Here is a 72089-nt window from a genome sequence, read left to right as displayed (position 1 = left end):
TGTAACTCTCTCAGAACTTTACTTCTATTATTAATAAAGCTTTGAGGTTCTTCTATATGCATGTATCTTGATTATGAATTGATGCTTGTATATTTGGTTTATGCTAATCCTTAAATCGATTATGGATGCATGCTTCTTGTAGTTTCCTTTTCTTGTGCTTTTACAGGATCTGTGCGTAGCTGGGCCGGTGAAAGAGCAGGGAGCTAGGAGCAAGCGGCAAGGAGTGAAGACTGGATCGACTATTAGCGCAAGATAACGGTTAGTAGATCATCCTTTTCTTCCCTCTCTCATCTCATAAAGAAGAATTCTTGAATAGCTTTGCATTCAGTTGTTGCTGAGGTACTATCACCCTTAGAGTGGGATAGAGGCATTCTGCATTAGATACTTTTCCCCCCAACAGTAGGGTCTCCATTTCTTAAGTGCATAGAGTATTTCCAACATTTCCTTCTCATAAATAGCTTTGTGTAAAAACTTTCCCTTGATTGGATGACTTTCAAAAGCAATGGGTCTTTCATCTTGCATTAAAACAACCCCAATTCCATTTCCCGAAGCATCACATTCCACAATAAAGGTTTTTGTGAAGTCCTGTGTAGCTAAGACCAGTGCTTGGCACATTGCCTCTTTAAGATGTTCGAAGGCCTTTGTTGCTTCTGGAGTCCATGAAAATGAATCTTTCTTCAATAATGTTGTTAAAGGTGCTGCTATTCTCCCATAATTCTTAACAAACTTGTGATAATACCCTGTCAACTCGAGAAATCCTCGCAGATGCTTTATGGATGTGGGGATTTTCCATTCCTTAATGGCTTTAATTTTGCTTTGGTCTACCTTAACTCCTTCATGAGATACAATATGACCCAGATATTCCACCTCTTGTACTCCAAAGAAAAATTTGGATCTTTTTGCATATAATTGTTTCTCCTCCAATAGTTGTAGCACCCTGTCAACATGTTCAACATGATCCTTCCAAGACTTGCTATAGATTAGTATATCATCAAAAAATACTAACACAAATTTTCTAAGGAATGGTTTGAAAATGGAATTCATCAAACCTTGAAATTTTGAAGGTGCAATGGTAAGGCCAAAAGGCATGACCAAAATTCATAATGACCCTCATGAGTTCTAATTGATGTTTTTGGAATGTCTTCAGTCTTCATTCTGATTTGATGATATCTTGAACGAAGATCCAACTTGGTGAAGTAAATTGATCCATGTAATTCATCCAGTAATTCATTAGTGAAAGGAATGTGAAACTTATCTTTAACAGTGAGCTTGTTGAGCTCCCCATAATCCGGACACATGTGCCATGATCCATCCTTCTTGTGCACTAATACTACTGGAGTAGAGAAAGAACTTTTACTTGGTTGAATTATACCATCCTCTAGCATTTCTGCAATCATACGCTCAATTTCACTCTTTTGGGCATAGGGATATCTGTACGGCCTGATGTTTGGAGGAACACTTCCTGGAATCATATGAATAGCATGATCATGATCACGAATAGGTGGGAGACCTTTGGGAGTCTCAAATTCCTTGGAATGATTGTCCAAGACTTTTTGGAGATCTGGAGAAATAGATGATTGCAATGTGGAAACATCTAGCGAACATAATTGTGCAATTACACCCCTTTGTTCCTTTTTTAGAATATTTGTCATACCGTTAGAGCTGATTATCTTTCCTGGTTTCCCTGCAAGAACCCTTAATTCAACTTCCTTTTCTTCCACAAAAAAATTCATGAAAAGTTCTTGAAAATTAAAAGCTATTGTACCCAAGGATTGTAGCCATTGGACTCCCAGTACAACATCAACACCTCCCATTGGAATGGAAAGCATTGGGCTAGTCAATACATATTCTCCCATCGATAGCTTGATATTATGGTACTTTCCAGAGAAATTTATTGTTCCTCCATTTTCAACCATCATCTGACACTCTGGTGCTAGATATAAGAAGCAATTCAATTCCTTTTCTACCTTACAATGAATAAAATTGTGGGTACTTCCTGAATCAATCAACACTATTCCCTTTTTCTTCTTGATTTGTCCTTCTATCTTGATGGTTTGAGGAGTGGTAATTCCCACCAATGCATTACAAGATATGGTCAGATTCATTTCTTCTTTATCTAGGCTTTGTTCCTGGAGTATATCCTCTTCTTTTGACCTTTCTTTCTCCTTCCCTTCTTCCTCTTCGCAGTCTATGTAGAATAATTTCTTCTCAGCACACTTATGACCTTTAGTGTATTTGCTATCACAATTGTAACAAAGCCCTTTTGCTCTTTTTTCTTCCAATTTTTGTGGTGTCAACCTTATAGGTTGTGGAAGACTAGGGGCAACAACACTTCCATCTTTATAGTTTTGAGTGGTATGCTTCCTGGTTGCCATAATTTTGCTTTCTATTTTTCTTGCTAACCTGAATGCCTTCTCTAATGAATCAGGTTCCCAAAGGTGAACATCATGTTGGATATTATCCTTTAAAGTCCCTATGAACACATCAATCATATGCTCCTCTGGAATATTTTTTACCCTTATGTTCAATTTTTGGAACTCCTCAATGTGCTCCATTATTGAACCCTTTTATTTGAGACTTATCAATTAGCTAAAAAGGGTGTTTCTTTTTGTATCCTCATAATGTGTTGTCAATTCTTCTGTAAAAATTGCCCAAGTGATAATTTGTTTACGAGATCAAAGCCATTGATACCATACAAACTGATTTGGTTCCAAATATAAAGTTGCAATACGTACCTTTTGTGTGTTTTTCACATTATTCAGATCGAAGAATTTCTCCATCTGTAATATCCATGTTGTGGGATCCTTGCCATCAAACTTCCTCATATCGATTTTTGGAATATGGTGGGTCTTCAATCCCACATTAGATTCTAAGAAATCATGATTAACATTTCTTTTGTTCGCATCACGAGTTTCATTTAATACCTTTTCACCATTAGTAACTATTTCTTGTAGGAAATTTGTCAAATCTGTCTTCAAATCTGCCATGTCTGTCTTCAAATATGTCTTCAAATCTACCATGTCTCTCTTCAAATCTATCTTCAAATATATCTTCAAATCGTCCATCTTAGCTTCCACGCCCTTTATCTTAGATTCCACGCCATTTATCTTAGCTTCTGTTAGCTTTTGTGAGAGTGACATTTGTTGCACTTGTTCTTGTAATTTTGATATATCATGTAGCATTTCTTCCTCTTCTTCATGAGTCATGCTAGAGCTTTCAGGCTGCTTACTAGGTGTTTGCATTTTCTTTCCTCGAGGCATCAGTTACCGATAATAATGCTCTACTATGCCCTTTGAATTCCTTCAAAATAAACTTTCAAACCAAGCTAAGCAAAAATTTAAAAAAATCTACACACCTTTTTTCACTTTGTCGGAGCTCAATATTGCCTCTAATGTATATCTGTACTTTCTGATCATCCAGTTCTAAAATTGAAACCTCAAGTAGCCCTCTGTGTCCTCTTTCCAATGCCACTAGTCTGACCCAAATTGGATTCTCTAAGGTCTTTATGAGAAATCTCCCATAGTGACTTGATTATAGACTAGTTCAATAGAGCGAACTTGTACGACGTGCCACGAGTTACTATTTCAACCTCTGGCTTTGAAAAATATCTACAAGAAACTAAAGTCCGTCCTCTTTCTGTAACTTCTTATGCAATTTCAATCCGATGCTCAGAGAGAAAGTTATGACAATTTTCCCCAAGTCACCTGTTTGGAATGTAATTCAGGAGTTTGCAAAAAAGACCAACTTCCTCAGATCATATCTCCCCAAATATAACGCGAAAATCTCTGAAATTCAGATCCGAGGTTCAGTGTGATGTCTTCTCAAATGGGTTTTTTTTTTTTTATCTTCTAAAAAATCGCAAAAAAAGGCTATAGCGAAAATGCCACGATGACCTATTTTGAGCAGCAAAACCCTAGAATCCAAAGCTCTGATACCAAATGTTATGAAACCAGCTCAAGAAAAGATAGAGAAGATAGATCAACGCCTTAGAATTCAGCCTCTTCGAGGGGGAAACCTCCTTTAAATTACATAAATGAACAATTCTTGGATGATTCAAATGACAAAACCTCCTTTCTATATATAGGAGTCTAAGGAGTCACAATATAACCCAGTTGACCTAACAATAATAATATAAAGCCACAAAAATAACAATAGAGGGATTCTATGGGGCACAGTAATAACAATATGGGGATAATAGGGGCACAACAATATTAATAAGGGATGCAACTACAATAGTAATGGGGTAATCACTAGTATTATAGGGACCCAACATACATTCACCAAAATCAGTCAACAATACATCATATAATGAAGGAGAGTATCGTTCAAGGGGTCTATTTATCCTGGTAGATCTTCAAACACCACTTTCAGTTGTTTGAAGTGCTTGTTGTTGTTGTGCTTGTTGTTTTGGTTGTTGATGATTATGATTTTCAAGCACCATCACTTTTCCTGTGATATCATCAAGCACTGTGTATTCTTTGTTTTATTTTTCTTATTTCTTTTCCTGCAATTGATTCTTATACAAGGCCTTCTCATTGAATATTACATCTCTGCTCCTACTGAATTTTTTATTTTCATAATCATATAAGCGATTACCAAAATAATTAACACCATATCCAATAAATGTACATTTCTTTGATTTTTCCTCAAGCTTTGTTCTATTTTCTTTGTTAATGTGGATAAAATCTTCACAACCAAAAGTCTTTAAAAATGAGTATATTACCTCTTTACATGTCCATGCCTCCTCTGGAATACCACCATCCAAGGAACTTGAAGGCCCTCTGTTTATTAGATAAACAATAGTATCTATAGCATCTGCCCAAAATTGTAAAGAAAATCATGCATGCAATCTCATGCGCCTTGCACGCTCCATGATTGTCCTGTTCATCATTTCTGACACAACATTTTCTTGTGGTGTTCCTGGAACTGTCTTCTCTCTGTGAATTCCATTCTCTGTACAGTACCTATCAAACCCTTTGCTGCAATATTCACCTCCATTATCTGATCTGAGACACTTCAACCTTTTCCTTGTCTCATTTTCAACCAAATCTTTCCATTTCTTGAAAATATCAAATACATTAGATTTATTTCGAATACAACAAATACAGGTTTTTCTGGTTGCATCATCAATAAAAGTAACATAATAATGAGAGCCACCAAGAGATGATACTTGAGCAAGTGCCCATACATATGTATGCACAAGCTCTAATTTTTCGCTCTTCTTTTCTTTCCCAACTCTAAGGAATCTGACTCTCTTATGTTTTTCCATAAACACAATTCTTATAGAAGTCCAAATCAACATTTTTCAAACCCAGTAACAAATTCATTGAGTGAATAATCTTCATCCCCTTCTCATTCATGTGTTTGAGCCTATGATGCCATAATGTTGCATCTGCTCCTTTGGAATTTAAAGCATTAACAGAGTTAGAAATACCATTGCATAAATACAATGTACCAACCTTTTCACCTTTTGTTATTATCAGGGCTCCTTTGGTGACCTTCCAAGCTTTATCTGTGAAAGTTATCACACAACCTTCACCGCGTAATTTCCCTATTGAAATCATATTTTTCTTCAGATCTGGAACATGCCTTACCTTCTTCAATAGCCACTGATTTCCATTTTGTTATTTTATGAAAATTGTACCCATTCCAACGATTTTACAGGGTTTATCATCACCCAATTGAACTTGTCCAAAATATCCTTGAACATAATCATGAAAATGTTTCTTATTAGGTGTGGAAAGGAATGAGGCCCCTAAATCTACCACCCATGCATCAATAATATTTTCTAATGAAAGAACCAAAGCATCTTGCAACACATCACATGTTACATTCGCTTCATGATTAGTTTCTTGCTACGCATATCCTTATTTTCCCTTCCGAGACTTGCATTCTTTCTTCAAATGTCCTTTCTTCCTGCATTTCCAGCACAGTATCCCCGATCTAGACTTGGATCTGCCTTTCCTTGACTTACTGCAATATCCTGGGCTCTTTCCTCTTTCCATTTTTCTTCCCCTAGTCTCTGCAGTCAAAGCATTACCTGATGTCTCACTAGAGCTTTTCCATCGCATTTCCTTGCTAAGGATTGCGCCGACAACATCATCAAACTTTAAAGTACTAGATCCAAAGACAAAGTTACTAATGGCCATAACTAAACCATTCCAACTTTCTGGAAATGAGCACAGAAATAACAAAGCCCTAACTTCATCATCAAAATTTACCCCTACAAAACTTAACTGACTTGTAACTGTATTAAAATCATTTAAATGATCTACAACAGATCCACCTTCTGAAATCTTCATATTAAATAAATGCTTCATAAGAAATACCTTATTTGAGGCCGAGGGTTTTTCATATAGTTTGGCCAATGCCGACATTAAACCTTGTGTTGTCGTTTCCTTTGAAATATTAAACACTACCGACGCTGCTAGGCACAGCCATATTGTTCCAAGTGCCTTTCTGTCCAAAATATCCCATTTTGTGTCTGTCATACTCATCGGCTTCTTTGTCTTTCTACTCAATGGTAGGTACAAATCTCTTTGATACAGATAATCTTCCATCTACATCTTCCACAGTTGGTAGTTTTGGCCGTTGAATTTTTTGACCCTGAACCTACCATCTTCTGCCATTGCTCCCACTCAAACCAGGAACCCTTCTCTCCTGCGAGTTTATCAGCTAAATAGACCTACGGCTCTGATACCAGTTGTTAGAAAATTATATATTACAGAGCAATGGAACACATAAAATATTGCAGAAATATAAACACAGAAAGTGTATAAAACAAGATAGACACAAATATTCATGGTTCACCTAGTTTGGGCTACGTCCATAGAGAAACAACCAGTCCTTCATTTTATATTATCCAGAAAACTGAAGAGATACAACCTACAGTAGATCCTCTCTAACACCCTCTTCGCTCTCAATATCCTCTCTCTTCCTCACTCAGAATCAAGATATACATAGACACAATACAATTCCCTCATATATAGTGAGGGGTTGCCTTATAGCGAAAAAACCCTAGATCATCTGCCTAATGAACGACCCAAATTGAATAGAAATTACTAGACTTCTACAAGGCAATTTTACATCTATTTTTAGCTTTGGGGGTGCTGCCCCAAAACCCTCGTCGAGGGATAGTTGGCCCCCCGGACCCCTAGCCGGGGGGGATTTACACCCACGGGGGGGAAAAGTCCCCCCCACGTGGAGGGGTTTACAGTCTTCTTGGGGTATACATCCAGCTGGAACCTTTGAATACAGAAAATAATCAGACTCCACACCCAACACATATGTGGGACCTATCTTGTTGCGATATGTGATTGCGATATTGCATCACAACCCAAACCTGTTGGGGCAAATTCTGTACTCCTTCCTTCATCAATGTGTGATTACGATCCATCACATTGTGACTCCAATCGATTCTTGAATGCCTTTCTGCCTACCTTATCACATCACAACCCTTCCCTACTTTGGGGCTAATTTTTACTGCCGACCTGCCTGCAATTGCGATTTGTGAAATGCGGGGGCCAATGGTAGCTTGCCACTTGGCACCTCCTCATTCAATGAAGGACCTTGCCACATCATCCAATCCTACCATGTGAGAAAGTTAAACATGAACTTTTAATTGCTATAACTTCTTCATACAAACTCAGATTTTAGTTTCATTTGCACAGTTGGAATCAAAATCACGAGCTCTTCGATCTAAAGCAAATTTTATCAAGATTCTAACACTTTTATTTTGAGAACCTAATCACTCCTCCCCCTTGGAAGCCTTTTGGACCCCAAAAGGATCACTTTCAATTGGTGAGAAGGTGAGGGTACAGTTCCCTCACCTTTCTAATCTCGATCCATTGATCACTAAATTAGAACTTGTGATCTCCACGATTCTTGTTGTGCCTTTCTATGTACTTGCCTTTAACCTTTTTAAGTTGTTTTTGCGCTGATACCAAATTTGATCTGATTTAGAATATTAGTTTGAAGTGCTAAGACCTTCCTTAGATTATAAACGAAATGATTTCATTGCGCTTAAGGAGTCATGAATTCTTGCAAGTGAAATGAATTTTTTTTTTTTAATTTTATGAGCAATTTAAAATAAATCAGAATCTAAACAACAACATAAACATGTACAGAACATCATCAAAAACACATTACAACAAGAACATGATAAAGGATTGCACCCCTCTTGGGCTACTTATCCTTGGTCCAACTTCCAATGGCTTGGGCCTCTCTATTATGCTCAAAAGTGTAAAACTTTGTGTTTACAATGCTCAAATGCTTGTAGACCTACTCCAATGAATCCAGAATGTTCAATGGCTATCTACAGCCTACCTGTGTAAATTATGAACAGAGAAAAGGCATTTGCGGCTTCACGGGGATGTATGATTCTTTCACTTGTGTCTACAGTAATGGATTCAATACCACCAAAAACTATTATGACTTCAATCTTGTAGACGTCTAGCTTTAGCTCACCTTCTCCACATCCCATGCAGATTGCCAAAATGCCTTTCGAAACCTGAACACATTTGAAAGAACAAATTTAATGGCTCAAGTATATCAAAGAAGTTTTATCCAACATATACTTTGACAACTTTAGAAACAAATGTTCTTGACATATGACATCAAGTATTTTTTTCTCACACATGACATGTTCATAATGAAATTTTCTGAAAATGAAAATGTCATCCAAATAGACTATCCTATTTAGAAATGGCTTCAACACATCTTTCTTCATATGTGTAAAAGTAGTAGGAGCATGGAAAATATCGAAAAACATAGCAATCCATTCAAACAAACTTTTCCTAGTTTTGAATGTCGTCTTCCCTATATCTCCTTCAACAACTCTACTTTAATGAAAACCACTTATTGAATCCCTTTCAAGGAAATTCTTACCATTCTTCTTGAGTGCCAAAACAAGAGGTGCACCATCATTTCTGTGCTTTCCATCATTGACATCATGTACATGCCAATGTTAGGAAATTTGTGTCTTAATTTATGCGCTTCCCATCACTCGCATCATGTACATGCCAATGTTAGGAAGAAGGCACTTTTGCTGCAACTATAACTTAGGTTGGATTTCCCTCGTAGGAAGTAATCCCTTTGATTCCTGAAACATTTCATCAGGTTGGTTAACAACATCAATGAAATCAGTTTTCAAATTCAAATTACAACCATCAAATGCTTCATAATCAATATCATTCTTGGGTTTGATCATGAGAAGCACAAAATTCTTGCTCAAATTCACTAGTCTTTTCATTTGCCTTGCATTAACAAACGAAATATTTGTTTTCTTATTGTGAGATCTCACAATATATTCTACTCCACCTTTGAATAAATGATATTCGTTTTCATGTCAATGGAAGATAGATTTTATGTCATAAAGGTATGGACTACCCAAAACAATGCCACATATATCTAATGGCACAATGTCAAGCTCCACTTCATCTATGAATTTTGCAGTGATAGCGAATTTAAATTTACACTTTCTCATAACCTAAAATTGTGCATTGGCACATACCCATCCAAGTGGATACGGTTTATGATCTGGAATAGTTTCTAGATTTAAACTCTTGACAATGTTTTCAGAGATAATATTGGATTGAGAGCCACTATCGGACAACATATCAATCTTGTTATGTTTCGATATCACCCTTATGTGAAATAGTTCTATTCTCCTCTTTTCATTTGGAGTTTCATTTTGCAAGTCTAAAGAACTAGTGGTGGCAATGAATTTATTTCCTTGAAACCCCATGGCAATGATTTTTGTTTCATCGCCTGATTCGGATCCTAAATCCTCTTCTTGAGTGATTCCAAATGTATTTTCTTTTCTTTTGTTGTTGAATTTCTCTGGTTTCATTTTGGGATGAAGCTTCCAATAGTGAGCTTCATCGTGACCCTCTCTAGAATAATGTTTGCAGATTGTTTTCTCTCCTTCCTATTTAATGGATGCATTTTTCTTTCCCTTGAAACCCTTTTCTTTCTCTTTACCCTTAAACGACTTTTTACTACCTTCTTCTGAGATGTTTTTCCCTCTTTCCTCAAGATGAGTTGCTTTCATAAACAAATCATCAAGATTATTGGGATTAAACATTAAGATAGTGTGCCTAAGTTAACTGTGTAAACCCCCTATGTACTTCATCAATGTGTCCTGTGATTGGAAATATACACCTAACGTTAGAGACCTTTTTGAGAATTCTTGGGTGTAATATTGCACATTTTGACCTTTAATTTATCTAAAGTTTTTCCAATTCATGATGGATTTTTGCACATAAGCTAGAGGGTAGAATAGTCTTTTAATTGTAGCAATGAAATCATTCCAAGAGATTGAGATATTACCATGTTTTTAATCTCCACTTGGGTCTTTGATTCCCACCATACTATTGTTGCACCCTCCATTCTCATGGAAGCTAACTGAATCTTTATTCATCCTCTTGAAGGTTTTGAATCCTGTAATAGATCTCCAACTGAAAAATCCAATTATCAAGATTCTCTGCATTCACTTCACCATTATACATGGGCAAATCGAATTTAGCATCAAGTTTTAAAAAATGAGATTTACCAGTTCCTTTTGAAGAATGATGATGAGTATGAGTAATGGTTTTGTTAGTGGAAGAGGGTGAATATGGGCGTGAAGAAGATGATGAAGAAGATGGTGGAGAGGGTGGAGGATTTTTGCCATTCCCATTACCTCCTCCTAAAGAACCTTCTTCGTTAGGAGGTTTGGTACTTTCTCCTTGTAACCTCATATTCCTCTCTTCATAGAGGACCTTCACCATGTTTGTCATATTAAAGAAATTTTTTCTGAAGGTCTTCTCATCTTATGTCATGTTTGTAGGTTCTCTTTCATGAGACATGATCACTGGATTCTCAAACGCAACTTGAGGTTGAACTGGTGTTGGATAATGTGGCAACCTTGCTCTTCTTCCCCTTGACCCAACTTTAGGGCTTCCAACCAACTTTCCTTCAGTTCTTTTGAGTTTTAACATTGTAAGCATGAAATAAACTTGCAAACAATTAAATCATTCTTTCACAAAGCAAACCCATTTCTCTGATACCAAATTGATATGATTTAGAATATTAGTTTGCAGTGCTAAGATCTTCCTCAGATTATAAACAAAATGTTTTCATTATGCTTAAGGATTCTTGAATTTCTGCAAGTGAAATGAAGAGTTTTTAGGTTAATTTTATGAGAAATTTAACATAAATAAAAAACTGAATAGTAGCATAAACATGTATAGAACATCATCAAATTTTTTTTTAAACAAGAATATGATAAAGGAGTTCACCCCTCCTAGGCTACGTCTCCTTGATCTAGCTTCCAATGGCTTGGGCCTCTCTATTATGATCAAACGTGTAAAAAAATGTGTTCAAAATCCTAAAATGCTTCTGAAACCTGCTCCAATGAGTCAAGAATACTCAAAAATGGCTCTCTAGAATCTTTTTGCAACAAATTTGGTGGAAAACTGAAGAATTTATGACTTCTCCTAGTTTTGCACCTATTTTTTCTACAAATTGCTCCACATTCAATAGGAATTCTTCATTTCACTTGCGAAAATTTATGAATTCTTAAGCACAACGAAAGCATTCTTTTCTATAGTCTGAGGAAGATCTTAGCATTGCAAACTAATATTCTAAATAATGTCAACCATACTTGCAACAACCATTTGAGATTGATACAAATGCCTCTGACTATGCTATTGGGGCAGCCCTCACTCAACAGGGGCATCCAATGGCATATCACAGTGAGACACTTTCATACACATTTTAGAAGTATCCTACTTATGACAATGAGATTTATTCCATTGTGCAGGCCTGTTGACAGTGGAAGCATTACATTTTGTGGAAGGAAACGGTCATCCACACAAACCACCAACCGCTGTAGTTCATAAAAATGCAAGGAAAGTTACAAAGTGGTCACTTTCATAAGTGGTCCACGTACCTGCAATAGTTCCATTTGACTATCGAGTACAACAATGCCAACACCAATAATGTTGCATACTGCCTGAGCTGACCACCGATCATGGCGTTAACCACCATGCTCAACTCTTCTGGGCACGAGACTTCTGATTGGCCAATTCTCTACAAAAGCGACCCAAAATTTGACCACGCATACTAGACGCTCTTGGAGGTCAATAAGTTCCAGATTTTCACCTCCACGATGCACAATTATTCCAGCTAGGACACCTTTATGTTCCTTCAAACAAGCATGCCAAGATGATTTTGGAAGCACACTACAGTTGGGTCACTGGGCATTTTGGGGTTGAGAAAATAGTGGCAGTACTGCAGAAGTATTTCTATTGGCTGAATCTTCGACGGGATTTCGGGAATTACATCAGATCCTACACTACCTGCACCATTGCCAAACTGACCATCAAGAAGCAAGGCCTCTATACTCCATTCCCTCCCCCTAGTCGACCTTGGAATCCATCTGCCTGGATTACATGTCAGGACTTCCTTCTACTAAGCATGGAAACAGGTGTATTTTTGTGGTTGTCAACAGATTCTCGAAGGCGGGCATTATGGCAACCTACAAGAAGAATATTAGAACAAAAGCCACTGCTAAACTATTCTTTGAATGAGTGCGGGTACACTTTGGAATCCCACATTCTATCATCTTAGATCGGGACATAAGGTTCCTAAATACATTTTGGTCTAGTCTCTGGTCGATGTTGGGCACCAAGCTCCCTAAGTCCACAACTTTCCATCCCTAAACTAATGGTCAGACAGAGGTCGTCAATAGGATGATCGTACACATTTTGTACATGTATAAATCAAAGCATCCATGCACATGGCATGAGAGCCTCCCCTATGTATAGCATAGCTATAACCAAGCTCTCCACAGCTCGACCAGCCACATCCCTTTTTAGGTGGGCCTGGGATTCCAGCCACTATGTTCAATTGATGTGGCCATACAACTTGCAACTACTCAGGTAGATTCATCTCATTTCCAATTCGAAGTCGACAAGGAAAACAACTTCATTGATAACATTTAGCACATCCTCCAATAGTTCCATGACATATTGGACAAAGCCAATGCTAAGTACAAGCAACGGCATGATTAGCATCGGGTGCCACAAAAGTTCGAGATGGGAAACAAAGTTTGGCTACATTTGTAGAAGGAGCACCTAGTTGGACCCCATCGCAAGATTTTCCTGCTCCGATATGGGTCATACATCATCACCAAGGAAGTAGAGGATAATTTATTTGAGCTCAATATTCCACCACTCCATGGTTTGCACCTAGTGTTCAATGTGGACCACCTTCGACCCTACTTTCCACCATTGTTGGACACATCCGACATTGCAGAACAACCCACACCAACAGAGTTAAATCCAGAATACATGGAACAAGCCACAAATGATCGAATCATCGACACACATATCAAGAACACCCAAAAAAATGATCCAACTATATCGAGTTGTCAAAGCAGGCCAACTCCTTCATGAGGGCAAGTGGCTCACTAGGGACCAAGTTCAGCAGAAGCTTCCTCATATCAAGGAGGAACTCAATGCAATGGGGACCATTGCTTCCTAAAGGGGGAGGAATGAACTAGGTGGATATTGATGGCCACCCACCTATTCCACTTGGACCCCCACCATTATTTCTTTCATTTTTTCAGTTTCCTTAATTGTAGCACAATTTAGTATTTTTGGCATTTTTCGGTTCCTAAACTTTCGAAGCCATTTTAAGGCCCTAAACGACGTTTTTTTGGAAAATTGTTGGTGGCTCATATGACACCTTAATATGATATTCATTGTCAATAGTTGTATTCCTCATATATATCTTTCTAACGAGGTATCATGTGCCTCAAACGGAGATCGTATGCCAAAGTTACAACCCTAGGAAGTTGATGTACCGATTTACCCCAATGGATCAGTGTTTACCCCAGTGATATGAATTTAAATTGGAATGCAACAAATTATAGATGTATAAACATAGAGGTGCAAGAGAAATAAAAATTCATTTCATTAATATCAAAGAACTGAAATATGCTTACATACAAAATGGACATAAACTAGCTCGGGTGATGGTAGCTTACCTCTGAGAAGAAATGTGATGGCTACATGCCTTTGAACTGTGTTAAAATGAGGCTTGAAGGCCTATTTATTATTGATAAACAATCAAAACCCCAAAACATCCAAAAATATAACCCTAGGAGATGAAACACCAAAATATGGGCCCCATTGGGGTAAATTGGTACATCAACTTTCCACGGTTGTACCTTTGGCATACGATCTCCATTTGACGCACACAATACCTTGTTAGAAAGATCTATCCAAGGATTAGAACTGAAAATAAAAAATGTAAGTTCAAAACCCATATTAGCCACTTTGATTTTCCAAAAAACGTCGTTTAAGGCCTCAAAATGGCTCTCGAAGTTCAGGACCCAAAAAACTGCCAAAAAAATATAGTGAATGATGCTACAATTAAGGAAACTAAAAGACTTAAAGAAACAATGGGGGGGGTCCAAGTGGAATAGGAGGGTGGCCACCAATATCCACGTAGATCATTCTTGCCCCCTTCGGAAGTAATGGTCCCCATTGCATTGAGTTCCTCCATGAGATGAGGAAACTTCTGCTAAACTTGAGCCCTAGTGAGCCACTTGCCCTAGTGAAGGAGTTGTCCTGCTCTAACAACTCAATATATTTGGATGCTTTGTTGTCAAGTGTTATTGATCTATATGTCCATGAAACAATTAGTTGTGGCTTGTTCCATGTAGTCTGTATTAAATCTATTGGTATAAGTTGTTCTGCAATATCAAATGTGTTCAACACTAGTGTAAAGTAGGGCCAAAGGCAGTCCACATTGAACACTGGGTGAAAACCAAGGGATGGTGGAATACTGAGCTCAAATGCATTGTCCCCTACTACATTGGTGATGGTGTGTTGTATCGGCTACAACCACCCTACAAAATTTTTCCTTAGTTTCATTTTGGAGCCTTGCTACCAACCATCCTCAACAGCATGTCTTGCACTGTCAAGTACGCAAGCTTCAATGATTTTCTAGCAGATTGTTAGCCTGTGCATGATAGCTTGTTGCATCCCCCTCATAGGTTGTTCCTCCAGACTTGGTCTAGCTGCAGGCTGAGTAGCTCCCTCAAGAATTGTGCAATTCGGAAGGGGAACTAGCATTCCCTCCAAAAATTGTGCAATCTTGACTGGAAGCCTACTAGACTCCAAAATTGCACAATCCTACCTATCAGCCTTCACTGGAAAAAATTGTGAAATATAGCCCAGACTGCTCAGCCTAGAAATTACACAATCCTGGGAGACAATCACCTATTCCTATCAGAAATTTCATAATCCCTCTGGGACATCCAGCCCAGCAACTAGTAGAAATTGTGCAAATCCAACTAGGTAGCATACTGGGCTCAGAAATTGCATAATATTATTAGACATGCTTCCTTGAGAAAATTGTGCAGTCTGGCCCAAGATAGCTACTCAGCCCAGAAATTGCACAATCCTAGGAGACAGTCACATGTTCCTCCTAGAAATTACGCAATCCCTCTGGGACATCCATCTCTGCTCAGCCCAGAAACTGCATAGATTTTCATCCCAGGCTCGCAGACCAATGCATGTGTTGATCGGTTCCCTTCGGGAATGAGAAAAACCGATTTGCATGAATGGACTTCTTATCCCAAGGTAGCATGCAAAGGCATCCTTTGAATCGGAGATCTATTTTTAGCAGTTGAAGGTTACATGCAAGGATCATTTCAGAAACCTCCCACCTAGTGTCACCTTTCCCAGACTTGTGGCATGTGCGTCACAACCTCGATTTTATCAAAACTCATCAATTGGATGCTACAAAGCTCATTCATCACACCGAACTTGCATCTCTAACATCCCACATTGCATCTAGGAATCGTCGGCACACTCAGCTTAGACGATTTCGGGTAAGTCCACCTTTCATGTATTGCATTGTGTTTCTGTTGCTTTTTGTGTTTTTCTTTATGTGAGTGTTGTTTGCTTGATTTCAGTGAGTGCTTGTTGTCATTTTGATGTATGTTAGCTTGTGGAACCACCATTTCAATTTTCATTCGCATCTCACTATTGTCGCATACATGACACCATTTTTTCACGGATGGTCATTATTGCAGGGACTCGCTTTACACACATGCATGCTTTCCCTTTTTCTGAATGCTACACTTGTTGTTTGCATGTATGATCATTCACTCTTGTTTGCACTCATCTCACCATGTATTCAGAATTTTCATGTTTTCAGTCGCCCATCGGCTGGAATGGGCTACCTTGGCCCGAATCGTGCCTTGCTTAGCTAGCACTATGCATTTAGGGAAGTGGAGGCTCTGCCTTCCCTCTAGAAATTATGCAAGCCTAGCCTAGCACTGAACTCTAGATTGCATTGCGCAATTCTTGGAGGCAGTGTCCTACTGTCCCCGGAAAATATGCAGTTTGCTAGTTTTCATGTCAATGCTAATTGAAATTGTGCATTGCACGGTTCTAGTCCTTAGTAGGCTAGGATGGACTATGCATTGCGCAGTTCCAGACATCAGTTACCCTCCCAACAGCCTGAACTAGGAGATTAAACGTACTACTCCTACCCATGGATAGGAATAAATCACAGATTTAAAAATAAATGGTATTTCAACAAGATCTTTAATGGAACAATATTTTAAAAAGATTTGGAATAAATAGTGTTCAAAAGGTTCATGAAACAAACTATGGATAAACCCAAGCAATCTTTTCGTAGACATTTGAAACCAATTTGCAGATGTTTGAAACCAATTCGTAGATATTTGAAACCAATTCATAGACATTTGTCACCTATTAGGTCGGGAGATCGGATCAATTATAAAAATATGAGCCGAATTAGTCGATTTATTAGTGAGCAAGGAAAAATATTATCTGGCTGAGTGAATAGATTAACTTCAAAACAACAATGTGTAATGACTAACGCTATTAAACGAGCTCGTATCCTATCTTTGTTACCTTTTCTTTATAATGAAAACTAATTTGATCCATGGGAAATAAGCCTACTCCTTAATCAAATCGGAGCTGGAAATTGAAAAAAATGAATAGATAATTGGTCTAGATATAAATGATTTGGAATGATCTCCTTATGCTCCGTCTCACCCATTTTGAAAAAAACCTTTTACTTTTTTCCTGAGGATATTTTTTTGATCAGGATCAAACAATTACGCAATAGATCAATCTATGGATCCCATACCTCATTTTATCACTCATACTTTGTCTAGATTTCAGACAGAACTGACAAGTGAATCAGGTTCGCTAGCGATTCATGAATTGGAAGTGTCCGAATATAAAGCATCAGCTTCCCTACAATATCTCGCATGTTTAGTACTACTGCCTTGGTTAATTCCTATTTCATTACGGAAAGGTTTGGAGCCTTGGGTTACAAATTGGTGGAATATGGTTAAATCTCAGAAATTTTTTGATTATCTCCAGGAACAAAATGCTCTGGGAATATTTGAGAAAATAGAAGAACTATTCTTGTTAGAAAGAATGGTGGAAGATTCTTTGGGAACACATTCACAATCTCTTCGTATAGAGATTCACAAAGAAACAATCCAATTGGTCGAAATGTACAGTGAATATTGTATCGAGATAATATCACATTTATTAACAAATCTAATAGGTTTTGCTTTTATAAGTGCTTATATCATTGTGGGTAAGAATAAACTCACTATTATCAATTCTTGGATCCAAGAATTCTTCTATAGTCTGAGCGATACAATGAAAGATTTTCTAATTCTTTTAGCAACTGGTCTATGTATTGGGTTTCATTCACCCCATGGTTGGGAACTGATGATCGATTTGATCTCCGAAAGTTATGGATTTTCCCATAATGAACGAATCATATCTGGTCTTGTTTCAACTTTTCTAGTCATCTTAGATACGATTCTTAAATATTGGATCTTCCGTCATTTCAATCGTATATCTCCTTCACTTGTAGTAATTTATCATTTGATGAATGAATAAAGAATAGGTAGGTTGTTTTCTCTGACCGAAACAATTGAAACATAATAATAAAGTGTTTTCCGTGTTCAGGAATTAGCTATTCCTCCCCTTCATTCTTCTCTTGGTGCGAGACTTCCAATTTCTTATTTTTAGGTTTGGTTGAATCAATATAGTAGCAGAATTTTTGACAAGTAACTATGATAGCTACCTACTCTCACCCCAAAAATTATTTGGAACCAATAATTGAACCATGCAAAATAGAAATACTTATGCATGGGCGAAAAAGATGACTTGGTTAATTTCCGTCCTAGTCATGATACATATCATAACTCGGACATCCATTTCGAATGCATATCACATTTTTGTACAGCAGGGTTATGAAAATCCCCGAGAAGCCACTAGATGTATTGTATGTGCCAATTGTCACTTGGCAAAAAAACCTGTGGATATTGAGGTTCCACGGTTTGTGCTTCCCAATACCGTATTTGAAGTAGTTGTTAAGATCCCCTATGATATGCAAATGAAACAAGTTCTTGCTAATGGCAAGAAAGGGGCTTTAAATGTAGGAGTTGTTCTAATTTTACCCGAGGGCTTTGAAATAACCTCTCTAGATCATATTTCCCCTGAGATTAGACAAAATACTGGTAATCTTTATTTTCAGAACTATCGTCCCAATAAAAAAAAAATTGTAATAGGTCTTGTTCCCAGTCAAAAATATAGTGAACTTGTGTTTCCCATCCTTTCACAAGATCCTTCTACTGATAAAGAAGCTCACTTCCTGAAATATCCCATATATGTGGGTGGTAATAGACGAAGAGGACAAATTTATCACGACGGGAGTAAGAGCAACAATACGGTCTATAATGCTTCAGCAACAGGAAGAGTGAGCAAAATTTTACATAAAGAAAAGGGTGGATATGAGATAACTATCGATAATACATCAAACGGTGGGCAAGTGGTTGACATTGTACCTCCAGGACCAGAGCTTCTTATTTCAGAAGGTGAATTGATCAAGGTCGATCAGCCATTAACAAATAACCATTTTCAGTTAGCCTTTACACCCCAACCCCAATCTTTCAATTTGCTTGCCTTAAATACCTCCATCACAAGTAGAGCAAGTTTAAGAAGCACCAAAGGTGCATAACCCCTACAGGTCAAGACCAATAGCTACCATTTTCATCAAAGTATTTCTTTTCTATTTTTTCATCCATTTATGGGTTTCCACTATCAATATTAGTGTCCAATAAATGTGGAGTTAATGTTTTCTTAATATGTAGACAATAATTAGCATTTTCATCTTACTAGACAATTCAAATTTGTTATTATTCAATATTCTAATGAAATAGAAAATTGATAGAATTCAAATTATGTCTCTACCACTCCACAGAGCTTCACCTAGAATACCCTTTCATACTCTATCCTAGACTAGACTACCCATTATTAGATAGTAATTGCTTTTCCACCACCTTTAACAACTTATCGTATGATGAAATAGGTTAGGTATAGATGAAATAAATATGTAAAGATGGAATGGATAGAACAGATTCTCCATTAGTTAGTAAAAAGTTTTACTTTGATAAGATCATATATAGCCAAATCTTCCAATATATGCCCAATAAAGATGGGTAATAACGGGATATTATGAATATAAAATGAATCAATAATTGTAATCTCCATTATATTTGGAACTGATCTTTATTTTTTGGATCATTTCGATCCCCCCAGATCACCCCGAATATGGTCCAATCATGACAAGTAATTTTCCTAATGATTTTTATATGGATCAATCATGTTTTTGATCGACTGTAATACTATAGAGATTTTGATAGATTCTGGTCATATAGAATAGATATATCTTCTGAGATATACCTTATTTTTTGATAAGGTATAGATATACCGATATACGATACTTCATCACCATTTCGACAAATGAAATTGATCAATACGAGGAATCTTTACTCATTAGATCAGCTAAACCTTATTTGGCTACTCGAAAAGCGACTATCCATAGTCATTATGGAGAAATTCTTGACAAAGGAGATACATTGACAACATTGATATATGAAAGGTTCAAATCCAATGATATAATTCAAGGTCTTCCTAAAGTTGAACAATTGTCAGAAGTCCATTTGAATAATTCAATATCGATGAATCTGAAAGAAAGTTTTGAAAATTGGACCGGAGATATGACAAGATTTCTTGGAAGTCTTTAGGGGTTATTCATAAGTGCTAGGATAACTATGGAACAAAGTCAAATTCAGTTGGTCAATCAGATTCAAAATGTTTACCGATCCCAAGGGGTACGAATTGGTGATAAGCATATAGAGGTTATTGTACGCCAAATGACATCGAAAGTCTTAATTTCAGAAGATGGAACGGCTAATGTTTTTTCACTGGGGGAACTCATTGGATTATCACGAGCACAGAGAATGGATCATGCTCTGGAAGAGGCAATCTACTATCAAACCATGTTATTAGGAATAACAAGGGCATATCTGAATACTCAAAGTTTTATATCCGAAGCGAGTATCCAAGAAACTGCTCGGGTCTTAGCTAAAGCTGCTTTACAAGGTTGTATCGATTGGTTGAAAGGATTGAAGGAAAATGTTATTCTCGGGGGGATGATATCTGCCATTACTGGGCAACATATTCACCATTCAGGGAAACGAAATGGAATAGATCCAAGAATAGGGAATAGGAATCTATTTAGCAACAAAGTGAAGGACATTTTATTTCATCATGACAAAGTAGATTTTTTTTCCTTTCAAGACAATTCTCACAAATATCACAATATATTAAAACAACAATTAAAATAGTCTTGAGAAATAGATTTCTTGTTATGTTCATGAATATCTCTTCTATAATATGAAGAATATCAAATATTCTATGAGTGAGAACATTTCTATCACGTACTAGACAAACAGGCAATCTTTGAGATGTAATTGATTCCGTTGGAATAATTAGATATTATGATACATTTTATTTCGCTATTTTGGGGAGGAAAGCGAACGAGAATGAGCAAAAGATATTGGAACATTGATTTGGAAGAGATGATGGAAGCAAGAGTTCATTTAGCGCATAAAACTAGGAAATGGAACCGTAAGATGGCACCTTACATTTTTACAGAGCGTAAAGATACTCATATTATATATCTGGCTAAAACTGCTCGTTCTTTATCAGAAGCTTATGATTTCCTATTTGATATAGCTGGTAGAGGAAAACAATTCCTAATAGTCGATATGAAATATCAAGCAACTGATTTAGTAGCATCAGCTGCTACAAAAGCTCGATGTCATTATGTAAATAGAAAATGGCTTGGTGGTATGTTAACAAATTGGTCTACTACAGAGACGAGACTTTAGAAGTTCATGGATTTAAAAAAAGAACAAGATACGGGACAATTCAATCAACTTCCAAAAGAAGAAGTAGCTATGCTCAAGAGACAATTAGACCAATTGCAGAAATATCTAGGGGGGATTAGATATATGACAAGCTTACCCGATATTGCTATAATTACCAATCAATGAGAAGAATCCATTGCTCTTGGGGAATGTAGAACTTTGGGTATTCTAACAATTTTCTTGGTTGATACAGATTTTGATCCAGATCTCATGGATATCCCAATTCCAGCCAATGATGATGGGATAGCTTCAATTCTATTGATCATGAACAGGATAAACGTCAGCAATTTGCGAAGGAAGGGAATTAAGGTCATTATAGCTATATGAAGGGCTAATAGAAAGTAATAAAAATAAATAAATAAAAGGGGAGGGGGGGAGGACCTGAGGATTTATCGAGTTGGCTGCTATTCCATTGAAGATCTCGTAAGATGGAATTTCATTTATTGATTTGGTTAGCTGCTCCAAATTGAAAAATATTCTTAATGGAATACCCTTTTTATTATCTCGTGACATCAAAAATTCTAATGAGAGTGAAATAATTTAGGAATCTCTCATTTGACAAAAATAATTTATTTTCTTCTTTAAGTTCATCTTTACAAGGGGGTAATATGGATATGGATATCGTATGATCTCCTATTAGCACACAGAATCATATCTATGAGATATCCGGTGTGGAGGTGGGTCAACATTTTTACTGGCAAATAGTGGGGTTTCAAGTTCATGGATAGGTACTTATAACTTCTTGGGTTGTAATTGTTGTCTTATTAGGTTCAGCTACCATAGTTGTTCGAGATCCACAAATCATTCCTACTAGTGGTCAAAATTTTGTTGAATATATTCTCGAATTTTTTTGAGACTTGACCAGAACTCAGATTGGGGAGGAAGAATATGGTAATATAGGAATCTTAATCATTCATTGGATAGGATGGTGAAATAAACCAAAAACCAATTAATCTCATTGGAGTCTATAGGTAAGTTGACCCCATGGAGCAAATACTGGAAGAGTAAATATTCGCCTATGAAATTCTTTATTAAGACATTGGATGGAAATGCAAGAGTTATTCATCCTGTAAATTAGATTCTATATACAATATGTGTAATTCATAGATATAGACTCATTTATCTACACATTTATTATTCACGAGGAGCTGGATGAGAAGAAACTTTCATGTCTGGTTCTGGATTAGAGATGGGATCAAAATACTATTAACCATCGACTATAACCCAAAAAGAACAAAATTTCGTAAACAATATATGGAAAGAATGAAAGGAGTATCTTACCACGGAAATTGCATTTGTTTTGATAGATTCTCTCTTCAAGAAGTTGAACCCGCTTGGATCACATCTAGGCAGATAAAAGCCGGACAAAGAATGATTAATTGTTATGCTTGTCGTGGCAAAAAAATATGGGTACATATATTTCCAATCTCTGCACCTATCCCCTTCCTATCTTAGGAGAAGAAACATTGTCTTCATGAACCGGATTTGGCTCAGGATTACCCATTCAAAATATCCCAGGGTTCCCTAGATTTGGAAGCTATCACTTGGTAGGTTTCCATACCAAGGCTCAATTCGATCAAGTCCGTAGCATCTACCAATTCCGCCATATCCCCTTCTCAAAGAACAAGATCATACCTTGATCTAATCCTATTATGTAATATCCATCAGCATTATTCATTGGATATTTGCTCAATATTGGGTGGGAGAAATATCCCCCCCTACTCCCCTTCTCTCCCCTTCTCTCCCCTTCTCTCCCCATATCTATCTCTACCCCAATCGAATATGACTGGGAATCATTATATTATTTATCCATTTGAAATGAAATGTTATTATCCATGCCTTTCGCAGCTTTGGCAGTCAGTCTCCCAACCTCCTGGTGGAAATCGTGCAACCTTCACATTCATTCACATAGGTATGTTGCAAGTCAATCCTCAAGTTTGTTTTGTTTTTCAACTGACAGATTGCTTTCCATGAGTATTTCTATGTCTCTAAGCATCACAGGTGTTCTTCTATCTCTCAGCAGCACAGGTACAATGGCTTCCAGGAGAGAAGAGTCAAAGACATTGTTAAGAGCACAACTGAGGATACAGTCGGTTAGGTTTCTATGAACTTGCCTATCCACGAAGACATCAAGTTGTTCATGGACAAGGATATCAAGGTCAATGGAAATGGGATCATAGTGAGCATCACCATCATCAATAGTAGAAGGCAGCACACCTACACATGATGAATGCAAGAGGAAGGCTATTGAGAGCATATAGGCAGAGCAAAGCTGCAAGTTCAAAGCAGATCCACTCATGACGAAATCAGTTTTGGAGTTTGAGGCTATGAGGTGATGGTGCGACATGAATATCGCACGAAGACAGAGAACAGAATAGAGAAGGAGTTACATGTGTTGAACCAACAACTCAAGGAAGAATAGGAGCTACATAGACGAGAAAATGAGTTGCAACATTAATAGGTACAGCAAGCGGTGCAACATGCACAGACGGATGAAACTGCACTTGCACAATTTATGGATCCATCCTAGTAGTTGGCACAGAGTAGACAAAGTGAGTAGTTTTGTTGATCGCATGCAAGGAATTCAGCACCATGCATGTCATTGTGAGCATGCATGCGATCCCACCCATTTGGCACACTCACCAAGGCAAAGATAAGAAGCAATTCCAACTGGAGTTGAACATGTATTTTGACAAGTTGATGCACATGGACACCAGCACATGCTTGGAGATCATAATAGACACTATTCATCAACATATTGCCATTTCGGTTGCACCCAGGACAACCATGCGAATGCTATCAAACAAGTTGGACAGAGGAGCCATATAAATGTACCTGGATGCAATAGAGGCAAGAGTTCACTTCAACAAGATGTCACCATTGAGCACACAGAGACCATCACGGATGACCAAGCTTGGCATTAGATCACCACCATCAACCATCACCATGATGTCAAAGAGTTGGTCTCACCACAATGGTCCGAGTGTTAGTGATGTCTTGCATGGCTTGATCAAGCCATTTTGTCTCACATGGGTACATGTGCAGATTATATGTAATGTCTTGTCAAGTGGAAGTTCAAGTGTCGATAGTTGGATGTAACAGTCATAGAGTAGATGAAGAGTCATGAGGGTAGATGAACTATCACAAAGGGGAATGTAAAAGGCCACCCCACCCTTTGCTATAAATATTCCCTCATAACTCATTGTAGAGGCTTTTGGTCAGCCAAGCTTCCGATAAGAGTATCTTAGAGAGAGATTGGGCAGTATTGCAATGAGCCTTGGCTTCTCCGTTGTGCAGAGCTAGTATATCTCTTTGGAGGAGCAGGCGGTTGTGACTGAAAACGTTCCACTGTCGGAACTAGTGGTTGGTCATGGAAGTATTGTATGAATTGAATTTACACTTCTTAATACAATAGAGTTAGCACGTTTCATACATATGCCGTATTGTATTCCATCTATCTTGTTTACTATAAATGATATATGTATTTGTTTGCTTACACATGCATGTATGAACTATTCTATATAAGTATGTATGAATCTTACTAAAATGTGTTGATTGGTTTAACCATCACTTTGGATTGTTAGCTAACTTTCCTTCCAGTTTGTGATGCATCTTTGCTCATGTGCTCCCTTCTAAGCCGCATGTTATCACAGGTTTCCTAGGGGTGCACTCACCCCACTTTTCGTGTGTTAGAGTCATTCATGAACCTTCCGTGACTTTCCACAACTATCAAAACCTTGCTACCAATAGGGACATCTTACTTGCCTTTATGTGAAATCACAATCAAGGCGATATCGTACAAACCACTGTTGGGACTCCTACACCAAACGGTCTGAGGTCTAATTGGTACTTCTTACCAGGGAGATCCCTTGACATGTTGGTGGGTCTAGCACCATTAACATGGTGTATGGCCCATATCAGAGTGAGTGAAGCTTGCGATGTAGCCCAGTAAGGCACTCCTTCTCCAAATGTAGCCAAACTTTGTCGCCCACATGGAACTTGTGTGGCACCCGATGTTGATCATGTCGTTGCTTGTAGTTAGCATTGGCTCTATCCAATATGTCATGAACCACACTTTTTGGTTTGAAACACGTCGGCCAAGATTTTTCTTATGTGATTTCTACCGAAATACTTTGTTTAATGTCATGGACCTATTAGCGGATGTGTTGAATGTGCTCAATGATTTTTTTCCTTGTTGGCTTCGGACTGGACATGAGCTGAATCTGCCTGAGTAGATGCAAATGGTATGTCCACATCAATAGGACATAGTGGTTGGAATCCCAAGCCCACCTAAAAAGGGTTGTGGTCAATCAAGTTGTGGAGAGCTCGGTTATAGTTGTGCTAGACATAGGGAGGCCCTCATCCCATGTGTGTGGATGCTTTGATTTGTACATGCGCAAAATGTGTATGATCATCCTATTGATGACCTTTGTCTGGCGATCAGTTTGGGGATGGAAAGTTGTAGACTTAGTGAGCTTGGTGTCCGACATCGACCAGAGACTGGACCAAAATGTACTAAGGAACCTATTGTCCCGATCTAAGATGATAGACTATGGAATCCCAAGGCATACCCACACTCATTCAAAGAAGATTTTAACAGTGGCTTCTTCTATGATATTCTTCTTGCAGACCACCATAATGGCCATCTTCAAGAATTTTTCGATGACCATAAAAACACAGTGATTGCCATGCTTAGTAGAAGGAAGGCCCGACATGTAATCCATGGAGATGGATTCCAAAGGTTAACTAGAGGTAGGAAACGGAGTATAAAGGCCTTTTTTTCTAATGGTTGGTTTGGAAATGGCACAGGTAGTGCAGGATCTGATGTACTTCCCAACATCATGTTGAAGGTTCAGCCAATAGAAATACTTTTGCAGTACTGCCATTGCTTTCTCAACCCCAAAATTCTCCTGCAACCTTCATAAGGTTGATGGATGACATCTTGGGGCCATTTACCAACTCATCTGTAGTGTTATACTTGGATGACATCTTGATCTTCAACTAGAGTTTGGAAGAGCACCTCCACCACATCCAACAAGTTCCCCAAAAACTGCAGTAACACAAGTTGTGTGCCTATTTGGAGAAATGCGCTTTTGGCATGACCCAAGTTTAGTATCTAGGATACATTATTAATTAATCGGGGGTGGATGTGAATCTGGCCAAGATCCAAGACATTCAAGATTGGCCAACCCCAACCACTCTGACAAAGCTCCACAACTTTCTGGGTCTTGCCAATTTTTACTGCAAGTTCGTGTTGGGGTTTTCTTATATCAATTGGCCCTTGAGTCAATTCACCAAGGGATGAGTGAAAGAAAAAAATACTTTGTTTTGAATCTCAACAAAAGGCATTTGCAGAGTTGAAACATCGCCTCTGCTCTGCGCCAATGCTCACATTACCAGACTTACAACAACCTTTTTAGATCAAGACAGATGCCTCTAACAATGTTATTGGAGAAATCCTTACTCAACAAGGGCATCCAGTGACATATCATAGTGAGACACTTTTAGACACAGTCCGGAAGTATCCCACTTATGACAAAGAGATGTATTCCATTGTCTAGGCCTACCGATAGGCCTCCTCAAGCAATATTTTGATAGGGTCTACTAGTCCCTCGTCTTTTTTTCTTCCCCCATGGGCAGTCGTCATAGTTTACGAAGATGATCTTGCAATGGTTCAACCAGATCGAGCCCTACCTCCTTATACCCTGAGCCTCCCAAGATCAAACAAAAATTGAAATGGATCTTGGGGAGAGAGGCCCACAAGTTCTAAAAAACTAAAATGCTAGAAGAAATGAGTAGAATAAATAATAACAAAACCACAAAGAAACTTTTTATTAAAACATATAATAATTGTAAAGACTACATTGTGGTGGACAATTTGTCCTTTTACAAAATGTGACTTGTTGCTTATAACCTTTTTTGGTTACAATACCACAGGTAAATTCCATGGGTGGGTAAATACCATGGGTGAATGAATACCATGGGTGGATTTCCATTTGGATCACCTTTGCAATCTCCATGCTTCCTCTGTGTTACCAGATCCTGCAACGATTAAACTATATATATATATATATATATATATATATATATATATATATATATATATATATATATATATATATATATATATATATATATATATATATATATATATATATATATATATATATAGATAGATAGAGAGAGAGAGAGAGAGAGAGAGAGAGAGAGAGAGAGAGAGAGATATTTGTGTGTGTGTGTGTATGTGTGTGTTGATTCCTCTTGATATTTGATCATACCTGCAACACATCTAATTCATTATAATCAACAGACTCAATCTAATGCAATAACACAATTTACTCAAAATGTCTATTTTCCTATTAATATGCACACATAATATTTACAAAAGGCCCTCTTAGTCAGATTTACAGTAAAAACGCTCTTGGCCTTGTGGCCCTAATTGGTCTTCAATTCCTCTCAAGCCTCTCTATCACTCTATCCACCCACATAATCCTATTTTAGCTGCAAATTTATATATAAGGATTTTGAACTATATTTTGGTTCATATCCACAAAATCCTCACCTAAACCTCTATTCTAGGATTCCTAGATCCATAAATATTTAAACAATATAAATTCTCTCATTTCTCTCTAATTTTCTCAAATATTCTCGAGATTTGTCTTCTAAAAGAGAGATCTAGTTAGAATATTCCTCATTCTCATCACTTATGTACATTTGTCATGAAAATATAAGAAAATACAATTGAATAAATAATTACATTCAATTAGGGAACCAACTCCCTTGGTAAATAAAAAGACCCTACTCTAGTCAAAATAGATTTTGACTTGGAAGTGTGGTGCTCCTAGATCACTTCCTCTACTTGGTGCTCCTATTCTCAAGTATCCCCTTTCCCTATGAATGGAATTCTCTTCTATTTCATCTCTTAGTCAGTCTTTATTGCTCCACTTACGTAATTGGAAGTCCTCCCTATTCCTTATTCCCTTTGGCATGGGTTCTCCTAACATCACAAAGCATCATGTTAGCCCTGTTTCTCTAAATGGAAATTGGTCGCACTCCTTTGGCCCTCTCTATGTAACTATTATCTGGCTGAATTTTTCTTGTCTTTGGTCAATGGTTACCCCTGTTTCTTTCCCTTATATCCCTCCCATTGATATTTTGAATCATCAGTACCTTGTCCTTGCTAACGCCTAGTTGTACTCCTACAAACAAGAAATGGACTCAACCAACAAGGTTGAATCTACCACAACAAGTGGTAAAATTATCTATAGACAGTGCACTTAATATCTAGAAGTTATTTGGTTGGAAAACATGGACATCAAGTGGAAAATTCATCTATAAAAGACAACCTCCACTCCCTTCCTTGATGAGATTCGGACCCTTAAAGCTATATTAACTCGTTAAGAGGACAAAATCAATGCTCTTTGTCGACAAGTAGAAGAATTGAAGTGGAAGCTCACATTGAATGGAAAATAAAACTTAGGAAACAATGCTTCTAGAAGAACCACTAGCAACATGTTGCTAGACCTTGATCAACCTCTAGAAGACATTATGGATGATAATCATTCTCCTCCTTTTTGATACACTCGAATTGTAAATTTGTTTGACTTCTTTGGGAAATTTTGCAAAGTCTATATATGTCACCCATTTCTAGCAGTTATTGTCCAATATAGTCCTTTTGTAACCTAGGTCAATCCTCCCTATGTGGACCCTCTTCCAAAAGAATCAATGTATATGATTTCTCATATAATTGTTGTGCCTGAACACATATTTAATGAAATCCTTATTCATATTTATTTAAAAAACAAAATAATAATAATAATATTTTTTAACAATTTAATAACTAATTATTACACAAGAATATTTAAAAAATAATATTATATCGTTATTGTTACTAACCTATTTAATTACATTAGTTTTAAATGATGAAAACCTATTTAGAATAAATGAGAAAGATTTATGGGTAGGAGTGATAATTAGCACATTCATATGAACATGCATACATAAATGAGGACACATCAACCGTAATGAATAGATATTTGTTATTTATTAATTAAATATTTTTATTAATAATTAAATTATTAAATAATTTTTAATAATAATTGAATACAGTTGGAGTGGGCCTAATGGTTAAGAGTATATATTTCTTCCTCACAAGTTTAAATATGGAGGGATAGAGTATCTTGACTCCGGATCTACTAAATTTCTTGAGATGAAAACATTTTTTAGAATGAAAAGAGATTTGATCCCTCTAAGAGCTTGGTATATCTAGGCTAGTTTAATTTCCTCCTTTAAATAGGTTATATTCCACATGAATACCATGGGTTCTCATACCATGAGTCAATACCATGAAGTTATTTTTATTTTAAGGTTATTTTTTTATTAATTTTATTTTATTTTGACCAAGTTAAAAAAATGAATATATATATATATATATATATATATATATATATATATATATATATATATTATAAATCAACATATTAAATTTTAAAATATCAAATTCAAAATCAAGTGTCCAAAAACGGTAAATTTTCTTTTTTTACTTTAATCTTATTTTAATTTATAACCTTATTTTATTTTATTTTATTTTTAATTTTGATTTATTTTTTAATATTTATTTTTTATGTAATTTGATCAAGTCAAAATGTTAAACAGAACAATAAATTACAACATCTCTACCATAATATAATAAGTTGGAGAACGCCTCCTAATCCCACTAACTAAAAAGTCTCATACACTAATTTATTCTCAGACTTAGTAGTGACCTTAAAAAATAAATTATTATTATTTAATAAAATTATTAGTTAAGAGAGATTAACTATACTTTCACAATTATATTCTAAATAATACAAAATCACAATCATTTGAAATTATATTATTATTTTATTTTTATTTTTTTTGGGTTGAAAAAACAATTAAAAATTTAACCAACACCTTAAAAAAAACACAATATATTAATATTGTTTATAATGGATATACTCGCATTAATACCAATAATAATTTGGCACATGATTTCATATACCATGAAAGCCCAATTAGAATGAATGAAAGAGAGTTACTAGTAAGAGTCATAATTGGCACCTCGGTATGAAAATGTTAATATAGGTAATAATATATTAATTACAATTATATAGATATTTGTATTTTCTCAATTAAACAATTTTTATTAATGAAATAATTAAACTAGTATACTTAAGTAAATTAAATAATTGGTAAATTTCTATAGTTATCAATAAATAATAAGTATCAAAATACTTATTTTATGATACATCTAACATTGTTGACAGCTAGGGAGCGTGAAATAGGGTTATAGAGGAGTGCGAAACAGGGTTACAGAGGAGCGCGAAGGTTGCTCCAGATCGAGCACAGCAGAGGAGGGAGCCCCACTCCCTCCTACAAGGAAGCAACTGCCGGTAGAGGAAAGGCATCAGTGAGTAAAGTCAGAGGCTCTGAGAAAGAAGGGGAAAAAATAATGAGAAGGAGTCAGATGGGGCCAGGTCTAAGGAAAATAGTAGCACAAAGGACAAAGAGGAAGGAGATAAAATCCAGGGAACAAGGGACAATGCAGACCTAAAACAGAGGCTATGCCGAGAGTTGTGTTGAATGATCCTGCTCTGCAGGAACACAGGGACCACATGGGGACGTACGCCATAATCTGCAAGTTCATGGGAATTTGGCCCTCTGAAAAGGCATTACAGACATGGATTAAATACCACTCGAAACCCAAAGGCAGTATTGAACTCCATCTGGGGTCGAAGGGGTTTTTTAATGTGGTATTTAACATTGAAGATAAGGATAGAATATTCAAAGGAGGACCTTGTGTCTTTGCAGTAGCAGGCCTCTATATGAGGCCATGGAAAATGAACTTCGTTCCAAAAAGGGAGACATTCACCTCAATTCCTATATGGGTAAGGCTCTATTCCCTACCTCTCGATTATTGGCAACATGGGTCGTTGGCTACCATTGGTAATAAGCTAGGGCACTTTGTGAAAGCTTCGGAAGACGCTAGAAGGGGAAAATATACTTCCTATGCTAGGATTTGTGTAGAAATGGATCTATCAAGCGCTCTCCCAGATGAATTAATCTTGGAAGTTTATGATGAGGAATGGGTCTAAATGGTGGATTATGAGCACATCCTGTTCAGATGTCGTAGATGCCACGAACATGGGCACCTGATTAGAGACTACCCCCTCAGTAAAGAAGACAATAAAGGAGAACCTGGAATTGTAAAGGATACTGAAACCTTTCAAAAAGTGGTTAACAAAGGAAAAGGCGGCAAAAAAGGCAAGGATACAGCGCATTGATCGGAAAAAGAACAGCACGAACAGGTTTCAAATACTGGAAGAAAAGGAAGAAACAACAAGTGAAGACCAAGCAATGGAGAACGTACCTAAGGAAAAAGAGATGGAGGAAAACTACAATATAACACAAGAGACAAGTAATAGGAAAGAAACCATGAATAATGAGGCTAAAGTAGAAATGGGCATGGAAATGACCCAAAGTGAAACAGATCTAGAGGAGCATGAATTACAAGAAATTCTAGAAAAGGAACATCTAGATCTGGAAGGGTTCTTGATGCAGGGAACCACGGGAGGGTTGGATTCACTACCCCAAGAGGACTACAACAGAATACAGTAGTTGTTTTTATGGAAGATTCAAGAAGGAGAGTTAGAAACAGGAACAATCATTGACAAACTGGAAAACAAAGGAGTGAAAACAATGAAACCATCCCTGGGAATACTTCCAAGAAACATGGGTAAAAAGAGAGGCCGGAAAAAGCAAAAGGAATTGTTGATGGAGTGCGGAAAGCTAATGATAGATTTGGGTAAGATGAAAGACCTAACTAGTTACTCCTTTACAAGTCTTTTATAATGAAATTTACATCTTGGAATCTCAGAGGTCTAGGTAGTAGAAGAAAACAAAGATTGCTTAGTCATAGAATGAAACAAGATATGCCAGACATGATTTTCATATAGGAAACGAAATGTTCCATTCAGAAAATAGGACTCATCCACAGTAAATGGCTCATTAAATACAAGTTTCTAGAGGTGAAAGCCGAAAACACAGCAGGGGGTATTCTTACTCTTTGGAATCCCCAAAGGATTGGCATCATGAATGCAGAGGCATCAACAAATTATCTATCAGTGGTCGTTCAACCTGTCAGGGTTTCGGAAACCTTTCTGGCTACAAATGTTTATGGTCCTAAAAAACTAGAGGATAAACTCAAATTATTGGAAGCCCTTAGTGATCTTAGAAGAAGACATAATGGAATGCCTTGGATCTTGGGTGGAGATTTTAACATGATCAAATCTCTTTCAGAAAAACAAAAGAAAAAAAAAAAAAAAAAAAAAAAAAAAAAAAAAAAGGAGGTACCAGAGTGCTTAATAAAGACTCCTTAGCATTTCAATCATTTTTAGACAATATGAATTTGGTAGAGTCAGATTCAAGCAAAGGCCTTTTCACATGGAACAATAAAAGAGGGAGAGAGGCACTGGTAGCATCTAAGTTAGACAGGTTCATGATATCAGAGCATTTAATGGTTCTAAATAATTAACTCATAGCTAGAGTGCTTCCTTTTGGAGGTTCAGACCATGGCTAGTTCAGCTAGAAATCAAGGGTATTGATGCTCCCAGGAACAGATCCTTCAGATTTGAAAACATCTGGCTCTCCCACCCAGATTTCATCAATAAAATTGAAAAATGGTGGGCAGAAGACTTGTAAACACAATGATCTAGGATGTACATTCTCCATAAAAGATTAAGACACATTATGTTTAGACCAAAGGCATGGAACCGGAAGGATTTTGGTAACATTTTTTAGGAAAAGCAGTTAGTGGAAATTAAAATCCAAGAACTCAACAAGGCTCTGATTAATGATGGTTTTGAAAAAGCCAAAAGTGAGCAAGATGATAAACACCATATAGATTGGGAAAATTTATGCAAACAAGAGGAAGTATTTTGGAGAAAAAAATCCAGAATTCAATGGCTCAAGGAAGGAGAACGGAACACCAGATTTTTTCATAGATCCACCATGGCCAACAGAGCTCACAACAGAATCTCCATGATTAAAAATGAGAGAGGTGTTATAGACATTTTTGTGCCTTACAACTCTAATCATGAAATGTCCATAAACCAAGGGATCCTAAGTCCCTAAAAGTGTTGTTCCGGCCCCTAAAGGAACAAGGTCAACAAATTACAGCTTCTCCCAGAAGTTCTCCACCAGAAACTGCTCAGAATCAATCAAATCAGGATCATTTCAACTGCTCCACTAGCTAGTTGCGTTGCATAGCACCCAAGTACACTAGATAGGTGCATTGCAACGCACCCAAATGCACTACCAGGGTGCGTTGAGCGGGAAATGACAAATGGCAGTGTCATTCCGTGAGGTGGACAGACAATGGAAGCTTCTAGAATCTTCCCCAATGAAACTTGCCTCACTGAGTTCGACCAAGGATGAGTAAGAGGCTCTCAGTCTCCAAGTGGAAGCAAGAACTGACAGAGAGAAGCCACTAGTCAGATCATAAGCTGACTCATCCTCTTTGCCTACATCTATAGATGGATCCCTCATCCCAGAGATCCAGAGGCTGGAATTTTGTACATTGCGGAGAATTGCTGTTGGTTTTGAGATAGATATCAGAGTATTGGGTGATTTATGCTTTGTTGGAGGTGAAGAGGGGATTCCTTTGTTGGGAGGTTGATGTTGGATCAGGAATCATCAGTTGTAACTCCTCCTGGACCTTTTTGTTATATCAATAAAACTATTTGAGTTTCTCCTACATGCTTGTGTATCATTGATGATTGTTACATTTGCATGTTTAGCTTAAATCTGATCCTAAGCTATTTATGAATATAAATCCATGTCTTTGTGTAGTTTTCTTCTTCTGTGATCTTACAGGAACTTGGTGAAGCTGGGCAAGTGAGAAAGTAGGTAGCTGGAAGCTGTCAAAGAGGAGAGAGATTGGATCAAAGGACTAGTGCAAGGCACAGGTTGGTTCATCCTATTCCTCTTCGTTTATAGTTCATAAAGAAGAATATGAAAGTAGTTTTCCATGTTTGTTTATAAGGTCACTGTCACACCTTAGTGGGATAGGGTCATTCTGAGTAGACACTTTTCCCGTTAACAAGAGGGGAAATTCAAACCACTCACAAAGATATTGAAGCCGTGCTGGTCCAACATTTCAGGAACATCACTAGGGAAAACACTCCAGATAGGGATCAGCCCATAAGGGGAATCACAAGGCATATCCCCAAACTGGTGTCCAAAGAGGACAATTTTAACCTCAATAAACCAGTTGAGGAGGAGGTCAGTGAGGTTATCAAAGAAATGCAGAATGGAAAAGCACCAGGTCCCAATGGTTTCAATTTTGATTTTTTTAAAGCATGTTGGCACATTGTTAAAGAGGACATTGTGAATGTTGTCGAGGACTCCAGTAGAAGTAAGACTATCCTGAAAGCTCTCAACACCTCCTTTCTTTCCCTTATTCCTAAACAAAACAGTGCTCAAACCGCAGACAAGTACAGACCTATCGCCTTATGTAATGTGGTCTACAAGATAATATCCAAAGTAGTTGCTAATAAACTCAATCCTCTCCTACCCTCACTAGTGTCTGAGGAACAGTCAGGTTATGTGGAGGGAAGATAGATTCTAGATAACATTATTCAAGCACATGAGGTGGTGGACATGTTTACCAGCAAAAAACAGGCAGGGATGTTAATGCAATAGGACATTGTTAAAGCATATCAAAAAGTGAATTAGAGTTATATCAAGAGATTTCTCCACGCCTTTGGGTTCGACCATAATTGGGTCAGATGGGTTATGGCGCTGGTGTCCTCCTCCAGCTTCTCCATTCTGGTCAATGGATCCCCCTCAGAAATCTTCACTCCCTCTAGAGGCCTCAGGCAAGGAGACCCTCTTTCTCCCTTCCTCTTTATTCTTATGATGGAAGGGCTCAGGCGATCCATTAAGCAAGCCAAAAATATGGGTAAGATTAGGGGTCTTAAAATTTCCGAGAACAATTCTGTGCTGACTCATCAACAATTTGTGGATGACACCTTCCTGCAAGGTGTTCCTACTATCAAAGAAGCTTTAGCCTGCAAACAAATTCTGAAATATTTTGCCCTAGCGTCAGGTATGGAAGTCAACCTCTCTAAATCAAAAATCTTCTTCTTTAGCACTAACATGGCCATTCAAAGAAATATCTCAAGAATTCTTGGATTCCAACATGACTCCCTCCCCTCTAAATATTTAGGAATTCCTCTTACTGCTAGACCCATGCATAAGAGTATTTGGGAAGTAGTCCTTAATAAGATGCAGGATAAAGTAAAATATTGGACCTTCCAGGCCTTGAACCTGGCCGAAAAGTTAGTTCTGACTAAGGCAGTTCTCCAATCCATCCCTATTTATATGTTATCAGCTCTCCCAGCCACAAAAGGTGTCTTAGAGAAAATCAAAGACATTCAGAGAGACTTCCTGTGGGGAAAGGAGGAAACTAGAAACAAATGGGCACTGGTTTCCCAGGATAAGCTTTACAAGCCCAAAAGTCAGGTGGGCCTTGGCCTGGATGATCAAGAGACTCTTTGTAAAGCTCTAGGAGCCAAAATCTGGTGGAGATGGGTGCAGGAGCCAAAAGCACAGTGGGGTAGGATATGGAAAGAGAAATATGCCAGCTTGTGGCACAACAATGACCTCATAAGGATGTCTGGAATTATAAAATGTTCCTACATAGGAATAGAGCCTGGGAGAACATAAGTATCGTTCAAAATAATAGTTTCTGGGCAATTAGAGCAAGAGATCTTGCTCTTTTTTGGGAGGACAAATGGCAACATGAACCAACATTGCTAACTGAGAATTTTGTTTGCCTCAAGCAGGAAACAGATGCCCAAGGATTAATAAGAGTTCAGAACTTTTGGGATCTCACGCATACCTCTGAAAAATGGAGAAAATGGAGAAACATTGATTGTGGAGAGGATAATCCCCTAAAGATAAAAGCAGCAGCTCTTGGGGATTTTCTCAAGCAAAGGATGATCTTAAAAACAAAAGGGCAGGATCAATTAATATGGGATAACAACAAGCGACGAACCTGTAATCTTAAGGAAGCTAAGGGTTTTATTCATGGGCTGAATCATAGTGTTCTAGACAAGGCCTAGAAGCATCTTTGGAAGTAGCAAGGATGGATGAAGATCAAGGTTTTCATGTGGTTGGTTCATCACAAGAAAATATTGTCTTGGGAAAATATTAGAAAAAGGGGAATTACGGGACCCTCCAGATGTCATCTCTGTGAGGAACAGGAGGAGACAATGGAACATATTCTCAACAGTTGCTCTTATACTTCTTGGCTGTGGGAGTCATTCTCTTCAATTTTTAGAAGTCTGATAGAGACGGAGGAAGTATCACAAATCCCCTAAATCACTGGAGAAAAAATTTCAAGGAAAATGAAGCCCTCAATTTGGCTCGGGCCTTCACACCCGACTTTATCATCTGGAACATTTGGAAAGAAAGAAATAAGAGAATTTTCACGAATGGTAAGTCCTCAGCACAAATCCTTCTTGACCTTATCTTGAAACAAATTAGAGAAACAGTCAGATATATAGTAAGCAATATCCCCTTGAACCCCCCCACAGAAGAAGAGAAAAAAATTCTAAGGCAACTAAGAATGCTAGAGGTAACTCCTCAAGATAGAAACAAAAATTATAAAACTAAGATTATGGAGAAGGACTACTAGAAACCCCCTCCGAAAGGCTTTCTGAAATTCAACATTGATGGTGCTTCTAAGGGCAATCCGGGAAATGCGGGATATGGAGGAGTTTTAAGGAATGATGAGGGCAATATTATATTTATATTCCACTACCATTTAGGTAGATCTACCAATAACATGGCGGAAGTGATGGCACTCAAATAGATTCTAGAGTCTCTTTCTTAGAAACATATCTCAAATGTAATTGTGGAAGCAGACTCTAAGATTACCATCAATGCAGCAAAAAAGAATCAGTAGTGGTTCCAAGTCGGAGAGAGTCTCGAAACATTGGAAACTTATCCAGGTTTATCAAAGAATACAGATGCATCTAAGGGGCCTTTCAAGCATTAGCTTCAACCATGTTCGACATGAGGCCAACAAACTAGCTGATTTACTGGCCAATCAAGGTGTGAACAGTGTTGAAGGGGGAATGGCCAAGAAGTGGCAAGAAATTCCTCCAAGTCGTGCAAAGTCTATACGGGAAGAACAAGCTAACGAGGACAGGGAGGTCGCCTGATATCGTGCCGGGTGGAATCCTATGATTGGATGACAATGGGGTATCCCTTCTCAATCCAATAGGTAGAACCTGAGAAGCAGATAGTCATGTTTGATCTCATCTCCTCTTAGAGCTTCTCGGCTATATCTCCCTGGTTTTTGGTGGCCCCCTAGCAGATTTATTTCCCTTTTAATTTTGGGATCAGTCTCAGGTTCGAGGGAATGCCTCTAAACTTTCCGAGGTTCTAGGTACAGGAGAGGGAGATTATCCAAAGCAAGAAGAACCCTAGTTTATTGGCCAGCCAATTTGTTATTAACTTGAGGGCCAGTACAGGAAACCACCTCATAAGCGGTTTTATGTTGATCCCACTGCCTTTCTGTGGAGAGCGGTTTCAAAGAGTTCGCTTCGATTCCAATCAAGCATCAAAACGTGGTAGGGTGAGTGTATCAAATACCACCTCTTATCGCACATTAACGCCTATTCAAGTTGGCCAGTGCGATATCACTCTCACCCGTAGATTTTGGCCAACAACGATCAACGGTTAGACCTGTTCGTGCATCTTGGTGGGGTAGGGTCACTTATCTTCGGGGTTATTTGAGTTATGCGATCTCCCCTCAGCCATAGATCTTCCTTCTTCTTTTGGATGGCCCAGATTGCCCAAACCTTTCCGAGTATGGGGCAGCGGGTTGTTTGCGGGTTTTTTCTTGCGTTTGATTTTTTTGTTGTAAGGTTGAAGATTTCGCCCTTGAGGTCTGGGGCTTTCTTTATTCTCTCCATCCATGGCATCAAGTAGCAGGTTGTAAAAAGTGTACTCTATTTTTTGCTCATTGAAATAGAAGCATTCACACTTGCTTTAACAAAAAAAAAAGATACATCTAACATTGCTAAAAAATCATGAAAACTAATTAAATAATTATTTTATTCTAAATTATTATTAATTATAAAAATAATTAATTATATGGATAGGCTTATCTATTTTGGAATAAGGCATTTACAATTTTAATTTAATTATTAGGAAAAAGGTAGAGATTTAATCTCCAAGGAATATTCTAGAATATTCATAATAGCATACACAAATCAAAGGTCGAGATTTATCATCCACGAGTCTTTGATAAATAGTGTTGTATTAAGGGACTCCTTGATGTGAAGTCAATGGTTAAATTCTCTTCCAAGGTCGGGGTGATATATTGGGCATGATGAAGATGTTGTCCTACCAGGCTTACAAAAAAAAAGGTTGAGATTTATCTCCAAAGTAGTTGCGTCTTTTTTTCCCCTTTTGATCAAATTAATTAATTAAAGGTATGTTATATGAACAAGCATCATTCGAAGTGAGTTATAGTTATTTGGACTTGTGATATTGATAAGCCATGGTATTATAACAAAGTTTATTTACATATTTAGAATCTCTATGAAAAAATGAGGGTTACAAACCTTATTCCATGTATTTTTAAATGTATATATGTTTAACTAATAAATTCGTTATTTTATAATTAATAATAATAATTTAAAATAAAGTCATAATTTAGTAAAATTTTACATCATAAGGCATTCATCTTTGAAAACAACTCTCCTGCTACCTTCCTATCCTCGGTTTGCATCGTTCAATCTTTTGTTAGACAATTAGATTCAACTGATCAGTTGATTTGAATAGGGAACTACCTTGGCGAGGTGGCAAATGATCTAACCTTAGTAAGGCATCGATCAACGGCCCTCATCGATAAAGGTTAGTTATTAGTGTATGAAAGCCTTACTCATCCACACTCACTCGCCCTACTCGCATTCGTTGCTCATCCAACAAAGCTCGGCTATGGTGATTATCTCTGAAATCTAAGAGGAAACAAGATTTTTTATAGGTTAGCACGCTAATTTATTTATGAGATTGATGAGGAACTGTTGAAGGGTTGTGACCTCAAGGATGACCTTGATTTGAATGATGATTATTTCTCTTGTTCCAGTTACTTCTGGTTCTCATTATGGTGCAGTGAAAATTTCCGATCCAATTCTTTATTCATTTGCAAATTTTAAAAGTATTATCCCCCCCAATAGATCTACTCAATGCGATTACGATTGCAAAATTTAATTGGAAACCCCACTTCCATCATTGAGTCATAGTCTTCATCTTATTGTGTAAAGTTTGAGATATTAGTATGCTCATGTTATGAAAATATCACATTGCCAATTCCAAGGTTACATCATAGTCTTGCACTGATCATACCAATACATTCTGCACTTTTTCAGTCTCCTTTTCTTTTGTGGTTTCATAATAGAAAACCTTACAATTCTTTCTACTACTGTCTCAATTAACTATGGAGACGGAGGCCTGCACTAGAGATGCCAAGGAAGTCATATGCAATGCTGCCAAAACTTATAATCCTAACATGTTGGTGATAGGTAGTCATGGATACAAAGCTCTCTTAAGAGGTATTGTTGCATGAAATTTAACCTTATTTGCATCTCTAAGAAGTGTATTTGAAAACCAACAATGTTAGTTGTAAGCTTGATTTATAATTATTCATGTCACTATTTCAGTAAACAGGAAATCCTCTTTTCATGTTTTTCTAATGTAACATTTATTTTAAACAAAGGATGTTGGATTTTGCAGGGTAGTTCTTGGCAGTGTGAGTGACTATTGTGCCCACTATGTATAGTGCCCTGTTGTTGTGGTGAAGCCCTAAATGATCAAGACATATCTATCTTCAGTAACGTGATGTTGTCGATGTGCTCTAAATCATATTATACTTGGGGGCCTTTATGCCTAATATGAAAAATAAGATAAATTGAAATATTTCAAAACATTGACTAGGGAATATTAGTAGCCACTCGTAATATCTCTTGGTAACAATCTTGGTACAAAATATCGTCTCTTTTTTTATGGATATTTTGATTATCCCCTATTATTAGTAGGTATTTATAAAAATTCCATGCACATAATAAGTGTAAAATATGGTACCCATTGGCATTTTGTTCCCAAAGAGTCATGTTGTTGCTCATAGATCACTAGAATGTCTTGGTTGACTAAGCAGGATGCACTCACACGCCCCACTCGCATTCACTTCTCATCTAGGAGAGCTAAGCTATGGTGATTCTCTCTGAGATTCTCTCTCACATTAATGAAGAAATCAATTTTTTTATGAGATCATTAAGAAACCATCAACGGGTCGTGACCTCAAGGACAACCTTGGTTCAGATGATGATTATTGCTCATGTTCTAGTTACTTGTAGTTCTGGTTATGGTGAAGTGAAAATTTCCGGTCCAATTCTTGGTTCATTTGAAAATTTTAAAAGTGTTGTCCCCCAATAGATATGCTCAGTGCGATTATGATTATAAAATTTAATTGGAAACCCCACTTCCATCATTGGGTCAGTCATAGTTTTCATCTTATTATGTAAATTCTGAGATATTAGTATGCTCATGTTATGAAAATATCACATTGCCCATTCCAAGGTTACAACGCAGGCTTGCACTGATCATACTAATTGCATTCTTCACTTTTTCAATCTCATTTTATTTTGTGGTTTCGCAATGGAAAACCTTATAGATTTTTCTATTGTTCTCTCAGTTAACTGCGGAGATGGGGGCCTACACTGGTGATGTCAGTGAACTCATATGTGATGATTGCAAAAACTTATAATCATGACATGTTGGTGGTAGGTAGTCATGGATATAGAGCTCTCTTAAGAGGTATTTTTGCATGAAATTTCATCCTATCTGCAGCCCGAAGAAGTGTATTTGCAAACCAGCAATGTTAGTTATAAGCTTGATTTAGAATGATTCATGTCACTATTTCAGTAAATAGGTTATCATCTTTCCATGTTTTTTTAATGTAACATTTATTTTAAACAGAGGATGTTTTATTTTGCAAGGTAGCTCTTGGCACTGTGAGTGACTATTGTGTCCACTATGTACCTTTCCATGTTGTTGTGGTGAAGCCCCGGATGATCAAGACATGGTAATTGTCATTAACATGATGTTGTCAATGTGCTATGAATCATATTATGCTTGAGGGCATTTATGCCTGATATGAAAAATCAAATAAATTGAAATATTTCAAAACATGGACAAGGGAATATCAGTAGCCACTAGTAATATCTGTTGGTAGAAATCTTGGTACAAACTATGGTCTCTTGCTTGATGGATATTCTGATTAGCCCCTATTATTAGTACGTATTGCTAGAGATTCCATGCATATAATAAGTGTAAATTACAGTACCCTTTGGCGTTTTTGTTCCTAGTGAGTCAAGTTGCTGCTTATAGATCACTAGAATTTCCTCGCTGACTAAGAAAATTGGGCATATTCAATCTATTTTAATTTAGAAGAGAATGTGAGAAGAACACTTTTGTGGCCCTGTATCAGCTCCTCATGGTGATGCATCACCTTACGAAGCTCTTTAATGTTGCACTATCCATAATTGAAGGGATTGCATATAAATTTCAGACAGAACCAGATGTTGCTTGACCTAGTAGACAAGATCAGTGGGTGGAGAATTAGCATGCCACTCTCTTCTAAAATTGCAAAGGTTGAGCAAGTCTAGTCTATGCAGTCAACCAATTGTTGTCTTGTATGAGCTCCACATAGTGACACACCACCTTATGAAGGTCGTTAATGTCTATACTATTGATAATCAAACAAATTGCATAGAAATTACTAAGAGATGATGATATTATTTCAATGGAGTAGCATGGTAGTAAAACCCCTCTTGAAATTTTTATTGGACTTTGGGTTAGTGTATTTTGTGACATTTCTCATTTTCATTATCTATATTCATAATATCTCATTTGTTTGATTAAATTTGTTTCTCTTAATTCCAAGTTTCTTTGTCTTTTTTATTTATATCACATATTTTGAGGAGAATGACTTGCATGGAGGACCATGAAAAAAAAATCTCAAGGGTTTGGATAAACCTATAAAAATGGCTACTACATTTGTGGCTTTTGTTCTAGGAAAGCCTATTTTTTCGATTGAAGATGTTGGCATTTATTTAGTTTCGTTTGTAGGCACTTCTATTATGACAATCCTAGGAACTATAGTGAGTTTGGAATTTCTTTTAATTTATTATAAACTGTACAAACAAATCATGCGTCTTGTATGGATCTATCACTTCCCTGTTTTAAGATTTAGACGGATATTTAACAATGCACCAATCAATGTTGTCATGCTTGTACTCTCAACAATTTATATTGAATAAGAGTTTCAAAATTGATGTAGGTCTTGGAGCTTATTTAAAAAAAAGGACTATAGCCGATATCACGACCACTTTATCTAGAGACAACAGGAACCATACTGCAGCACTGATTAATGGGGAATTTTCTCTATACATAAGATTCAATGATGCAAATGGTGAACCTGACACTGATATAGAAAAGTATGGACCATAGGACAAAATCATTTCCATACCACGCCATAGGAACTAACCTCATTGCAAAGGATGATATTAGTGGTGAAAAGCCTGTAAATGAAAGATTTTCTTTGCAGATGGAATGTACACCTATTAAAGTGCATGAAGTGCCATATTCTGAGTTGGAATTGAATTCTACCAATGAATTGCATACTGATACTAGATATAATTCAGCTTACAGTCTGCCTTTGGATGTTATAACTACTACTTTATGTAGACGTTCATGGTGACAAGAGAGCATCTCTTGATTTTGATGGTGAAAAGAGTGCGCCTGTTAAAGTTCATGAAGTTCCATCTTTTGAGTCATAATTTCCTTCTTGTAATGAATTTCCTATTGATATTGGACCCACTTTAGTTCACATCCTGCTTTCAAGTGTTGAAATTACTACTCGAAGTAATAAGGATGCATATGTAGATGATGATGGTGAGAATAATGTTGCAGATGTTTTGAATGACAAGAGTTTTATTTTACAGACAAAATGTATACCTATTGAATTTCATGAAGTTCCATCATATGCGTTGCAATTTCATGTTAGTAATGAGTTTCCAGTTGACATTGAGGCTACTGTAGCTTAAAATATTGTTATGGGTGTTGAATTGAATATTAGAAATGAAGAGTTATCATCTGTAAATGTTTATATTTATAAGAGTGCATGGGTGAATCTTCAGCAGGTTGAAGTTGGGAGCATCTATTACATACAGACTATTGGGAAGAATCCGGGTCAAGACAGCCCAGGCATGAAAATTTCTGACATATCAGACAAAGAAGTTGAAATAATAGCTAGCAACAAGCAACCATTTAGTGTCTACTAATACTAACTCTATTTCCAGCCCTGTTTTTTAGACAAATTTGACTTCCATTGTTGCAAATGTGGTGAATGCTAATCCACATGAAAAATACTAAATTCATGTCCCAAGTGAAGATATCTCCAATGTCTAAAGATTCATAATATATAGCCAATCGGATGGAAAACACACATGTGGTCTTCAGTTTTGTAGATGATGCAGATAACCTACTTAAGAGATTGGATAACCTTGTTGTACCAATAACTGGGGATGATCCTTCTACTAGGGTTTCACTAGATACTAGCGTAATGCATCCTGCTTCTAATCAAAGCATGATTGAAGACAAAAAAAATATTTTTGAGTCCGTCAAGGATGTTAACGCAACAGTGGATGTTGGACATTCCATTAGGTTAATTCATGGTGTGTAAACTCATACAACGTTTTGTAGGATTCAAAAATTTATTATACTTTCATGGTCTAAACTAGCTTAGGATTCTTGTTTGTGTAAATGGTAAGATATAAACTACATGTTAATGTAATTTTCACTTCTCAAGTCTACTTGGTAAGTATCCCACTGGTTATGGCTTAATTCACTGCATCTAATGGATTTGATAGAGATGATATTTTTATCAATGGACTATATTTAGATTTATTTCACTAAAATTTTTACATTCTTATACAGCGCGTGTGATAGATGAAGAACTAGGTTTCGATTTAAACCAAGAGAAAGATGTATGCTTCTTGATTCTACCACCAAATTCTATTATAAATTTATATGTTTCTCATATCAAATGAATGTTTAGATTTAGAATTCTTTATGTTACTAATGGAAATATTTGTGAATTTATACCTATTTGTGCATGAAGTACAAACTCCCAATGAAAATATTGGTGGAGATGTATTTATTGGTTAGAAAGTCATAAAAACTTTTGGAAATAGGCAGTACATGGGTGAAGTAGTTGGATTTGATCAAGAAACTTCTTAGGACAAGGTGGATGACTTTTCTTGTTCATGGCTTGCAAGTTTTCTTTTTTATTTCTTTAACAATGTATCTTTAAAAATATAATACAATCTTGGTACAAAATATGGTCTCTTGCTTGATGGATATTTTGATTAGCCCCTATTATTAGTAGGTATTGCTAGAGAGTCCATGACAAAAATAAGTGTAAAATATGATACCCTTTGGCATTTTTTTCCCAGAGAGTCAAGTTGTTTCTTATGGGTCACTAGAATGTCCTAGCTAACTACGAAAATTGGGCCTATTCAATCTATGTGAATTTAGAAGAGAATATGAGTAGATCATTTTTGTTTCCCTGTATCAGCTCCTCATGGTGATGCATTACCTTACGAAGCTCTTGAATGTTGTACTATCCATAATTGAAGAGATTGCATATAAATTTTAGACAGAGCCTGATGTTGCTTGACCTAGTAGACAAGATCAATGGGTGGAGAATTAGCATGCCACTCTCTTCTAAAATTTCAGAGGTTGAGCAAGTCCAGTCCACTAAGTCAGCTAATTTTTGTCTTATATCAGCTCCACATGGTGACACACCACCTTATGAAGCTCCTTCATGTCTGCACTATCCATAATCGAACAAACTGCATAGAAATTTCTGAGAGAGGACCTAATGTTGAGTGGCCAATTGTAAATGTTGGATGGCCAATTGTAAAGGATCATAGGGTGGGGAAGAGCATACCATAACCCCTTCCAATTTTCATTAGATATACACTGACATACTATAGAGAATACCTGCAAATCTAATTATGAAGTCGTAATATATTTTTAAAAAGTCAAGAGAGTAAAATTGTTCGGAAGCCAGCTTTGATAATTTTGAAGTATCACATTCAAAACCTATGAGCAAATATGGCTCTTGAGAAATTTTACCCTAATAAATATTCTTGAACCACAGTTGAATTGAGACTAACATTCCCACCCCAAGTATTCCAAACTTCATCTATGTTCCCCTTGATATCACTAGTTTTGGTAATAACAGTGAATACCTTCATAAATAAAGTGCACATGGGATTATACTTGATGGTGTTGATCTTGCAAACCTCTTAAATGAAGCTGAAATTATTTTTGGAAGATTTATTAAGTCTTACTATTGTTTCTATCCCTTTAACACTTTCTAAAAGTTCCAGGTTACCATGAAAAGATATTTTAAAATTTCAAGTCATTACTCTCAGGCTTTTGTGATATATAAACTTGATCATGATATCCATTAATATTGTGTGCTACTTATTTCCCATTAAAGAATCTCCATTTGTGGTAATTTATGACTGTCCAAAAGAATCCATTCATTAAGATGATCTTAAGTTTTTTCCTTGTAGCTTATGATCATAGAAATTTTGAAATTGTAACTTGTTTAAACTAATAATGGATGGATGCTAAAGGTTTCTCCATTCCATTTGGTTGGCTTATGGATGGTTGTGAATTCTACTTAGCTTCTTAATTTATAGATGATATTTGGTTTTTTTATGAAACTTAGGTTCGAAGGGTACATAACTATGTTGAGACGATGGATGCTTTAAGACTGTAGTCTTCACCACCAAATGGGAGACCTTTGATTCTGGTGTAGGCAGTTTGAATTCTCCTCCTCCCTTTGCATCTACCAATATCACTCACGACTTGGAATCATTCGACTGAGGATATTCCATTTGATTTTTAGAACAATAGTTTTCTTTTGAAAGGAAGTCGTACTATTCTTTAGAGACATACATTGCATTCCCAAAGTGGAAAAGCATGAAGGAATGGAAAAATCTATCTGAATAAACAATAGATGTTATTTTCATATGTAACAATGAACAATATCTATGTGGGGTAGTTACTTTGATTACCTCATTCAGTCTCTTCTATTAGACAAGATGTTTTGTAATGTGTTTTGTTTATGCTTTATTCCATTACTGGAGGTTTGTAGGTTGAATTAGCAGAGCCTAATTGATGGTGAAATTGTTCCCTTATGCATAGCCTACAATGTCATGAAGCCAAACATATATTTTATAGTTGGAACATTTATGACATCATACAAAATGATGATTTTGTGTAGTTAGACTTATGTTTTACTTGTACTTGAAAATTATCTGCGAGTTTGTACATAGAAAATTATTTGTATCAAAATGGATGGAATTTTACAGTATGTAACATGGTTTTCCACATTGGATGTTAGAGTTGTTGTGTCTATTTTATTCTCTTTCCTTAATCTAAAAATTCACCAAGTAGTTATACTAACAAAAAATCACATTTATTTTCTTTTACGTGCATCTCTCACTAAGAATTTGACTCCTCAAAGTTTTGGATGCTTTTAATTAATATAATAAACACATTTACCACTAAGCACAACTCTACTAAGTGATGCATTTCCCTTGGGGTTGTGGTTTAGTGGTGGTATGTAATCCTACCCACATAGGTTCATTTCCATTGGAGGCGTGAAGACGAAGTTGTGGTTGGGGTGGAGTTGTATGTAATTTTTTTTTAACAAGATTGGATAGTGGATATATTACCAAAAGTTGTGATGGAGCAAGATCCTATTACAATCAACTGTGCTTTTATTCAAAAATTCATAGATTTCTGTAGCTATTCTTGAATACTTTCTAACATATTGTCCTACTAGTAAAGAAAATTTACATAACATTGATTCTCTGGTATTTTTTCATGGTTTGTAGACTGACTACTCCTACGAGGGTTGATTCTTCTTGTCTTGAATTCCATTTGGTTTGATTCCTTATTTTTCCCCTTGGGATGCTTGTTGTTCCTTTTGTTGTTGTGTTGTTCCTTATGCTTGTTATTCTTTCTGTTGGATGTTCCTTCTGTTGTTGTGTTGTTTCTTCTTTTTGTTGTTCATTCTGTTGGCTGCGGTTGTTCCTTTTGCTTGTTGTTCCTTCTGTTTTTGTGTTGTTCCTTCTACTTGTTGTTCCTTATGTTGTTTTGTTGTTCCTTCTGTTGGCTGCAGTTGTTCCTTCTACTTGTTTTTCCTTCTGTTGTTGTGTTGTTCCTTCTACTTGTTGCTTATGTTGTTGTGTTGTTCCTTCTGCTTGTTGTTTCTTCTATTGTTGTGTTTTTCCTTTTGCTTGTTGTTCCTTCTGTTGGATGCACCTGCTTGATGTTCCTTCTCCTTATTGCTTAGCATTCCTGAGTGTGACTGATAAGGAGGAGAGGCGTTGATGGGGGGGAGGTAAAGAGGCAGAAATGGTCGCTAGAGGGGGAGAGAGGTTGGTGGCTAGAGTTTTTCATAGTGCATATGGCTGCAAGCTTGACATCTCTCTAGAGAGCCCTAAAATGAATATATCTTCCTTGTTTGGGTTTTATTTCAAAATTCTGAGTACAATGCTCAATCTGAGTGTTGAGGCCAATGAATGCAGGTGTGCCTACTATAGCTTGGTTAAGGCAAAGGATGAAGCAAGTAGGGTCCTCTGTAGAGACTAAGGTTTCCTTAAGGCAGCAGATAGCCTTTATTTTCTAGAGAGTTTGCTTGCTTGTTTAAATCTCATAGAATGTGGTAAGAGTCAACTCTGTCAAAATATTTCAAAGTGTTTCGGATTCATTGCAGAATTTTGTTTAATGTAGGATTAAAAAATTGATCTTTGGAGTTTAAAAGTTTAATCAGAAACTTTGAGTCTCTGAAAATTTGGATTATTTTATAACCTATCTCCTTCACATCCTGACAAGCTTTTAAGATATTGTAACTCTCTGCTTGATTGTTCGAGCTAGTGCCTAGGCCCCAACTGAAGTTGGTTTCACTCGATCTATCTGGGGAAAGAATCAAACTCCCTGCACCTGCAGTTCCTTGGTTCCCCTTGGGCGTTCCATCAAAGAATATCATGTCTTTTGAGGTCCACTGCCACCACGTGTGAAAGTCACCTTCAGTGAGTCGCAAGCGCCAAGAAGGAGCATTCAACGGTTTGCTGACTGAATCGTTCCTCTCTCCTGTCAAGTAGGATCCCAACCACGTAGAAGCTTTTAAAGGTAAAGAGGAGGCATGTGCTGATTTACTTGCAATTTCTAGCAAGAGGGATTTCACTTTAGCCACCACTACCACTGAATTTGGAATCCTGTTGTTGAAAATGTAGTTGTTTCTAGCCAACCACACTTTCCACCAAAGGAATTTTGGAATAGCTTGCTAGATGTTGTTCCAGACTACACTTTTAGCTTTTTTCTCATGATTTTGGTCTAACCATGAGATGTAAAGAGAAACGACACATATCTGGGAGGGAGAGGGAGCACTAAGACTGTGAAGGACCAAATTCAAGATTGTTTGTGTGAAATCACAGTCAACCAATAAGTAATCAGAGGTTTCAGCAGCAGAGTTGCATAAGCAACTTCTAAAGGGGTCGTGGAACCCTCTTTTGTTCAAATTTTCACTTGTTAGTGCCTTTCTATGCATGAGTAACCATGTGAAGAAATTCACCTTTGGTAGGCGAAAGGGGGACCAAACTGATTTCCAGAGCTTCGGTGTTAGTGAAGGGGCATGAGTAGATTGTAAAGAGGAGAAACCTTGAGCTGCTATGTAAATTCCTATTCTTCCCCGCCCCCATTTTTCCTTGGATGAGTGATGGACAGGAACAAGGCTAGAGAGAGCTATATACAACAAATTTTTTTGAGTGTAAAGAGGTTCTAAGACACCTAAAAAAGTCCATCGTTCCCAATTCCCTTTGTTTTCCCAAGAGAAAATGTCTACAAGCCAAAGGAGACCTTTGTTCACTAGCTAGATATTTAACTCGTTGCAGGAATTTAGGGAGGCCAAAGGGGCATTCCCTTGAATAATATCCTCCCATAGTAGGGATCTCTGACCATTGCCCAGGATTCTATATAAATGTTGTTGTAACTGATCGATGCATCTTCTACTTAAATTCCAAATTGTTGTTCCTATTGGAGTAGATGTTGTTGTAAGGTTTCTCAAGGAGCCTCCCTTTAGGTATTTCATCCAGAGTATCTTGCTGACAGGATTTTTTTTGTCTGTGTACAGCTTCCATATGATTTTTCCACCAAAAGACAAATTTACCAGGCCTAGATCCCAAATTTGTAACCCACCTTCCTGGAGTGGTCTTTTAAGGATATCCCATCTTACCAGATGTAACTTGCTCTAGTTGCCCTTACCCTCGTTCCAAAGAAAATCCTGAAGGAGCTTGGAGATCTGTTTCATGGTAGACTTGGGTGCTAATAGGAGGGAAGACTAGAATATGGGGAGGGTGGAGAGGATTGCCTTTATCAGAACCAGCTTCCCAGCCTTTGTTAGCCATTGGCCTCCCAAGTATACTTTTTTTGATTTTATCTTGCTAATTACTTCGATCCAGAGGGAGGGAGGGCTTGGTCCCAAGGCTAAGGGAAGGCCTAGGTATTTGATATTTTCCCATTTGTCATACCCAGGGAATCCCAAGGAGCAAGTGATTCAAAGGATAGTTAGATGATCTACATTCCAGTCGTAGACAACACCTTTTGTTTTGTTGATCAAGGCTCCTGTAATTAAGCATAAGTGTTGAAGAATTTCATTGAAAGCCCTTGCTATCTTAATCGAGGCGCCTCCCAAGAAGAGAGATTCATCCACAAAGAGGGCATGATTTATAGGATCCACACCTCTTGCTGCGTTAATGCCTGGGATAAAGCCTACTTCCCTTTCAATCGTTAGCTTTCTGCTTAGGGATTCTGCCAACAAGATATAAAGAGAGGGTGATAATGGGCACCCTTGGTGGATCCCTCTTGTAGCTTGGAAGAAATTAGCAGGTCTGCCATTGACCTGGGGTGCTATCTAAGGTCTATATGTGCACGCTTTTATGAAGTTGACAAACTCAGCACTAAAACCAAAAGAGAGAAGGATTTTATAGAGGAATGAGAGTTTAACCCAATCAAAAGCATTTGAAATATCCAACTTAATGAGCATGCCTTTCTCCTTCCGAATGTGGCTAGAGTGGAGGGCTTCTTGCACTTGGATCACATTGTCTATGAGGTGCCTTCCTTTGAGAAAATTTCCCTGAAGAGGGGAGATCATATTCCCTAACAGAGGCTTGAGTCTATTGACTAAGAGTTTGGCGAGAATCTTGTATGAGGCATTGAAGAGTGAGACAGGCCGGAACTTATTGAAAGTCTCTGGGTTAACTTCTTTCGGGATTAAAGCAAGGAAGGTGGAGTTGGTGCACCCTCCCACTTTGGCTTTCTTTTGGAAGGCTTTTATCATTCGGAGGAGATTGAGTTTTATTACATTCCAGCAAGCTCTATAAAAATGTATAGTGAAGCCATCAGGCCCAGGGGCTTTATCTGTATCCATTGACCATATGACTTCCACTATCTCTTTTTCAGTAAAAGGCTTCAATAATCCAACGTTTAAATCTACAGTGACAAGTGAATGGATGTTTGAAAAAAATTATGCAACTAAATCGTCATCAGAGGAACCATCCTCCTGAAATAGTTGCTGAAAATGTGATGTGGCGACCTGTTGTAAAAGAGGTTGTCCTTTGATGACTTCCCCCTCCCTGGTGGATATTCCGAGATGTGATTCCGAGAGAGACAAGCTCTGCATTGTCTGTGAAATAATGATGTGTTTATATCTCCATCTTGTAGCCAGAGGCTGCGAGACTTGAGGCACCAGTACTCTTCTTCTTGGAGAAAGGAGAGAAAAGAGTTGAACTGGGCATTCTATTCGATGAGCAGTTGAGCTTTGGTGGTTTCAGTTTCTTCCATGCCCAGTTGAATCTCGACTAAAGCCTACATAGTCTTTTGTCTATTGCTCGTTGGAGTGGAGAGGGGTTTTTTTTTGCCAAGGTTTTTAAGGCACACTTAGTGTACTTAAGTTTCTGCTCCCACACAAAGCTGGGGGATCCTTCAACTGGTTGCGACCAAGCTTGAGCCACTCTGTCCATAAATCCCTCTCTCACTAGCCAAAGAGGACTAAATCTAAAGGGAATAGGGCCTAAGTCTCCCTCTTTTCCTAGCAGCAGCGAGATGGGTTCATGGTCAGATGTTATCTCGGGCAGAATTGTTGAAGAGATTAAATGTTTCCCCTCCATCAAAGAACTTTGAACTAGAAACCATTCTAGACGAGCAGCAATGTTGGCATTACCAACTCTATTGTTGGTCTAGGTATAATGACCTTTCTTAGGTTTGAGGTCAAGGAGGTCCCAAGCAAGAATCAGAGAGTCCATCGAGACATGGAAGGGATCTTTACCCCAAACTCCACCTTTTTTCTCTTTTGGATCTAAAGTGATGTTAAGATCCCCCAACAGTATGATGTTTGGGGGAGTGTAGATTTCTAGGAAGTCTGAGAGAGAATTCCAGCAGTCCTTTTCCAGTAAATTAACAGGGACATAAATATTGAAGAGAGCCAAAGAAATCTTACTTGGAAGATGTTGAAGTTTTTTGTATATCCAGTGTTGGGTTGTGAAGGAGCTTTTCATCTGAAACATATCCTCTGACCATAAGGTTGCAAGACCCCCTGAACTACCTCGGGCGCTCACTGCTTTTCCTGAGTTTTTATTCCACTTGATTCAACTTAAAGATAAAATAGAATCATCTTCTATCTTTGTCTCTTGGAGTAGGAGGATATCTAAGGGTTCCATTCTTGATAGATCTTTTACTGGCTCAGCATTCAATGGGTTCCCCAAACCCCTGCAATTCCAAGAGACAATCTGCATTATTTATCAGGGAAGGAAGGAGTAGGCCGTCCCTTCGTGGGTCGATCCCTTGTGTTTCTGCCTAATGACATTTCGATTGTGGACTGATTGCCTTGCATCTTTAATCTCTCTGTCTCTTCTTCTCTAATCTCCTTACGAGACTTCCTTCCTACCTTTTTGGTGGATCACTCAAAAGAGTCTTCTTCAGAAGAACCAAGGTTGTCTATCGACTTTTTCTTTTTGATCATTTTTGAATAAGAGAGTGGGGATATGGCACCTACTAGAGAGCCATGTGTTTCCTGTGGCTTTGCGTCTAAACAAGGGATTTCTGAGGTGGCTACTCCAGTTTGTTCTTGAGATCTTGAGTTTATTTTTGCATCTGCTATCTGTTCAATATACTGTTGCACCTCTCCCTCTTTAAGTTATGGTTGGTTTTGATCTTCTGGAGGGTTTAGAATAGCAAAAGGATTTGTTGAAGTTGGATCATTTTAAGGTTTACCAACCAGCTCTTGTAGTGAGGGAGGGATCACTTATTAACAAAAAGGGGGTTTTTTTGAGTTGTATGTAATTTTGATAGAAGGGTGATAGCTGAACATAAGTTCTTAAATTTAATGCATTTTTCCATAGAACATCTTGTATCATGTCTTTTAAGTTAGACAACATCTAGATCACTTCACATATCATATCTTTCTTCATCTATGTTCTTGCATATGCTACTACCTTACCGTGTTTCCTTTGCAACATTTAGTGCAATTGCTAGTTATGATTTTTTTAAATTTAGCAATGTGATATGTATCATGAAATAAGTGTTTGATATTTATTATAAATTGATTAAAACATGATAGAACAAGATTCTTAAATATGGAGTTTTAACTCCATTTTACCATGGAGATCCTTAATCTGTAAATATGCACTTTGTTACAATACCATAGGAAAATACCATGACTTATCAATACCACTTTCCCAAAAAACCGTAAGTCACTTCATATAAATTTTGAATTGATCAATTCAATTAAAAGAGGAAAAAGTGCATAACTACTTTGGAAATAAATCTCAATCATCATTTTATGTATACTACTATAAATATTCTATAATATTCCATGGATATTAAATCCCTACCATCCACTTAATAATTATTGATAAATTAAACTTCCCCCATTCCAAAATAAACACACCTATACCAACCAGTATTGGATGGTGGAAATTTAAAACAAAAACAATATACACCATTGTCTCCAACTTAAGGCGCTCCATCTTTACTATGGAGGAGAAAAAAATATTCTAAGTTTCGGAGTGTTTCATTGGTGAAACAAATTTTGGTCAAATCATGATAGCATTTTTTACTATATATGGATTCAACATTTTTTACTAAGTTGTCTTTAGTGCAACTTTTTGGATCTTTTCGTGTTGGAATCCCGCCAGAAAAATTTGAGGTGAAATCTTGATTTGTGTTATTTAAACAGGTTGTTTTACTGTATATATGGATTCATCACTTTGAAAAACCCCTAGGGCACTTCAATTGTGCACGGTAACAAATCAAACTTGTGATTTCAATAAATTCCTGCCCAAATTTAGAGAAATTAGACCAGAAAAACCCACCGTAAAAACTTCCAAAAAGTCGCACTAAAGACAACTCGATTTTTTTCTATATATGGATTCAACATATTTTTCCTTGGAGCACTAGAATTGTAGAGAATTGGAGAGTTCACCACTGGAACTTGTGATTCCAATAAATTCTACCAAATTTTTGACAAATTCAACCAAAAAATATGGCAAAAAACTCCAAATCATATAATAGTAGGTAAAGTCGTGATCAAGAACTTGTGATTCCAATAAATCCCACCAATTTTTTTTGCAAAAAACTCCAAATCATATAATAGTAGGTAAAGTCATGATGAAGAACTTGTGATTCCAATAAATTCCCACCAATTTTTTCACAAATTCAACCAAAAATATGACAAAAAAAATCCAAATCATATAATAGTAGGTAAAATTGTGATATGGAACTTATGATTTCAATAAATCCCTACCAAATTTTTTACAAATTCAACCAAAAATATGTCCAAAACACTCCAAATCATATAATAGTAAATAAAATCGTGATTCCTACCAATTCCGGCCAAGTAAAATGGTGATTACAACAAACTCCCGCCAAATTTAACTAAAAACTTCAAAACAGGCCAAATACAACAAAAATATATATATATGGGAGAGAATGGATATTTGGATTAGAGTATTTTAAGAAAAGAAGTTCAATCACAAAAACGACAGGAAACAAGCTCAAGATCAACGGAGAGTCCCAGAAAATAAAGAAGCCTGTTGCAGCAGCACTAGTGACTGATTTCCACCGAAAGCCCCCGAAGGTTATTGAAGTAGAAACGAAAAACTTCAAGCAGATAGTGCAAGAGCTCACAGGCAAGAAGCCCGAGACTAAGAAAAGCAAGAAGACACTGCTCACCAAGAATGCAGTGCTGGATCAAACAGATAATGTTTTAGAGGTGTTATCCGATCTTTCAATTGCGCTTCGAAATCGACCAACCGTACCTGCGCCAAATGAAGTCTACTCAGCACTACCGCCCGTGGTTGTAGGTAATTCCGGGCACAGGCCAAGAACCCAGGGAAGAGGTGGAGCCGCCAGGAACCCCGGCTGTCCTTCCACCAGCAGGTGCAAACCCTACACATGATATCGTTCCAGGGATGAGTGAGGCAATCAATCTTTGTGACGATATGATGAAATACGCATGATTTCTCTGAGGATGTTATAGCGACCTCTGAGATGGTCCGATTGCTTCTGATTGAGTGATATACAAGAGGTCTAATAAAGGTGCAGGTATTCAAGTTTTGCATATCGTGCTGAAATTTTGCAGATGATATCAGCCAGATATTTCTCTTACCTTGTTTCTTTTTGCGGCTGGATGATATGTTTGGAGCTCACTCTATACATGCTTCTCGAAAACTGAAGTTTACTAATTGAAGGGTGTTTTGGGTTTAAATGTTTTCATTAAAAATGCTATCAAATTCGATGATGCATGATTAATTGAAACTGATACTCATTATTTCTATGTTCGTGTGGGTTCAATCACATTCTTTGTGGTGAAGTGCTTCAATAAAAATCGACATTGTTTCTATGTTCGTGTCCGTTCAATGGCATTCTCTGTATTGTGAAGTGGCTATGTTCGTGTCCGTTCAATGACATTCTTTGTATTGTGGAGTGGGTAAAGTAATTTATATCGCAGTTGTCTATAACGCGATTTTTTGAAAGCTTTTTCGGTGGGTTTTTCCAGGAATTTATTGGAACCGCAAGTTTGATAGCTAGTTTCTGCACAGTGAAAGCTTCCGAGGGGTTTTTCAGGGTGCTCAATCCAAATATGCAGTTAAAAAACCGTTTTAACTGCAACAAATCAAGATTCAAGCTCAATTTCTTCCGTCGGATTCCGTCACCGAAATCTCCAAAAAGTCCCATTATAGACAACTCCATTTATATCTTATAATTTACATGTTCATAGTTTAATTTAATTTTTATGCTTGTTTTTTAAGAATAGTTAAAGTGGTTTCATATCGTGAAATATAAGTAAGATTAGTTAAAGTGGTTGCATATCGTGAAATATAAGTAAAAGATAATGGGTCAAAGTTTGAGGATTAATGGTTTTTGGGATTCATGTCTCTATTATTTAGGATTTTTTTATTAGAAATTGGAAAAATAATTTTTTTTTTTTTTTTTTTTTGGTTAGATTATGTTTTCAGTTATTTAAAATTTATCTTTGAATGCATGAAGTCGGCTATTCAAATTGTGTAGAATTCACATATCAAATTTGTAATTCTAACAAATTTCTCACGTAAATTTAACTAGAACATATAACCTAAAAACCTCCAAAACATAAAGCAACTAGACTATGACAAACATTATAACTAGACAATTTATTGTAGATATTATTTTAAAATATTTTTAAAATAAAGAAAAATGTTTTGTAATTTTTTCTCAATGTTTTTTAATACATCTCAATGTCTAAGGTATTGAATGAGGCAATATGAATTCCATGGTTGTCCTTGATCATGGCTTCTCCAAGGGTCAACATGTTTCACAATCCACTCAAAATATAGGGGAATCGGCAACCACCTTGTGTAACAAAGAATTTCTAACAACCTTGTATATTTTTTAGTCTCGGTCATTTGGAGGCAAGGTGTCTCTAAAGAACAATTCGTACATCTCACATCATGCATATGATTTATATCTATGAATGAAGCATGGATTGTCCATAAACTCAATAACAAGTGAGCTAGTGGGTGGCTCTTCATCTAAGGTCTTAAACATAAGAGATTTGCAAGCCATTTGCCTTCTCACGCGCATCGTTTCCCAGCATACCAATATTAAATCCAAGGAACTATGAGGTAATTTGGGATTGAGGGTTACTCGTGTTTTCCTACCAGCCCATCCTTCTATGTTTTTGGAACTAGATAAGGGTTTCAAGTCTCTAGAGAAGGAAAAAGAAAGCTTGGTAAGAGTGACCATGGGCAATATTAGCTCATGAAATCACAATTTTGACCAGGATGGCCTCATATCGCACCACATATATACTTCTCTACATTGTAGAGGGTGAGGATGGGATTTATAGGAGATAAAATCATGTTCTCATTCACCCTAAGGAGAACTGACCAATCCCGGTGATTGAAGCTAGGGTCATGTTTTGATGGAAAAATTAGACTATGTGTGTGGAGATGGTGCTTAGGACATGAATCCCTAGGTGGTTATACAAGCTTGAGACGGAAAAGATGAGGTGTTAAAATTGGAAACTAGGGTCAAACTCCATATGGGTCACCTTATTTATGACAACTGATATTTTTCTTGGATTCCTCTCTCCAAGAGGTGTAGGATTTATCTAAAAATCATCTGATTTCGACATGTATATATGGAGATATGAATTTATCTATATTATTGATAATTTGTCAAGGTCGACCAGCAAGCAAAATAGGCATTTTTACCCCCAGTTCATCGTCAACGTGGCATATAAAAGGAGGAGACCTCATTCCATTATTCACCAACTCATACTCTCATGCCTATCCCTCCTCACTTGTTTGAGTACGCAAATCTTGGGTAGCATCTCTCACACGTGTAAAGGAAGAAGGAGGACATTCTGGTTAAGGCAACGTTGACCAAGTTTGACCAAGGTGCAGAAGTAATTTTTTGAACAGCGTTGACCTCTCCTTGTTTTCGCATTGGGTAAGGTTGCCTCCTCTTGCCAGGCCACAGTTCTGGACATGGTTTTCAAGGCCACTTTGACCCTAAGTTGACCAGTGTTGATTGTCTTAGGGTTGGTCATAGTCTTGACTTCTATTGACCATCATCTAACTGGGATTTTCGAGTTGTTTTGGGCTCATACATCTTACTATTGAAGGCCAAGTTGATTGAGCTTCAACTGAGCTTATTTGGAGGTCAAATCTGACTTGTTTGACCAGCAGTGACTTTGCTGGTAAGGGTTTGTTGTTGCTGTCATAAAATATCATATTTGTATATGTGTACTATCTCTCTATCTCTCTGCTAAACTATTGCACTGATCATACCAATTGCATTCTGCACTTTTAAGTCTCCTTTTCTTTTGTGGTTTCATAATGTAAAACTGTATAGATGTTTTCTACTACTATCTCAGTTGACTGCAGAGACGGAGGCCTACACTAGAGATGCCAAGGAAGTCATATGCAATGATGTCAAAACTTATAATCCTAACATGTTGGTGATAGGTAGTCATGGATATAGAGCTATCTTAAGAGGTATTGTTCCATGAAATGTCACCTTATTTGCATCTCTAAGAAATGTATTTGAAAACCAACAATGTTAGTTATAAGTTTGATTTAGAATTATTCATGTCACTATTTCAGTAAACATGAAATCCTCTTTTCATGTTTTTTTAATGTAACATTTATTTTAAACAAAGGATGTTGGATTTTGCAAGGTAGTTCTTGGCAGTGTGAGTGACTATTGTGCCCACTATATATAGTGCCCTGTTGTTGTGGTGAAGCCCTGAATGATCAAGATATACCTATCTTCAGTAGAGTGATGTTGTCGATGTGCTCTGAATCATATTATGCTTGGGGGCCTTTATGCCTGATATGAAAAAGCAGATAAATTGAAATATTTGAAAACATGGACTAGGGAATATCAGTAGTCACTAGCAATATCTGTTGGTAACAACCTTGGTACAAAATATGGTCTCTTTCTTGATGGATATTTTGATTAGCCCCTATTATTAGTAGGTATTGCTAGAAAGTCCATGCATAGAATAAGTGTAAGATATGATACCCTTTGTCATTTTGTTCCAACAGAGTCAAGTTTTTGCTTATAGATCACTAGAATGTCCTTGCTCACTAAGCACATGCACTCACCAACACCAGTCGGATTCACTGCTCATCCAGCAGAGCTCGGCTATGGTGATTCTCTCTGACATTTATGAAGAAACCAGATTTTTTACAGGTTAGCAAGCTAATTTATTTATGAGATCGTTGAGGAACCATCGATGGGTTTTGACCTCAAGGATGACCTTGGTTCGGATGATGATTATTTCTCATGTTCCAGTTACTTCTAGTTCTTGTTATGGTGTAGTGAAAAATTCTAACCCAATTCTTGGTTCATTTGCAAAATTTAAAAGTATTATCGCCCCAATATATATGCTCAATGCGATTACGATTACAAAATTTAATTCGAAACCACACTTCCATCATTGGTTCAGTCATAGTTTTCATCATATTATGTAAATTCTGAGATATTAGTATGCTCATGTTATGAAAATATCACGTTATCAATTCCAAGGTTACAACATAGGCTTGTACTGATCATACCAATTGCATTCTGCACTTTTTCAGTCTCCATTTCTTTTGTGGTTTCACAGTGGAAAACCTTATAGATTTTTTCTACCATTGTCTCAGTTAACTGCAGAGGTGGAGACCTTCACTGGAGATGCCAGCGAAGTCATATGCGATCCTCTAAACCATATTATGCTTAGGGGCCTTCATGCCTGACATGAAAAAGAAGATAAATTGAAATATTTCAAAACATGGACTAGGGAATATTAGTAGCCACTCGTAATATCTATTGGTAACAATATTGGTACAAAATATGGTCTCTAACTTGATGGATAATTTGATTAGCCCCTATTATTAGTAGGTATTTCTAGAGAGCCCATGCACAAAATAAGTGTAAAATATGGTACCCTTTGGCATTTTGTTCCGAGAGATTCAAGTTATTGCTTATAGATCACTAGAATGTCCTGGATGACTAAGCAAATTAGGCTTATTCAATCTATTTGAATTTAGAATAGAATGTGAGAAGAGCACTTTTGTTTCCATAAATCAGCTCCACATGGTGATACACCACCTTATGAATCTCCTTAACATCTACACTATCCATAATCGAAAAAACTACATAGAAATTACTGAGAGAGGCTGATATTATTTCAATGGAGCAGCATGGTAGTAAACCCCTCTTGAAATTTTTATTGGAATGTGGGTTAGTGTACTTTGTGACATTTCTCATTTTCATTATCTACGTTCATAATATCTCATTTGTTTGATTCAATTTGTGTCTCTTGATTCCAAGTTGTTTTGTCTTTTTTATTTATAACACATGTTTTGAGGAAATTGAATTGCATGGAGGATCAAGAAAAGGAAATGTCAAGGATTTGGACAAACCTATAAAAACGGTTACTACATTTGTGGATTTTGTTCAAGGAGAGCTTGTTTTGTCAATGGAAGATGTTCGAATTTATTAGATGCATTTGCAAGCACTTCTATTATGGAGATCCTAATAACTATAGTGAGTTTGGAATTTATTTTAATTTATTAAAAATTGTACAAACAAATCATGTGTCTTGTATGCATCTGTCACTTCCATGTTTTAAAATTTATACGGATATTTAGCAATGCACCAATCAATGTTGTTGTGCTTGTAATCTCAACAATTTCTATTGACCAAGGGTTTCAAACTTGATGCATCTCTTGGAGCTTATTTTTAAAAAAGGGTTATAGTTTATGTCAAAACCACTTTATCTGGAGACAATAGGAACCATACTGCAGCACTAATTAACAGGGAATTTTCTCTAGACAAAAGATTCAATGATGCAAATGGTGAACTTGATACTAATATAGAAAAGTATGGACCATAGGACAAAATCATTTCCATACCAAGCCATAGGAACTAATGTCATTGGAAAGGATGATATTAGTGGTGAAAATCATGTAAATGAAAGCTTATCTTTGCAGATGGAATGTACACCTATTGAAGTGCATGAAGAGCCATATTCTGAGTTGGAATTGAATTATACCAATGAATTCCATACTGATACCAGATATACTTTAGCTTACAGTCTGCCTTTGGGTGCTATAACTACTACTAGAAGTGACAAGAGTGTGTATGTAGATGTTCATAGTGACAAGAGAGAATCTCTTGATTTTGATGGTGACAAGAATGCCCGTGTTAAAGTTCATGAAGTTCCATCTTCTGAGTTAGAATTTCCTTCTTGTAATGAATTTCTTGTTGATATTAGACCCACTTTATTTCAAATCTTCCTTCAAGTGTTGAGCTTACTACTTGAAGTAAGAAGGATGTATTTGTAGATGTTTATGGTGACAATAGTGTTGCAGATGTTCAGAATGACAAGAGTTTTATTTTACAAAAAAAATGTATACCTATTGAATTTCCTGAAGTTCCATAATTTGAGTTTGAATTTCATGGTAGTAATGAATTTCCAGTTGATACTACAACTATTGTAGCTTAGAGTCGTGGTATGGGTGTTAAACCAAATATTAGAAATGAAGATTTAGCTTCTATAAATGTTGATATTTACAAGCGTGCATGGGTCAATGTTTAGCAGGTTGAAGTTGGGAGCATGTATTACATACAGACTACTGGGAAGAATCTGGGTCAAGACAGTCCAAGTACGGAAATTGTTGACATATCAGACAAAGAAGTTGAAAGAATATCTAGCAACAATGGACCCATTGTTATTGTTGAGAACTCCTCTATTGATGCTGCAAACACAAGCAACCATTTAGTCTCTACTAATACTAACTCTATTTCCAGCCTTGTTTTTTAGACAAATTTGACATCCATTGCTGCAAATGTGGTGAATTCTAATCCACATGAAAATACTAAATTCATGTCCCAAGTGAAGATATCTCCAATGTCTAAAGATTCATAATATATAGCTAATGGGATAGAAAACACGTATGTGGTATTCAGTTTTGTAGATGTTGCAGATGAGCTACTTAAGAGATTGGATGACCTTGTTGTACCAACAACTGGGGATGATCCTTCTACTGGGGTTGCACTAGATACTGGCGTAAGGCATCCTACTTCTGCTCGAAGTATGCATGAAGAAAAAAAAATTGAGTTTGTCAAGGATGTTAACACACGAGTGGATGTTGGACATTCCATTAGATTATTTCATGTGTAAAATCATACAACTTTTTGCAAGATTCAAAAATTTATTATACTTTCATGGTCTAAACCAGCTTAGGATTCTTATATGTGTAAATTGTAAGATATAACTTACATTTTAAAGTAATTTTCACTTCTCAAGTCTACTTGGTAAGTATCCCATTGGTTGTGGCTTACTTCACTGCATCTAATGGATTTGATAGAGATGATATTTTTATCAATGGACTATATTTAGATTTATTTTACACTAACATGTTTACATTCTTATACAGCTCATGTGATAGATGAAGAACTAGGTTTTGATTTAAACCAAGAGTAAGATGCATGCTTCTTGATTCTACCACTCCCAAATTCCATTATAAATTTATATGTTTCTCATATCAAATGAATGTTTAGATTTAGACTTCTTTATGTTACTAATGGAAATATTTGTGAATTTATACCTATTTGTGCATGAAATACAAACTCCCGATGAAAATACTGGTGGATATGTATTTATTGGTTAGCAAGTTATAAAAACTTTTGGAAATAGGCAGTACATGGGTGAAGTAGTTGGATTTGATCAAGAAACTTCTTGACACAAGGTGGATGATTTTTCTTGTCCACGAATTGCAAGTTTTCTTTTTTATTTCTTTAACAATGTATCTTTAAACATATAATACAATCTTTGTACAAAATATGGACTCTTGCTTGATATATATTCTGATTAGCCCCTATTATTAGTGGGTATTTCTAAAGATTCCATGCACAAAAAAAGTGTTAAATATGGTACCCTTTGGCATTTTGTTACCAGAGAGTCAAGTTGTTGCTTATGGATCACCAAAATGTCCTGGCTAACTGAGTAGATTGGGCCTATTCAATCTATGTGAATTTATAAGAGAATGTGAGCAGAGCGCTTTTTTTTCCATGCATCAGCTCCTCATGGTGATGCATCACCTTACGAAGATCTTAAATGTTGCACTATCCATAATTTAAGAGATTTCATATAAATTTCAGAGAGAACCAGATGTTGCTTGACCCAAAAGACAAGATCAATGGGTGGAGAATTAACTTGTCATTCTCTTCTAAAATTGTAGAGATTGTTTAGGTCCAGTCCACTCAGTCAGCTAACTATTGTCGTGTATCAGCTCCACATGGTGACACACCACCTTATGAAACTCCTTAATGTCTACACTATCCATAATCAAACAAACTACATAGAAATTTCTGAGAGAGGACCGGTTCTAATATAACAACGAATACCTTAAGAAATAAAGTGCACATAGGCTTATACTTGATGGTGCTGATCTTGAAAACCTCTTAAATGAAGTTGCAATTGTTGTTGGAAGATTTATTAAGTCTTAATGTTGTTTCTATCCATTTAACACTTCCCAAAAATTCTAGGTTACCATGAAAAAATATTTTTAAATTTCAAGGAAGTCATTACTCTGAGGCTTTTGTGATATATAAACTTGATCATGATATCCATTAGTATTGTGTGCTAATTATTTGCCATTAAAGGATCTCCATTTGTGGTAATTTGTGATCCAAAAGAATCCCTTGGTTAATATGTTCTTAAGTGTTTTCCTTCTAGCTTATGATCAGAGAAATTTTACAATTGCAACTTGTTTAAGCTAATAATGGATGGAAGCTAAACGTTCCTTTCATCCATTTGGTTGGCTTATGGATGGCTGCAAATTCTATATAGATTCTTAATTTACAAATGATATTTGATCGTTTTATGAAACTCTTGTTCGAAGTGTACATAACTATGTTGAGACGATCGATGATTTAAAGATCTGAAATGAAAATCCATTGTGCAGTAACATTGTAGTTGTCACCACCAAGTGGGAGACCTCTGAAATGAAGTCGTACTATTATTTAGAGACATACATTGCACTCCTCAAGTGGAAAATCATGAATGAATTGAAAAATCTATCTAAATCAACAATATATGTTATGTGCATATGTAACAATGAACAATATTTATGTGGGGTAGTTACTTTTATTACCTCATTCAATCTCTTCTATTTGACAAGGTGTTTTGTGACATGTTTTGTTTATGATTTATTCCATTACTAGAAGTTTGTAGGTTGAATTAGCAAAGGCTAATTGATGGTTCAATTGTTCCTTTATGGATAGCCTACAAAGTCATGAAGCCAAACATAGCTTTCATAGTTGGAACATTTATGACATCAAGCAAAACGATGATTTTGTGTAGTTATACTTATGTTATACTTGTACTTGAAAATTATCTGCAAGTAAGTTTGTACACAGAAAATTATTTCTATCAAAATGGATGGAATTTTATAGTATGTAACTTGGTTTGCCACATTGGAGGTTAAAGTTGTTTTGTCTATTTTAATCTCTCTCCTTAATCTAAAAATTCATTAGGTATTTGTACTAACAAAAAATCACACTTATTTTCTTTTACATGCATCTCTCACTAAGAATTTGACTCGTGATATTTTTGGATGCTTTTAGTTAATATAATAAACACATTTACCACTCAACACAACTCTACTAAGTGATGCATTTCACTTGGGGTTGTGGTTTAGTGGTGGTGTGTAATCCTAGCCACAGAGGTTCATTTCCACTGGAGGCGTGAATAAGAAGTTGGGGTTGGGGCGGAGTTGTATGTAATTTTACCTTAGGGTTGTGGTTTAGTGGTGGTATGTAATCCTACCCACAAAGGTTCATTTCAACTGGAGGCAAGAATAAGAATTTGGCATTGGGTGGAGTTGTATGTAATTTTGATAGAATGGTGATAGCCGAACAAAAGTTCTTAAATTTAATGCATTTTGCCACATAACATCGTGTACCATGTCTTTGAAACTAGACAACATCTAGATCTCATAACATATCACATATTTCTTCATCTATGTTCTTGCATATGCTACTACCATACCGTGTTTGTGCAATTGCTAGTTATGATTTTTTTAAATTTAGCAATGTGATATGTATCATGAAGTAGGTGTTTGATATTTACTATGAATGGTTTAAAACGGGATAGAACAAGATTCTTAAATATGGATATTTAACTTCCTTTTAACATAGATATCCTTAGTCTATAAATATATACTTTGTTACAATACCATAGGAAAATACCATGATCTATCAATATTACATGCCCAAAAAACCATAAGTCACTTCATGTTGCATTTTTTGCTCTTTTAATTGAATTGATCAATTCAATTAAAAGAGCAAAAAGTGCATAACTACTTTGGAAATAAATCTCAATCATTGATTTATGTATACTATTATAAATATTCTATAATATTCCATGGATATTAAATATGTACCATCCACTTAATAATTATTGATAAATTAAACTTCATAAACTTGATTCCAAAATAAACACACCTATACTTTCCCATATTGGATAGTGGAAATTTAAAACAAAAACAGTGTACACCATTGTTTCCAACTTAATATGCTCCCTCTTTATTATGGAGGAGAAAAAAATATTCTAAGTTTTGAAGTGTTTCATGGGTGAAACAAAATTTGGTCAGATATTGATTGCATTTTTTACTATATATGGATTCAACATATTTTTGCTCGGGGCGCTAGAATTGTAGAGAATTGTGGAGATTTCACCACTGGAACTTGTGATTCCAATAAATCCCCACCAAATTTTTGACAAATTCAACCGAAAAATATGGCAAAAAAACTCCAAATCATATAATAGTAGGTAAAGTCGTGATCTGGAACTTGTGATTCCAATAAATTTTTTATAAATTCAACCAAAAAATATGGAAAAAAAAACCTCCAAATTGTATAATAGTAGGTAAAGTCGTGATCTGAAACTTGTGATTCAAATAAATCCCCACCATGTTTTTGAAAAATTCAACCGAAAAATATGGCAAAATAACTCTAAATCATATAATAGTAAGTAAGGTCATGATTCCAACAAATTCTGAGCAAATTTAACAAAAAAACTCCAAAACAGGCAAAATACAGCAATATATATAGTGTATATGTAAGAGTAGATATTTGGATTACTGTATTTTAACAAAAGAATTTCAATTACAAAAATGACAGGAGACATGCTAAAGATCAACGGACAATCCAAGAAAATAAAGAAGCCTATTGCAATAGCACTAGTCACTGATTTCCACCGAATTCCCCCAAAGGTTATTGAAGTAGAAATAGAAAACTTCAAGCAGATGATGTAAAATCTCACAACAAAGAAGCCCGAGAATAAGAAAAGCAAGAAGACACTACTCACCCAGAATGCAGTGCTAGATCAAACAGATAATGTTTTTGAGGCGATATTCGATCTTTCAATTTTTGTTCGAAACCGACCAACCAAACCTGCACCAAATGAAGTCTACTCAGCACAGGCATAAATACACCATTTTCCTTGTCACATGCATAGTTTCCCAGCATAGCCCATTAAAGAAATGATGCCCATTAAATAAATTAGCTCACCAATATTAAATCCAAGGAAAAATGAGGTAATTTGGGATTGAGGGTTACTCGTGTTTTCCGACTAGCACATCCTTTTGTGTTTTTGGAACTAGATAAGGGTTTCAAGTCTCTAGAGAAGGAAAAAGAAAGATTGGTAAGAGTGACCATGGGCAATATTAGCTCATGAAATCATAAGTTTGACCAGGATGGCATCATATTGCACCACATATATACTTCTCTACATTGTAGAGGGTGAGGATGGGTTTTATAGGAGATAAAATCATGTTCTCATTCACCCTAAGGAGAATTAACCAATCTCGGTGATTGAAGCTAGGGCCAAGTTTTGATGGAAAAATTAGACTATGTGTGTGGAGATGATGCTTAGGACATGAAACCCTATGTGGTTATGCAAGCTTGAGACAAAAAGATGAGGTGTCAAAATTGGAAACTAGGGCCAAACTCCATATGGGTCACCGTATTTATGACAATTGATATTTTTCTTGGATTCCTCTCTCCAAGAGGTGTAGGATTTATCTAAATATCATTTGATTCTGACATGTATATATGGAGATATGAATTTATTTATATTATTGACAATTTCTCAAGGTCAGCCAACAAGCAAAATACTCATTTTTACCCCCACTTCATCCTTAATGTGGCATATAAAAGGACGAGACCTCATAGCATTATTTCACAATCTCATCCTCTCACCTCTATCTCTCCTCACTTGTTTGGGTATGAAGATCTAGGGTAGCATCTCTCACATGTGTGAAGGAAAAAGGAGAATATTCTAGCTAGGGCAGGATTGACCAAGTTTGACCGAGGTGCAGAAGTATTGTTTTGGACAGCATTGACCAGCGTTGACCTCTCCTTATTTGTGGCTTTGGTAAGGCTGCCTCCTCTTGGGATGCCACAGTTCTAGAAACAGTTTTCAAGGCCACTTTAACCCTGAGTTGACATGTGTTGACTGTCTTAGGGATGGTCACAGGCTTGACTTTTGTTGACCATCGTTTGACTAGGATTTTTTTACTATTTTGGCTGATACATCTTACTATTGAAGGCCAATTTGATTGAGCTTTGACTGAGCTTATTTGGAGGTCAAATCTGACTTGTTTGGCCAATTTTAACTTTGTTGGTTAGAGCTTCTTGTTACTGTCATAAAATATCAGATTTGTATATGTGTACTATCTCTCTCTCTCTCTCTCTCTCTCTCTCTCTCTCTCTCTCTCTCTCTGCTTCACTATCGCACTGATCATACCAATTTCATTCTACACTTTTTCAGACTCCTTTTCTTTTGTGGTTTCACAATGGAAAAACTTATAGATGTTTTCTACTATGGTCTTAGTTAACTTCGGAGACAGAGGCCTACACTAGAGATGCCAGTGAAGTCATATGCAATGCTGCCAAAACTTATAATCTTGACATGTTGGTGATAGCTAGTCATGGATAGAGAGCTCTCTTAAGAAGTACTGTTGTATGAAATGTCACCATATTTGCACCTATAAGAAGTGTATTTGCACTAGAAATGTTAGTTATATCCTTGATTTAGAATGATTCATGTCACTATCTAAGTAAATAGGAAATCCTCTTTTCATGTTTTTTAATGTAACATTTATTTTAAATAGAGGACGTTGGATTTTTCAAGGTAGTTCTTGGTAGTGTGAGTGACTATTGTGTCCATTATGTACAGTACCATGCTTTTGTGGTGAAGCCCGAATGATCAAGACACAATGATTTTCATTAGCATGATGTTATCGATGTGCTCTGAATCATATTATGCTTAGGGGCCTTTATGCTTGATATGAAAAAGTAGATAAATTGAAATACTTCAAAACATGGACTAGGGAATATCAGTAGCCACTGGTAATATGTGTCAGTAAGAATCTTGGTACAAAATATGGTCTCTTTATTGATGGATATTTTGATTAGCCCATATTATTAGTAAGTATTGCTAGAGATTCCATGCACAAAATAAGTGTAAAATATGATACCCTTTGTCTTTTTATTCCCAAAGAGTCAAATTGTTGCTTATAGATCACTAGAATGTCCTCGCTCACTAAGCACACCACACTCACCCACCCCACTCACATTCACTACTCATCTAGCAGAGCTTAGCTATGGTGATTCTCTTGACATTTATGAAGAAACCAAATTTTTTATAGGTTAACAAGCTAATTTATTTATGAGATCGTTGACGAACCGTTGATAGGTTGTGACCTCAAGGACGACCTTGGTTCGGATGATGATTATTTCTCATGTTCCAATTACATATAGTTCTGTTTATGGTGCAGTGAAAATTTCCGATCCAATTCTTGGTTCATTGCAAAATTTAAAAGTATTGTCGCCCCAATAGATCTGCTCAATGTGATTACGATTACAAAATTTAATTGGAAACCACACTTCCATCATTAGGTCAGTCATAGTTTTCATCTTATTATGTAAATTCTAAGATATTCGTATGCTCATGTTATGAGAATATCACATTGCCAATTCCAGGTTACAACACAGGCTTGCACTAATCATACCAATTGCATTTTGCACTTTTTCAGTCTCCTTTTCTTTTGTGGTTTCACTGTTGAAAACCTTATAGAATTTTTCTACTACTGTGTTAGTTAACTGCGGAGATAGAGGCCTACACTGGAGTTGCCATCAAAGCCATATGCGATCCTCTGAATCATATTATGCTTGGGGGCCTTTATGCCTAACATGAAAAAGAAGATAAATTGAAATATTTCAAACCATGGACTAGGGAATATTAGTAGCCACTAGTAATATCTATTGGTAACAATATTGGTACAAAATATGGTCTCTTACTTTATGGATATTCTGATTAGACCCTATTATTAGTAGGTATTTCTAGAGAGTCCATGCACAGAATAAGTGTAAAATATGGTACCCTTTGGAATTTTGTTCCCAAAGAGTCAAGTTGTTGCTTATAGATCACTATAATGTCATGGCTAACTGAGAAGATTGGGCTTATTCAATCTATTTGAATTTAGAATAGAATGTGAGAAGAGAACTTTTGTTTCCCTATATCAGCTCCACATGGTGACACACCACCTTATGAATCTCCTTAACTTCTACACTATCCATAATTGAACAAACTACATAGAAATTACTAAGAGAGGATAATATTATTTCAATGAAGTAGAATGATAGTAAAACCCCTCTTGATTTTTTTTTATGGAATTTGGAATTTGGGTTAGTGTATTTTATGACATTTCTCATTTTCATTATCTAGGTTCATAATATCTCATTTGTTTGATTCAATTTGTGTCTCTTGATTCCAAGTTGCTTTGTGTTTTTTATTTATAGCACATATCTTGAGGAAAATGAATTGCATGGAGGAACAGGAAAAAGCAATCTCAAGGGTTTGGACAAACCAATAAAAACGATTACTATATTTGTGGCTTTTGTTCAAGGAGAGCTTGTTTTGTCGATTGAAGATGTTCTAATTTATTTAGCTGCATTTACAGGCACTTCTATTATGGAGATCTGTTATAGACATTTTTGGGTTCTACAACCCCAAGCATGAAATGTCCATAAACCAAGGGCTCCTAGGTCCCTAAAAGTGTTTTTCTAACCCCTAAAGGAACAAGGTCAATAGATTACAGCTTCTCCCAGAAGTTCTCTATGAAAAACTGCTCAGAATTGGTCAAAACAAGATCATTTCAGCTGATCCACTGGCCAAGTGCGTTGCATTTCAAAAAGCCCTTCTATGGGGTGCAATGGGCGAGAAATGACAAATGGCAGTGTCATTCCGCGAGGTGGAGAGGCAATGGAAGCTTCCAGAAACTTCTCCTGTGACACTTGCCTCTCTAAATTCGACCAAGGATGAGTAAGAGATCATCAATCTCCAAGTGGAAGCAAGAACTATCAAGAGGGAAGACACTAATCAAATCATAAGCTGACTCATCTCCATTACAGATATCTATATATGGATCCCTCATCCCAGAGATCCAGAGGCTAGAATTTTTCATATTGTAAGGAATTGTTGTTGGTTTCTTGAGAAAAACATCAGATTGTTGGGTGATCTAAGCTTTGTATGAGGTGAAGAGGGGCTTCCTTGCTGAGAGGTTGATGCTGAGTCAGAACAACTGGTTGTAACTCCTCTTGGCTCTTTCTTGTTTATCAATAAAAGCTATTCTAGTTTTCCTCGATACTCTTGTGTCATTGATGTTTGCTGCATTTGTATGGTCAATTTACATCTGATCCTAGATTGTTTATGATTATAGATCCGTTTCTTTGTATAGTGCTATGCTACTGTGATCTTACAGGTACTTTGTGAAGCTGGGCGTGCAAGGGAACAAGTAGCGAAAGAATATCAAGGAAGAGAGAATTCAAATCAGGAGATCAACGCAAGACAGAGGTTGGTATTCTTGTTCCTCTCTATCTATAATTCATAAAGGAAAAACGAAAGCAGCTTTACTCTGTTTGTTTCTAAGGCAGCTGTCACACCTTAGTGGGATAAGTAGTTCTGAGTAGACACTTTTCCCTATAACAAAATGGCGACTCCGCTGGGGACGAATTAGTTTGTTTGTTTATCTTCTTGTTGTCTATTTCATAAACTTACAGGTAGCATTCGAACTGCATTTGCCATAGCAAATGCAAAGTAGATAAATGCTACTTTAGTCCATCTACGTGATCTGTTTATGATTTAAACAACTGATTCACAAACTCTCTAATTGCCCTTGTGATAGCTCTTAGATCCTCCTTAGATCTACCCCTAATTATTGCATTACTGATTACCTTTTGCTCGGCCAAAACCCATGAACTGAACTGCAAACTGTGACCCGGAACCCAAACAAAGTCTCGTTTCTAGCCCAACACAGGTACTGTTCAGAGAATCTGAACTTTAGCGCACTTCTCGAGTGGAGAAGGTGCGCTGCATTTCAAATTCCCTGCGTTATAGGTGCACTGATCAAACTAGGCTTTGAGCAGTGTTGGTTTCTGTGATTCACTCTTTCCAGTTCTATTCCTGAATTTTGCTGCCTGTGATCAGTATATGTCTGTTTGAAACCCCTTTTCCTTGCTTTTATTCCGCCTCCTTTGTACAAAATAACTGTAAATGTTTTTGTGTGTTTGTTAGGTCATTTTCAGTTCTCCTTTGCAAAAGTAGCGTAATCGTATTGTCATCCTTTGATTTGAAACTGTCGCAAGTGTCGATTTCAATCATAGGAAAGAGTTTGATTGATGTTGATGGTCGATTATCCTGTTACTATTGTTTTTGGTCTGAATTTCTAATTTTCCTAGTGTCGAAAACAAGTATTCATTTCAAAATCGTAAGGTGTTGTGATCGTCTCCATTTTTTATTTCGAAAAGGAACTTGTTGATATTTGTCTCTTGAAAAGAAATTCAGATTTGTGCATCAACTTTCTTCTTATCTTTCATATACTAAGAAAGTCGAAAACAAATACATGCATGTGCATTTGCATATAGGCAGTCTGATTGGTTTGATTTAGGAAAGTGCATTTAGAGTGTACTCTTTGCTCTTTGTGAAAGGATTTTGTCTTTCTTTCCTTAGTAGCTAGGATTTTCATTGCACAAAGAAGATAAAAAGATTGTTTATCATCTTAGATTGCATTTTAGGAATTACATCTACTTCCCACGGTGAACTTGAAAGGAAAACTTCATAAACAAGATCAACTATAAAATAAATTCAATGAATCTAACAACGCTTTGGAACCTAACGCACAACATTTAGAAGTCTAGGCTAGAGATGTATTCCGGCGTCGTAAAGCCTGGTAACTATTGTTCTCACTGATGGTTGGGCGATTCCTCCACTTTGAGACGATAAGTGCCAGTACGGACTTGTACTCCCACATACCGTCGAGTATATTTTGGGAGACCCCAATAGGCTTAATCCTTTATCCATAGGAAGCCGTGTCTGCCACCCTATCGATCACAATGCACTGAACACAACATTCGG

This window comes from Pinus tabuliformis, chromosome 7 (genome assembly GCF_031772625.1).
Source record: "Pinus tabuliformis cultivar Carrire ecotype Pingquan chromosome 7, CPIR1, whole genome shotgun sequence".
NCBI lineage: Eukaryota > Viridiplantae > Streptophyta > Pinopsida > Pinales > Pinaceae > Pinus > Pinus tabuliformis.
The sequence above is the reverse complement of the archived record's forward strand: the minus strand, read 5'-3'. Positions refer to the sequence as shown.